Raw genomic sequence first — 72,089 nt, 5'->3', positions numbered from 1 at the left:
AATAAGTCAGATTTCGATCATTTATTCTCTCTCAAAGGAGGATCTCTCTACAAATATCTCTTCTATCCAAGCCTCCATTCAGGAAAATGGGTATGATGCCTCGAATAGGGAAGAAGAGTTGTCCATCTTGTCTGATTTACATGACATCATTAGCAAAGAGGAAAAGTTCTGGAGGCAAAGATCTAGAATCAACTGGCTCAAGGAAGGGGACCAGAACAAAAAGTTCTTCCATTTATCTTCTCTTAAGCATAGAGCAAATAACAGGATTTATGGCTTGAAGAAAGACCAGGGTGTGCTGACTAAGGAAGAAGATATATCAAATGAAGTCGTTTCTTTTTTCTCCTCCCTGCTATCTTGGGATCCTTTGCTCTCTAAAGTGGAGTAGGATGACATTGTTTCTTGTAACCCTCAGATCTTCCTACCGCACCATAATAATATGCTCCAGGTCATTCCTTCTGTTTCTGAAGTAAGAGAAGCTCATTTTTCTCTTCCGGTAGATAAATCGCCTGGACCTGATGGCTTTCCCACCTTCTTTTCCCAAGTGTATTGGCCCATCATTATGAAGGATTTCGTAAAGGCGGTTCAGGAATTCTTTGGAGCCAAAAGTATTCTGAAGGAAATTAACTCTACATTCTTAGTTCTTATTCCCAAAGTACCAGGAGCTGACACTCTAGATAAGTTCAGACCCATTAGTTTATGCAACTCTTTTTATAAGATCATCTCGAAGGTGCTCACTTTGAGGCTGCTTAAGCTTCTCCCCCTGATTATTTCTCAGCAACAATCTGGTTTTGTCCCAGGCAAACAGATTTTAGATTCGATTATTATGGTTCATGAAGTGATTCATTCTATGGAAGCTAGAAAGAGAGAAGGGATGTTACTCAAACTAGACATGTCCAAAGCTTACGATCGGGTGGATTGGTCTTTTTTGGAATTAGTGTTGAAGGCTTTTGGCTTTGATGTCAAATCGTGTAAGCTAATCTCCCAGCTGGTTACCACCCCCTCTCTAGCTGTTTTAGTGAATGGATCCCCCTCTGATTTCTTCAAACCTACCAGAGGCCTACGTCAAGGGGATCCTCTATAACCTATACTCTTTATTATCCTGGCGGAATGCATTGGCAAACTCGTGGAGAAGAAAAAGAAAGAAGGGAGGATCAAAGGTTTTAAACCTTCTTTCAAATGCATCCCCTTTACGCATTAGCAATTTGTTGATGACACTATTATGGGTGGAGAGGCCTCGATCAAGGAGGCAAAGGCTATGAAAGACACTTTGGACACCTATTCTAGAGGGTTGGGGCAACTCATCAATTGGGACAAAAGCTCTATTTTCTTTATCAATACTCCGGAGGAAAGACAGAAGAGAATCTCTAGAATCCTAGGGAGCTTCCTTCTACCTAGCTTGGTCTCCCTTTGGGAACAACCCCATTTGACTCCTTCTGGAATGGCATCATGGAAAGGTTCAGTAAGAAGTTGGATGGCTGGAAAGGAGCCATTCTTAGCCAAGTTGGAAAATGTTAACTAGTTAAATCCATCCTCCAAAACTTACCGATATATGCTCTGAGCCTTTTCACCGTACCAGTGAAATATGCTAAGAGGATGGAGAAAATCCAAAGGGATTTTTTATGGACAAGAACTGAAAGGAATAAAAGGTACCCCCTTGTTGCATGGGACAAAGTTTACCTCCCTAAGAAGAAAGGAGGTCTGGGAATCAGGAAGCTCACTCACCTCAATAAGGCCCTCCTGGCAAAGAAAATCTGGCGCATCTTTAGTAGCATGGGGGAATGGAGAGACACTATGGTATTTAAGTATATAAAGAGGCCCTCTATTCAGTTCACCCTATATAGTGAGGATATCCCAAGAGGCTTTGTTGTTTCGAATGGTTTCTTAAAAGCCAGGGACTTGGCTAACTCAAAAGTCTCCTGGAAGCTGGGTAATGGGGAGAACATTCTATTCTGGTCTGACTGTTGGCTTTCTTAGGGCCCCCTTATGAACAACCCCAGCTATGGATTATGGGCTAATGATTGTATCAACCTTTATGGGCACAAAGTCAGCAATTACAGGACCGAACAGGGGTGGAAGGACCTTTCCATTATCTCAGAGGACCTCAAACCAATCATGATCATGCTTTATTCCTTATCCCTTAGCAAAAATAAGGATGAACTGATTTGGAGGGATAATGCCAATGGGCTCTATTTGGTTGCCTCTGGGTACTCTGCTTTATGGAGCTTAAAAGAGTCTCCCCCTTGGTCGAGGGCTTGGTTCCCTGGCCTCACACCAAAAGTCAACATGTTTTTTTGGTTGGCTCTTTAGGACAAAACTCTCACCTAGGAAAATCTCATCAAAAGAGCTCACATCATGCCCAGTAGATGTGTTTTGTGTAAAGAAGAGTCGGAGACAGGTAACCATATATTCGTTCACTATTCTTACTCCAGGATAGTTTAGGGCTTCCTCACCCAAGACTTAGGCCACAGCTGGTGCTCTCCTTCTAACCTTTTGGATTTCTTCTGTCAATGGCATGGCATGTTCAATGGGTTTGCATTGTAGGAAATTAGCTCCTTGATCTTGCCCCATTTTTGTTGGAGCATATGGAAGGAGAGAAACAATCAGATTTTCAGAGATAGGGAGGAGCCAACTTTAGTTGTTGGGAGGAAGATCTTCAGTAACATAATGGAAAACTTTTCTGTGAGGAAGAGGGGAGATTTTGAGATAGGAGGCAGGAAAAAGGAGAAGGAAAAAGACAGAGCAAGGAAAAGATAGGAAGCCAAGTGGCTCCTCCCCCCTAAAGGCTGGCACAAAGCCAACTTCGACGGAGCCTCCAAGGGCAACCCTGGATCCTTGGGTAGTGGAGGTGTGATAAGGAATGAAAATGGAGATAGTATTGTGTCTTTTTCTCTCCCGCTGGGATTCCAAACAAATCATTTTACGGAAGCCAACGCCGCGTGCAATGTAGTAAAACTGGCTTTTGAAATTGGGGTTACCAATTTATGGCTCGAAGGGGACTCGAATAACATTATAAAGTGCATTAATGGAAACTCACATCCATCATGGATGATTGCAAATATTATTGATGAGACTCGAGTGACCCACACCAAATTTAATAGAATCCACGTCACTCATATTTTTCGGGAAGCAAACCCGGTTGTTGACAGGTTTGCAAATATAGGGGTCAGCACAGACCAAAAAATGACTTGGCTTCCCGGAACTTGTTTTTCGACGGACGTTAAAAGTCTGATCGACTTGGATAAAATCCAAGGAAGTACGAAGAAAATCAAGCTTTAATTATGAATATGAAGGTGTTAAGAAATAAGGGTACTTTTCATAATAGAAGCATGGGAAATAGTAAATGCAGTAATCCATTATTAATTAATCGACATGCTTTGTGGGTTGTTTTTCGTAATCGCTTCTAGGGCAACAACAGGGTTATTTTTCTCTATTCTTTGCTAACTCTCAGAGGTCCATTTCAGTCACAGAGTGAAGAGCACATGAGTAAAGTGGGTGTGCAGTGTGCGAAAATGGTAGGCGAGAGATGTAGAAAGGAGTCAGTGGGAGATTTTGAGAAATGGAGAAGTAGGCCAAAAGTATGGGAAAAGCTTGAAGAGGGTGGGGTTACCAATTATATCATGAAGCTGCATGGATTTGATCAGGAGGTGACCAAAAGTATGGTGAGGTCCTAGAAGGATGGCAGGGTGAAGGTGAATGGTATCTACTTTCGAATAATGGAGGAGGTGATTGCAACTATCACTGAAATCCCTATCGAGGGTTTTAAATTCTTCAGGGATAAGAAGCTCTTGGCTAATGTGGTTAGGGACTTTGTGGAGAGTGAGAAGGAATTGAAGGTGCTGAAAAAGATTGACACCTACTATGTCCCCGACTCCATGAAGAAGCAGTGGAGGTATGTTTTGAAAGCTGTTATCGAGTACATTACTTTGGACCCTAGGTTTGATAGAGCTCGTACCCACCACTTTGTTATTTTGAATCATTTTTGGCATAATGCCAAAATTTCCTTTCCATATTATCTGTTAACCTCAATGAGCAAGGCGGTGGAAAACTTCAAAAAGAAGCCCATCGCAAACTCGGCTCTGCACGAGGGGCTAATTCTGCTTATCCATGAGCACTTCAAGGCTCAAACTATAAGCATCACCCCCCCTCAAGTAGAGAGTGTGGAGTCTGGTAGTTCTAGTTACTCCTGTGACTCGGATGAAATACAGAGCCTTAGCTCTGAGAAAGGAGGGATCTCTTCTTCGGGGAAAGTTGCAACTTACCAAGCTGAAAAATTGCCCTCCCCCATAACCCCTAGCAGAAAAAGCCCTAGGGATCTCAGGCAGAAACCTCTTGAGAAGGTTGAGGAGGGAGACAACGATGATGAGGAGGAGCCAGAGTCTGAGGAGGTGGTTAAGGAGATGCATGAGGAAATTAAGGAGGAAAGTGGAAGGAAGAAATGCAAGAGGGAGAGTTTGGAGGAAGTGCGCTCTCAATTTGAGGAGGCGTCTGTGCTACCCCTTTCTCTTGTCCATCTCCAACCTGAGGAGCAGAAAGAAGAGAAAGATGGGTATGTAGAAGGGGAAGTGCAGACCAATGAGAGGAGGAAAGTGTGGATAAACTTCAATGTCAAGACTTCGAAGATGGGCATCTTCAAGGAGGCCATGAATCCCTAAATCCTCGTGGAAAATCAAGAAGAACAGTGGCTGGAAGAACTCATTGACCTGGCGATTGTGGCTATTTCGGACAAAGCCAGGGAGACAGGGATGAACCTCTTGAATAATGCTCATAACAATATGATTGACAATTTTAGATCAATCAAATGGCTTTTCCACGAGCTGGAGGAGGTCAAAGATCAGGTGAAACATATTGAGGCAACAAGAAAAGGGATGGATGCTAACAGGAGGATGGAATCGACTGACAGGCTCAGTCTGGCAAAAAAAAGGATACTTAACCTGGAGAACTACAATCACAACCTTGCGAATCAGATGTTTCTTTATTAAGCTCCATTAACAACAACATCATTTCTCTTATGGGCTGGATCAAAGACAGAGAAATGCAGGAAGATGAGGAAGGAAAAGACAGGGTTGAAGCCATAATGGAGGATGACTCTGCAAAGGACAACTCCATTCCTGATCAGGACCAGGGGAACCAAAGGGTGCAACAGCTAGAAGTGGAAGAGAATCAACTGCCCTTCGAGGCTGCTCAGGTTATGCAAGAGCCGGAGTGAAAGAACGAGGAATAACTCTCGCCTATTCTTTTGTTTCTTGTTGTCTTTTGGCTTTAGGTCGTGGCTTTGCCTGCCTTTTTTCTTGGTCTTTTCTTAGAACTCTACTTTTTGGCTAGGCTTTATGCTTATTATCAGCCTATGAACTTATACTTTTTTGGCTGGGCTTTCACGCTTTTTATCAGCCTTTTATGTTTTAACTATCAGGTTTCAGGTTCCCTGTAAAACTTGTTTATCTAATCAAAAACACTAGAAACTCAAGAAAATTACAAGAAAACTCAAGGACTTCATTCTATTCACTTTCTCCCAAAACTCTCTCCTAAAAAAATATCTTTACAATATGATCTCCTTTCTCCTTTTGAAAAATCCTTCTAATGTAACTCCCAAGAAAGCATCAAAGCTTTCTTGTGGTAGTTATATTTTGATTTAATCTTCCTTTTGTTTATTGATTCATCATTTTCTTCATTTTGATTTTTCCCATAAAACATTTTTGAAAACTAAAGACTTTTAACACACCCAAAAGATATTAAAATAAACTAAACTAATGTCCTAAGTGGATAATGTTGGGTAGGCTTATAAGAATACCACCTAAATATTTCTGCCACATGGATAAAATAACTTTTATTTAAAACTAAAAATTTACACACCTACCACATTTTAAAACTAAACATAAAACTATGTGAAATGTTGAAAATTAACTTTGTGCCCCTGCACCACACTTGGCCAAGTACTCCTTGTAGGCTCCTTTCCTTGTTTGTTTCACTATTTTTGTATCAATGATGCTCTCCAATTGCATAGGATGAGATGGAGGAAGATCAATAACCCACTCAACTTCCTGAGACTTTTGAGTTGTGTAGAATCAACTGTCATAGTTGGACCCTTGTAAGCATACAAATCACAAACATTAAAGATAGGAGATATTCCCAAATTAGGTGGGAGTTCAAGTTCATATGCATTGTTTCCATACTTATGGAGTGTTTCGAGAGGCCCAATATTTTTCATAAACAACTTAGTGGTTTGGCCCTTAGGCATCCTCTCCTTCCTAAGATAAGCCATGACTAAGTATCCTACTTTGAATTTCACTTCTCTTCTAGTCTTATCAACATGTTCTTTGTACTTGTCCACACTCTTTTGTATTGTAATTCTAACCTATTCATGAATGTCTTTGATGTGTTCAACAAAGTTCTCACCTAGGGCACTTTGCTTGTCCATATCGTTAGTGTCTCTTAGCTCCAACACTCCTCTTGGATGATGACCATAAACAATCTCGAAGGGTCTCTTTCCTGTGTTCCTATTCATGGAATCATTGTAAGCAAATTCAACCTGTCCTATGACCAAGTCCCAAACATGTCCATACTTCTTGGTTAGTGTTTGTAATAGGTTTCCCAATGAACTATTAACTACCTCAGTTTGTCCATTTGATTGTGGATGATATGCAGATGAAAAGGACATATTGGTTCCCAATTTCTTCCACAATGTCCTCCAAAAATGACCCGCAAACTTTGAATCCCTGTCACTTACAATGTTAAGAGGTGAACCATGAATCCTTACAATCTCTTTGAATATAGACCTACTACATAGGAAGCATCACTGGTGCTCTTACATGGGATGAAGTTTGTCATCTTATTGAATCTATCAACAACAACAAAGACATTATCATATCCCCTCACTATTTTAGGTCATCCCAATACAAAATCTATACTCAGGCACTCCCAAGGCCTAGTGTTGATAAAGACCAACATTTAATGAGCTATCTTTTCCTCTTTGACAAATAAAACATTGTTCAACAAATTGCTTAACATCTTGATACATCTTTGGCAATAAATATGATGTGTTTACATGCTCCATTATTTTATCAATACCAAAGTGTCCTCCAAGGCTACCTTGATGCTTCTCTTTGATGATATTGATCCTCATGGATCCTTTGGGTATGCATAACTAAGATCCTTTGAAGAGTAAACCTTCTAATAAGATGTAATCAACATAATCCACATGGAAACTATTACAAAAATTGAAACAAACCTGATATGCTTCAGCAAGATCTTTATCTTCAACATACAACCCTTTTAGATTATCCAACCCCACAGTTTGCAACTGGATTTCTTGTATGGCCATGTCATATCCCCATTTTAAGATAGAATTTTAATAATAATTAGATAATAAAATGTTATTAAACAAATAATGATAATAAAGTTATATCTACAAAACTAGGAAATAATAATTATTTAATCTATATTATTAATGAAATAATATTTAGTATAATATTTTAAATAATTAAAAAATAATAAATTTTCAAAAAAGTAAATAAAGAAATAAAATTAAATACAAGAGATAATATTGTAGAAAGTATGTTAAGTTTCTAAATAGAAGTTCATAATAAATAATAATAAACACAAATGGGTAAGTAAATAAATAATATAACATAGAATAATATAAATTAACTAAATCTAATGAAAAGTCAAGAGAGATTTAACAAATAGACATGACTCTTTAAAATTAAGATATAAAAAGGAAGAGAATAAGAGAGGAGTTAAAAAAGGAAAAATGAAAGATGAAAGTAATATGAAGAAAATAAAGAAGTGACTTTTTGAAAAGGTGTCAATGATATTGAAAGGATGTGAACCTTTAAAAGGTCATAATTATGAATAGTTGTGACTTTTCAAAAATATTGTGATTATAAAGTAGTGAGACTTTTCCAAAGGATTTTAGTTGTGAAGTGTCATGACTTTTCGAAAGAATTATAATTATGAAGTGTTGTGACTTTTCAAAGCATTTGTATTATGAAAGGTTATGACTTTTGGAAAAGAAGAAACAAAAAAGTATAATTTTGTCCTTTTTTTATAATTAAAAAATAAAAAATTTGGAAAGTAAATATAGAGTTTAGATAATCTAGAAGGAGTAATTCATTGAAAGGCTGACTAAGGATAGAACCACATGGACCAAGAAAAGAAGGTAAGAAAGGTATGTTTATGGATTATATTTGTTTAATTATATTTATATTAATAAATCATACTTGTGGATAATATCGTGTTAACCTATGAGGTTAATACCATGGTTATCAATGTTACTTGTAGCATGGAGCATGCGAGATATTTAAGATCTCCATTGTCTGCCATGACCGAGTGTCGATATTGTAGCATGGAGCATGTGAGATATTTAAGATCATCATAGTCCACCATGGCCGATAATCGACCTACTAGAATATTTTGAAGTTGTCAACATATGCATACGTGAGTAGTCTTGGATAGAGGATGCCCGTCTAAGAAGAATCTTAAGGGGTGTGCTCCCTGGAAGACGACAAGGTAGCCATGAGCTAGATAGCCTGACTTGGAGAGGTCCTTAAGATTGGGGTTAAATTAGAGGGTAGAGTAATATAGTTAGTTTTGTTATTATTGTGATTCTAACATTTATTTTGCAGGTATTACTTGTCCCTAACTAACCCTATTAGTGGGGACATTACAATGGTATCAGAGCATGATCTTGCCATCCTGTAGGGTTAAAGAGGATCTAGAAAATTACTTTTTATGAAAGACTAATGTAGAATAGTAGAAAAGATTCAAACATATCCATGATAGCAACCTAATAATTTGGACTAAAAGAAATATATATTTCAACTCAACAAAAGAAATTATTTAATTACTCGAGGACAACCAATTTGAGGAAGGATAGATTGTCATGTCCCCATTTTAAGATAGAATTTTAATAATAATTAGATAATAAAATGTTATTAAATAAATAATGATAATAAAGTTATATTTATAAAACTAGAAAATAATAATTATTTCATCTATATATATTTTTTGATTGGTAAGAGGCCAAAGCCAAGATTAATTATTATGTAGTATTATTAATTATTATTTGATTAAACATGGGTAGATTCAAACCCAAGACCTCTTTGATAAGAGGCTCACAATCTATCGTTGTGTTGTAGGCTCTTGCTTAATTTCATCTATATTATTAATGAAATAATATTTAGTATAATATTTAAAATTTTTAATAATTAAAAAATAATAAATTTTCAAAAAGTAAATAAAGAAATAAAATTAAATACAAGATACAATAATGTAGAAAATATGTTAACTTTCTAAATAGAAGTTCATAATAAATGATAATAAACACAAATAGGTAAGTAAATAAATAATATAACATAGAATAATATAAATTAACTAAATCTAATGAAAAGTCAAGAGACATTTAACAAATAGACATGACTCCTTAAAATTAAGATATAAAAAGGAAGAGAAGAAGAGAGGAGTTAAAAAAAAGAAAAATGGAAGAGGAAAGTAATATGAAGAAAATAAGGAAGTGACTTTTGAAAAGGTGTCAATGATATTGAAAGGATGTGAACCTTCGAAAGGGTTATTATTATGAATAGTTGTGACTCTTCAAAAATATTGTGATTATAAAGTAGTGGGACTTTTCCAAAATATTTTAGTTATAAAGTGTCATGACTTTTCGAAAGGATTATAATTATGAAGTGGTGTGACTTTTCAAAGCATTTGTATTATGAAAGGTTACGACTCTTGGAAAAGAATAAACAAAAAAGTATAATTTTGTCCTTTTCTTATAATTAGAAAATGAAGAATTTGGAAAGTAAATATAGATTTGAGATAATCTAGAAGGAATAATTCATTGAAGGGCCGACTAAGGATAAAGTCACATGGACCAAGAAAAGAAGAATGTAAGAAAAGCATGTTTATGGATTATATTTGTTTAATTATATTTATAAATTTATTTATATTAATGAATCATACTCGTGGATAATATTGTGTTAACCTATGAGGTTAATACCATGGATACTAATGAAATTCAAAGCATGGAGCATGTGAGATATTTAAGATGTCCATTGTCTGCCATGGCCAAGAGTCGATATCGAAGCATGGAGCATGTGAGATATTTAAAATCTCCATTGTCCACCATGGTTGATAATTGACGTACTAGAATATTTTTATGTTGTCAAACATATGCATGTTGTTGGCCATGGATAGAGAATGCCCATCCAAGAAGAATTTTAAGCGGTGCACTCCTGGAATGACGACAAGGTAGCTATGAGCTAAGAAGCCCAACTTTGGAGACGTCCTTAAGATTGGGGTTAAATTAGTGGGTAGAGTAATATAGTTAGTTTTGTTATTATTGTGATTCTAACCATTATTTTGCAGGAATTACTTATCTCAAACTAACCCTAATTTTGGGGACATTACAGGCTAATACTCTCCTACTAAGTGATCAACTACCTTATTTGAAGTTCCCTTCTTATGTTTGATAATGAAGGTTTAGGCTTGAAAATATTCAGTCCACTTTAGGTGCTTTTGGCTGAGTTTGTCTTACCTATTCAAGAAACTTAAGGTATGGTTATCTGTATACACTATGAACTCCTATGGAAGTAGGCAATGTCTCCACTTTTTGAGTGACTAAACCATAGTATAGAGTTCCAAATATTAGGTAGAATACCTTTGTTTAGCTTCATTTAGCTTCTCTAAGAAGAAGGCTACTGGATGGTCTTCTTGGCTCAAGATTGGCCCAATGGTTAGGCTGCTAGCATCACAATCCATAGTAAATGTGTTATTAAAATCAGGTAATCTAAGACTTGGTAATTCAACTACCTTTCTCTTCAAGAGTCCAAAGCTTTCATTAGCTTTAGGAGCCCATGCAAACTTGCATTTTATCCCTCCTTTGATGGTTTTAAGAATGGGTGTCATAATATGACTGAAATTTCTCACAAACTTCCTATAAAAAGAAGCTAAGCCATGGAAACTTCTAACATCTCCCATTGATCCAAGAGTAGGCCAATTCAAAATGGCTTCTACTTTGGACTTATCCATCTTTAAACTTCCTTGGGCCACAACACAACTAAGATACAGTAACTCGGTCTTAAAGAACTCACATTTTTCCAAGTTTATCATCAACTTCTCTTGATGGAGTTTGTCTAAGACCTTGTCTAGGTGCTACAAATTCTCTTCCCTTGACCTACTAAATATTAGGATATCATCAAGATAAATAATAATAACTTTTCCAATAAATTCCACAAGTACCTTGTTCATCAATCTCGTAAAGGTGTTGGGTGCATTTGTGAGACCAAATGACATCACCAACCATTCATACAAACCTTCATTGGTTTTAAAAGTGGTCTTCCACTCATCATGATGTAGGGGCATCTGAGATTCCTAAAGATTCTAGCATTTTGGTGGAGGTTGTGTGGATCTATTTTGGTATTGGTTAATTGCTCTAGATTATTTAATAAGTGTTGTAAGTCTTTTAAGGCATTTGGTATTTAATTTATGTTGGAGGCCGACTTGTGGCTTAGTTGGGTATAAGTAAGAGGGTCTAGTGGAGTCTTAAGGCATTCATTCGAAGGAGGAGTGATTCTCGAGAGTAGTTGAAGAGTGAGTTTTTTCTGAGTCTACAGACAGAGTGCCAAATGTAAGATAGTTTATAATAGGATTGTGGTGGAGTTGTGAGTTTGTGAGTAGAGCTAGTAGCTGAGGCTTGAGAACTAGAGGATTGCTTGGTGGACACGAGGGTACAAGTGTAGATTCTTCATGGTGTTCTTATCCAGTTGTAGATTTTTTACTAGCTAGGGTTTGGGTTGGATCTCGAGGGATCTTACAGAATTATTATTCTACTTGGCCATAATCGAGAAGGCCTTACAACTCGACACATTGCATGTAATCAGTTATTTTATGAATAAAGAGTTGTGATTTGGTATCAGATCTTGCATTGTTGTTGTGTTTTCATTGTGTGGTTATTTGTTGGGGGCTAGGACATCTCCTTTGGGGATTCTCTTGCCTTGTACTATGTCAAAGGGTATCTGAGCATAGGTTGTTCTTGAACGTGTAGACAAATCACTAAAGTTGAGGCAATTTACACCAGGACCTTGGGTTAAGAGGAGTTGATCTGAGAGAATCTTGATCTTGTGGTGGAATGTTCTTTCTAGAGTCCTAGATGACTTGGTTGTGAGGTGACAAATCTTGGTTCTGACTTACAATTGCAGGGGACATGTAGATGGATCTATGGTTGCAAAGATGGAAGGTTGATCTTGTTCGAGAAGATTGATCTATTGGTGATTTGTTGTAGAGGGTTTGCAAAGATCTTGGAAGATGGCTCTGAGAGGATTAGACCCTAAGGTGATTGTGAATCTTCATGATGTGGTGGAGAAGAGGTTTTTAGAGATTTTTGCTCAGTTTGAAGCTAGATTGATCGATCGAGTTAAGGAAAGGATCATTGAGTTTCACAGAGATTTGTTGAGTTGGAGTCTACCAATTTGGAAGAGAGTTGTTTGGTCGGTTAGAAGACTTGTTCGAGAGAGGAGATAACAAGATTGAGGTGGAAGAGGTTAGTTTTGTTGATCAATTTGTGAAGTCTAATGCAGAACTTGCAGAGAGGTTGTTGTTGAGGACATTCCTAACCTTGTTGATGCTGGGATGGAGATTGGTTTTCATGATCATTTGGATGGATTTGACATGAAAATTGCAGAGCACTCGATCATGGATGATCAAGTTGTTGTTGATGATGAGTTATATCTTGCAGGCCATCTTGTTGTGAGTAATGAGATTGCTGGTGTTGTGAGTTTTGTCTGTGTTGATGGAGATCTACATATTGCTACTAATGTGGAGTTTCTTGTTGTTGGTGTGGAGTCACTACTTGTTGTTGTGGATGAGGGTTTGTTGATGAAGCATTATGTTTAGTTTGTTCTTGGGAGTGAGCATGTTGATTGGATGGTTGAGATTCAAGTGTTTGACAGATGGATGTAGATTTGGATGATGTATAATTTAGTCTTTTTGTCCCTATTGGAGTGGAAGCCTTTGGTGAAGATGAAGACAGTTGTGGATTTTTCATTGGGCATTAAAGTGTGGGAGACACTTTTCTTTGTACCCTGGGAGTCTGATGCAAGGGCATCTGAGGTTCCTGAAGATTCTGGCATTTTGGTGGAGCTTGTATGGACCTATTTTGGTCTTGGTTAATTGTTCTAGATGAATTTAATAATTTTTGTAAACCTTTTAAGGCATTTGGTATTTAATTTATGTCAAAGGCTGACTTGTGGCTCAACATGTATTTAATGTAAGGGTTTATTTAATTTGTACCTCACTCGGCCGACTTGTGGCTTAGTTGGGTATAAGGGGGTTTATGGAGTCTTAAGGCATTCATTCATTCAGAGGAGTGAGTCTGGAGAGTAGCTGAAGAGCGATTTTTTCCCGAGTCTATAGATAGAACACTGAATATGAGGTAGTTTACAATAGGATTGTGGCACTAGAGTTGCGAGTTTGTGAGCAAAGCTAGTAGTTGAGGCTTGAGAACTAGAGGATTACTTGGTGGACTTGAAGGTATAAGTGTAGATTCTTCTTGGTGTCCTTATCCAGTTGTAGATCTGGACTAGCTAGGGTTCGGGTTGGATCTTGAGGGATCTTATAGAATTGTTATTGCAATTGCTATTGTACTTGGTCGTAATCGAGAAGGCCTTACAACTTGACACATTGCATGTAATCAATTATTTTATGAATAAAGAATTGTGTTTTGGTATTAGATCTTGCATTGTTGTTGTGTGTGGTTATTTGTTGGGGGTTATGAAATCACCTTTGGGGATTCTCCTACCTTGCACTACATCACATCACCAGGTTTGACTCTTATTTGATGGTAACTTGATTTCAAGTCTATCTTGGAGTAATAACAAGCATCTCCTAGGTAGTCCATCAAATCTTCAATTCTAGGCATGAGAAATCTATACCTAATAGTAATTTGATTGATGGCCCTTGAATCAGTACACATCATCCATTTACCATCTTTCTTGGGAGCCAAAATAGTAGGCATTGTACAAGGACTTAAGCTCTTTCTTATCAACCCTTTATTCAAAAGTTATTGCACTTGTTTTCCTATCTCTTCATTATGAGCAGGGGTCATCTTATAAGATGTTTTGTTTGGTAATGTAGGCCTTGGAATTGGATCTATTTGATGATTTACATATCTCATGGGTAGTAGCTTGTCTGGTATGTCCTTCACAACAACATCCTTGTACCTATCTAACAAGTCTTGCACTTCTTTAGGTATTTCAACCTCCCTGTCCTTCTTAGGTTCTTCTTTTGGCTTTAACATTATGGCATAACCTTCTTAATTGGGATCATATTTCAAGTCTTTAAGAAACTCTTTTCCACCCAACAACATAACACTAGACTCAATTGTTTTCTCTTCTACTACATCAAGCAATGGATCCATCTAAAATTTTCATCCATTCTCATTGATGATAGAGGTGTTCTTATCTCTGTCATGGATGGCTTTAATATCAAATTGGCAAGGACATCCTAACAAAAAATGAGAAGCATCCATTGGCAATATGTCACACAATACTTTATCCTTATACTCACCTATTTCAAAGTCCACATAAGCTTGTTCATCTAAAAGGACATGTTACCAAGAAACCTTGTAAGGGTTCACATGAGGTAATCTATTTAGCTTCAACTTTTCTACCATCTCTAGGGACACAATATTTTTAGTAGAACCTAAATCTACTATTACCTTACATATCTTACCATGTGATTTGCATGTAGTTCTAAAAAGAGTCTTCCTTTGTGGTAGCTCTGGTTGTTGAGGTATCAGGGGTTAGAATGGTGATTTCATCTTGGATTCTTTTCCTCAAACCACCTAGATATCTAGCTAGCTTTTCTCCCTCACTGTCTCATCTTTTGGACCTTAGACTGAGCTTGTGGAACTCTTTAGTGTGTCCACTAACATCTAGTTTTATTTGCTTGAAGGCTTGCAATTTCTTGTGCATCTGAACCTTATAATCAATAGTGAGGAATTAAGTCTTCAATCTGATTGGCATCCTTTTCCCAAGATGTAATCTTCTTCTTGCCTTCTTTCTCTCTTTCTTCTTGCATGATATTCCACCAAATCAGTGTTGTCCCTCCCAATCTTGCCTTTGCCACACTCACTTTCTTGTCTTTAGTTACCTCCTTGAGATTAAAGTGGTTGTTGATGACATCTATCCATTCCAACAACTCATCTCCATTAAGGCTTCCATAATAATGAGGTAAGCCATCAAAAGAATCTTTATTAAAGGACTTAAGTGCATCGATGAATAACTTTTACTCCTTCTTACCATCTATATCAGGTGTAGCAGTAGTAGGAACAACAGATGAGGTAGCTTCTTCTCCATCTTTATCCTTAGGGATATCTCCACATTATGTCATCTGGTCTTTTCCTTTACCTTTACTTTGATCCCCTTTTATTTCTTATTTTTGGACTTCCAACATCTCTTGGAAGATTTGTTTCACAATGCATTGAGAGCTTTAGGAGGCATGGTTCCCAACTCCGTTGCTTCTAAAATAGAAAACTCCTATGCGTCTGACATACACCTTTGCCACAATCAAGCTCTAATACCACTATGATGCAAGTGGAATTTGTGCTTGCCTTCAATTGGTCCAATGACCTCTCTAAGGGAATGTTTTAACCTTCCAAAGGTTGGTGTTTGTAGATCCTTCCCAAGGCTTCCAAGAATGAGTTCCTAACCTCCCAGGTCAAGGGCAACTCACCCAACCAATAAATCTTCCTATTTCCTTGTAGTTCATCAAAACGAATTTATCCTTCCAAGCACCCTTACTCCCACCTGGTGCAAGAGCACGTCAACAATAGGAAGTCTAGTGGCGATAGGAAGATAACATGCAATATTATTAATGCAGAATTTTATTGCGACAAGAAGTCTAGTGGCAAGAGAAAGACAACATATAGTATTATTTATACAGAAGTATATTACAATAGGAAGTCTGGTGGCGACAACAAAACAACATATTAAATTGTAGAAGTTTATTATAAAATTTAAATAATGCCCACTTGTCATTATAACCGATGGAATATGAAGAGTCACGTAATTGAAATAAGAAGATTCATTTGTAACTGCCCATGAACAATATATAATGGGCTAAAGTTTTTGAAAAGGGAGGCACCAATAGAATAGTTTAAAATGTAGTCTTATTGGTTTTCTTTGCCTGTAGACAAGCATTTCTTTTATGTAGTTTTGTTTAGTTTTCAATAAAGATTTTTTATAATGCCTACCCCTAGTTGACTTTTCTAATTTGTTTTGACCGAATTCTGTTAGGCCTATTCTATGATTATGTTTGATGATGATTTATATGTTCATGCATTGACTTTCAGTTATTTCATGATGTTAGTTAGGGAAATGATTTATATGTATTTTCTATCGATACTTACCCCATACTTGCTTGTGTATGGTGTACGTGTATGTTTTCTTTATGTATGATGTTTCTAATGTGGTTAAGGGAGTCATAGTCACCTGCTAGTCATGAACTACATGATGCACCACTTCCTACCATTGCCTATTTAGTTTAGAATATTGTGTCTGTATGTGCATGAATTTTATGTAGATTACAAGTACTGAGTATCGACTTCCCTGAATTGCTAGGATGAGCATACCCTATCACAATATCTCAATGGTAAGAGAGGGGAGATAACATTTAAGTCCAAATCCTAAACCCTAAACCATTTGTCCTAAAAAAAGTAGGGCAAGTATCTGAGTTAGTCTACCTGTCTAAATTCATCAAGTGACGTAAATTCGTGATTTTAACCCTAGAGTTTGATTATGTTGTTTTGTGGAGTTGTCATATTGTTTTGTGGGTGTGTGATGATGTTCAGTTATAATTAGATAAAATTAAAAGATAATTTAATGATTTAATTTAATAGAAATTTTACAAAGATAATTCAATATTTAAATATATTTAATTAATTGAGAAATTAATTAAATTTAAGAGATTTTATTAAAGTTCTAATTTTGGGCATTTTATACTTATTTAAGAGTTTTATTTTAATAATAAACTCTAAATAATATTATTAGTTGAATTAGTGAATATATTATTATTAAAACATTTTCATGATTTAATAAGAGAGAGAAAACATAATTTAATAAAGTTTATTTTAATTAGATTGCATAAATCTTATGCATGAAATTAAAATATAATAAATTAATTAAACAAAAAAAAACAAATTAATTTAATAAAGATAGTTTAATTGCAAAAAGCATGCATGAGAATATAAAAGAAATTGATCAATAAGTTCTGGAGGGGTGACCGCACAATCAATGCCCCAAATTTAGGAGAGAACTCTTTATTAGCAATTAAGGGTTCATTTTCCAAGGAGGAAGGACTGAGAATTTTGGAGAAGAAATTTTTCAAAGAGAAGGTTTTGAGAGAAAAGATTTCTTTGACAATCTTTTTGGTAGATTCTTGTGTTTTGTTCACCTAGTTAAATTTTTTATTTAAATAATACTGTTTTCTTCGTGACTGTGTATTATTTATTCGAGTTTCATTGTGACGAATCTTTCATATTTCATTTTTTAAATTACTGGTATGCATGTGGATTTCGTCTATATACAGGAAGATTAAAATATAATTAGAATCCTCGTTCAGTAGATTTTAAATTTGAAAATTAAATCGAGAAGGGGTTTTGAAAGAAATATAAATTTTATATTGAAAATTTGATTAGGTTGCCGTAATTTTCCTATCAGAGTATTTGATAGAAATTATGTAAAAAATATATACATTAAAACAAAGTTGGAATTTGGTGGGGGGGACTTTTTTTTATTTATTAAAAAAAAGAGAAAACATTTTTTTAACATAAAAATTTATATTAAAAAAATTAATAGATAATAAAAGGGGAGGCGGGTTTTACCCCAACCCCCCCCCCGCCCAAAAAAAACCCCCTGCCAACGACATAATCGCTGCTCACAGGGTATTGCGACAACAATGGTACAGACTACCACTGCGGCCGCAAGCCCTTGCACCGCATGACAACCACCATTTTTTACGGCCGACGAGCCTTAATCACAAGGTGGGCTTTGTGTTAAAACATTATTTTTTTATTAATTAATTTTATTTAAAATTTAATTGTTATTTATCAATAATTTTAAATTATTTTTATTAATAAAATTTATTAATAGTTTATTAATATCCACTAAATTATTTAATAATTAATAAACATTAATTATTAAATTTTTTTTTTTAAAGAGGGGTAAACGCTTTGACCTGGAGCTATGAACCAGTGAGCCCACAAAAGGAGGACCTCATCCCCATGAGATTTGAACCTTGATGGCAAGGATAACAACTCAACAACTTGCCCATCATAGCATGCCACTATTGGCAATTATTAAAGAATTTTTATTAAAGGTTTTGATTATTAATTAATTACTAATTATTAAGTTAATAATTTAGATTATTATTGAAGTTAATCTGAATTAATGATAAATATTGATTAATAATGTTTAATTATATTTATTGATATTATTATTTGATAAATTGATTTTTATGGGATTGTGAGTATTCTATTTAATAATCAATGATTATTATTTTAATAATAAATTAATAAAATATTACCCTTAAATTATTTTGGAATAATTGACTTATAATTAAATAAGGGTAATTGTGCTTTTTATTCAAATATAAGAAACTGTGAAACTTGTCTACATGAAACATACATTGAAACGAAAACTTAACCTTACTGTTAAGTAAACTATGTGTTTTCAAAATCAAACCAATCTATGAAAGTACACTGTTATCTATAGGTTGTCTATGTTTTGGGTTTAGGTTGACTAGAGCATTAACCAGTTTTAGGATGTCTACCAAAGGCTTGGGAGTTATGTGTTTGTCGTATTATGATGATTTGAACTTGATCTTTTAAACTCAACCATGGTAATGTGTTTGGTATGCTCTATGATGAGTTTGGTTATATTGTTTGTTATTGTTGTCAGTGTTCTTGTGGGATAATGAGATGAATGTTATGACATATTTGACTTAACCTTTTTGAGTCTTCGATCAATTATTTTTGGGATGCTTTCCAGTTGCTTGTAAAGAACTGAGGTGTTATTGTGAATTATCTTTTGAAGCTTTCCAGTCACTTGTATAGGATTGAGTTAAAATTTGTGATTCTTTGTTTTATACTTTTATGAGCTTAGGGTAGGTTATCTATATGTAATGTTAGGAAGTAGCTTGTAATGGAGGCCAGGGCCCAAAGTGGCTACCAAGGTAACCCATTGCAAGTTGTTTAATAAGTGAAAATACTACACTGAATGAGAGTAAAATGAACCTACTAAGAGTCTTTATATGTTCTAGCCCATGCCTCAAGTGCTAGTATAGATTAGGATGGGAGTAGAGAGAATGCTTGGTTGCGACCATGCATCATTAGTATGCCTTGTCAGTATGGAAGTATACTAGTGCCGCATAGAGTCACTAGGGGGGCAGGGTCAAGTTAGACTACCAAGGTAACTCTAGCATTGATTCATGAGATGACTCTTATCCACTTGCATCTAGTAGATTCCCTACGTGTCTTTGTTTGCCTTTGGGTCTAGATGTCGATTTATCTTGGAACCTTTGAGTTAGATTACTTTTAGGGTTTCCTTGACTTAGATATTACTTTTGATTTTGGGATTGATATCCTATTTGGGACTTGAGATTATCTCCTCAGTGCAGTGGGAGTGGACCTTTTTGGGTTACCACGCAGTTGGGTGGTAGTGCTTTTTACTCTTACCCTTGAGATCCGTCCGTAGATGTTGTGGCTGGAGTTCCTTGTTCTGTATTTCCTTTTATTCTATCTTTGTGTATTTTGATGGATGGTTATATCTATATGATGGATGATTTTACTTATTGTATTGTACTTTGTTTCATGGATCTGAATGGGATGATGTAATATATTTTTATAAATGTATATTCTTTTAGCCTTTCATACCCTGTGACATGTACAATGGATGATTGTACATTTTAAATTTTATTGCCAAGTGGCATTTGGAACAAATGTATATTATTTAAGTGGACTTGGACTTGTAATTATTCTTTTATATGGATGTGTTATTTATTTGACTTAGTATTAATTAAAATTTAAATGTGACTCAACATCTTGGGATCCTTAAGGAATGTAATATGTTATGTTTGCTTATGTATGAGTGTATGTTATTGCTTCTGCTACTTTATGATTGTTGTACATGTTATTCTTTTTTTTAAAAAAATGTTTGGCAAACTTAAATAAACTTTAGGTTAATTCTGTTGGATCCCTTGGCGGTGCATTACATTTTCATATTTTTTCTTCTATTTCTTGGTGTCATCCTTGTGAAAGATAAAGTTGTAGTATTTTTTTCATTGAGTTGTATAACTGATTCAATCATTTATGGAAATATTTTAGAATACATATTGATCCCCATTTGTGGGTTTCTAGTTCATAATTGTTTACAATGGAGTTCATATGATTTGGATTCGAGTTTGAAGTATGTTGACAAATAATAAAATATTTTCTATAGAAAGGTTTCATCTTCCTGTCATTTTAGGACATAACCATGTTACTATAGATTTGCAAAAAGAATATATGTTTACTTTAAGTTTTCCTCTATTTTGATTTTTTATAACAAATTTAGAAAGATATTTGTGGATATGCTAAAATGCACAAAATTTGAGTAAAGAGCTCATTTTAAATCTTATTGTGATGTAGAGAAAAATCCATTGTTGAATCCCTTGAGTTTTTCATTCCTTAAGGAGAGTTCCAGTATTGATCCCCGTGCATCAATTTTGGTATTAGAGCTTAATAAAAGATTTGGGAAGTGGAAGAATTTTATGATTTGATTTTTGTTAGTGGAGTTTTTATTGGTTGCAGATGTTTTGTTCACTCATTGCAAGAGGTGGACATGGAGGTCTACCATGAGGGCCTTAAAAGGAGGTCCAAGTTGCCAAAAGTCTTGGGGAGAAAGGCATGGAAGGAACTCCTTGGTGAGGCATAAAAGTTGTTTGTGTGTGTGTGAGATGCAACACTGGAGGAGTGGACTTTTCTTTAGAGGCAACCATTACAAATTTTAGTGATGAGAATCTTAGTTTGAAGAAATGGTTTAGTAGAGACATAAAAGGAAGTGAAGAGGAAGAGGTAGAGCTTCATATTTTTGCAAGTTTCACTCAACCATGTTTCTATGGGACATGGAAACTTTTTTGAATTTGGGAGTATGGTGTAGGAGCATGTCAGTGATAGGAAGTCTAATGGCGACAGGATGATAGCATGCAATATTATTAATGCATAATTTTATTATGACGGGAAATCTAGTGGAAAGAGGAAGACAACATATAGTATTATTAATACAAAATTATATTACAAAAGGAAGTCTGGTGGTGACAGGAAGGCAACATACAATTTGAGTAAAATGCTGAAGTTTTGCGACAGGAAGTCTGACAGTGACAAGAGGACAACATATTAAAATGCAAAAGTTTATTATAAATTTTAAATAATGCCCACTTTTCATTTTAACCCATGGAATACGAAGAGTCAGGTAACTGAAATAAGAAGATTCATGTCTAACTACCCATGAACAATATATAATGGACTGGAGTTTTCAAAAGGGGAGGCACCAATAGAATAGTTAAAAATGTAGTCTCATTAGTTTTCTCTGGCTGTAGACAACCATTTATTTTATGTAGTTTTGTTTAGCTTTCAATAAAGATTTTCATAGTTCAGTTTCAAATTTCTTCTTCTATTTCTTGGTGTCGTTCTTATGAAAGATAAAGTTCTAGTATTTTTTTTATTGAGTTGTGTAATCGATTCAATCATGTATGGAAATATTTCAAAATACATATTGATCTCTATTTATGGGTTTTCAGTTCATAATTGTTTGCATTTGAGTTCATATGATTTGGATTCAAGTTTGAAGTATGTTGACAAATAATAACAAATTTGCTAAAGAAAGGTTTCATCTTCCTGACATTTTTGGACATAACCATGTTCCTGTAGATTTACAGAAAGAATATATGTTTACTTTGATTTTTCCTCTATTCTAATTTTTTATGACAAATTTGGAAAGACATATTTGTGGATATTTTGAAATGCACATAATTTGAGTTAAGAGCTCATTTTAAATTGTATTGTGATGTAGAGAAAAACACATTGTTGAATCCCTTGAGTGTTTAATTCCTTAAGGAGAGTTCCAGTGTTGATCCCTCTGCATCACCACTGCTGTAGGATCTTCACTAAATTAGTCAACCAAATTCTCAAATAGACTTCTAAAACCTTGTTTCATCATTCCCCTCAATGGGTTTCACCCATTCTTGTCTCCTTAACCCTTGTTTGGTTGAACTATGCAAACCGGTTAGTAGACTAAATCAACAAAATTATTTTTTTGCTCTTTTCTCAAAATAGACCTCAATAAGATACTTTTTTAAAATACATTTTTGGTATTCATTTGGAATTTTTAAACAATATACCATCTTTGCATTTGGGTTTTACTAATTTTATATCTAACTCTAAAACCCTCCCAAAGGCTTATTTTCCTTTCTATTTGTTAATTTGTTTATTGGATTTAACTGAAAATACTTGCATGGAGTTTTCAAATGGTTTAGTCCCCTCCATTACCATTCCTCATATTTTTCCACATGTTTTCACACTATACAGGTAACCACAAGGAAGTGAATATATGTTTGAACTGTTGTTTTCATGCTTTGTTTCAATGGCTCACCAACCATGATCAGCCATGATTTCAATACAAAAGCTTCCAAGTTTGGTTTTTGTGCTTCAAATAGCTAGAAAAGTCATTAATATACAAGTATTTATCTTTTCAATAGGCCATAGAAGGGTGTGACCATGGATAAGCAAGACTAATCCATGAATGGGTTCAAAACCCTTACTAAGAAAAGAAAAACCAAAACTACAAAAAGTATGTACAAATACCATTTTTTGTTGTTCTACAATGAAAAGAATAAAGGAAATAATATGTATAACACTGGATTGAAATAACCTAATCCATTTACATAGTCTATAATCAGAAATACTTAAGACATCTTTACAACACACTCAACAAACAAGACAAAACTTGCCAAAAACTTGCTCAAAGTTGATTGAAACTTCTTGGAACTTCTTGGAACCTCTTTACATCAATATTTTCATGAATTATACCTTTTCAAAGATCAGTTCCCGACTTTCTTCATGCTCCCCTTTCTCAAGTTGTTAAATTTTGTCTAAAATTTATTAAGTTGCTAAGTTGCAACTTGCCATTTTTAGTTTATTTTGAGCAATTTCACATTTTTGCCCAAATCATTACAAATCTCCACCAAATAACTTAAAATTTCAACCATGGATATAAGTTGGTTATAGATGGCATTTCAAGCCCTTGGTCAACATCTTTGACTGGGCATTGACCAACTTTGATCAACCAAAGAACCTAGGCTTAGAAGGCACAAATAAATATGTAAACAAACTAATAGATTTCCAAACTTGTTCAAAGGTCACCTTAGGATCACCCTGACTATGTGTGGTGCCTCAAGGTACTTTTTATATCAAAGACACACAAAAGATTAACTAAACCCACTTATTGCCTTTAGGTGCTCCTACATGACCAAACCATACTATATAACCAATCATAGATGTAATCCTCTCACAAGAAGATCAAAATCAAAAACCATTCCTAAATCAAGGAATGATTATCCCTAATCCAAAGAATATGCTCATATAAACCATCTCCCAAAATCATCCATAATGAGAGCACAACATATGCATAATGAGATTACCAATGCTAAACTATCTCTCAAATGAACCCTTTAGAACTAACTCATGTACCATAGCTCAAGATTTATATCAATGAAAGACAAGCATAAACACAATGCACCCAAGAGAAATAATGGGATATACCTCTCAAGTAGTAAATTATTGAGTAAACTAAGAGTGGTGTGATGGCTTGATTTTTCACCCAGCAAAAAAATTGTGATATCCTTCAAGTTTGTTTTAGTTGCTTAGGGTTTCTAAAAATGTGTTTTTCCTCATAAAAAACCCTAGGGCATTGGTCATGTCTTATGTTTTGATTGAATTGTCCTTGATTTTGATATTCAAGTGTCAAATAGGGATATGTAAAAACTTTGGTTATATGTTATTTTGTTTTATATCCCTAAGTCATTTGATCTTTTGTTATTATAAGTCAATGTCTATAAAAGGTATTTTAAGTTACGATCATGCAAAATCCTTTCAATCGCTTCATCACTCTGGTTTGAGACTTAGCTATTTCAGAAGTTACAAAACTACAAAGTGGTCATCAAAATGGTCATTGCACTATCACAAATGTTAGGGCTAACCTTCATGTTTGGGTTGCGAAGAGGCAATGAACTACAGATCTCAAGGTCACAACTTGTATCAAGCTTCAGAAATTTTAAAGTTGCGAAGGTGCAGAGGATAACCACAATAGTTAAGGTCTATGCAGTTGCAACATCACTTGCAATTAGGTTTAATATATGGTTAAGGTGGAAAATTAGTGAAAAGATCATAATCACAGCTTCGTAGGGTCAAGAGATGAGTTAGGGTTTTAGGTTGTGAGGTTGCGATGGAAGGAAATAGTTTAACTTCAAACGGTAATTGCAACATTGTGGCTGACAAAGCATTGAAGATTTTTCAAGTTATGAAGTAACAATGAAGAGTCAAAATAGTCAAAGTTTAAGTCATCATAGCCTCGCAAAAGGTTAAGCTTGACTTAGGGTCAAAGTAGCAAAGTGGCAAAAGGTAACAACAACAGTTCACTTCAAGGTTATTGCTTCATTGCATGCAATTAAGTTTGATCTAGGGTTAAGGATGCGAAGCAATGATATATTTTCATTGCACCATCATAAGGTTTGATTGTGAGTTAAAATCTTAAGTTGTGAGGTTGCGAGGAAGGTAATGGCTAACTTCACAATGATTACCACAATATCACAAGTGATAAAGCAAATGATTTTTTTTAAAGTCGTGAGGGTGCAAAAAGTAATCAAAACAGTTAAAGCTAAAGGCTATTGCATCATCACAGGGTTTTAGTGGTAGTTAAGTTCTTTGGTCGTGAAGCTACAAAACATGTTAGCAACCAATCAAGATCGTGATTGCAACATCACATGGTTAAAAGAAGCCTTGTGTCTAGCAGTTGTTGAGAGGCGACAAGGTTAATATTTGAGTCATCACAACATCACAAGTGAAAGAGATTTTAAGTCCTAGACCACCGAGAAGTTGCAAAAAGGTTAGTTTGAAGATTTTTCCTAGATTGCAAGGGTTATGCCACACTTTGATTTTGAAGCAACAATAATGTGAAGAGATGTTAAGTGATAGTTTTCCTTGGTCACCATGACAAATGAAGTAAAAGGTTAGAAGGCTATGAATGTATGAGATGGTTAGTTTGATAGTCATCACCATTTCACAATAGTTAATAAAGCAAAGTGACAAAAAACTATGAGAAAGTGATAAAGGTTAAAATGAAGAGATCACAGTTTCACAAGCCCATGTAGTCAACAAAGAAACAAGGTTGCAAAGTGATGAGTAAAAGGAAGTGCAACATTGCAATTCTGGCCTAGTAGTTAGAGAAAAGGGTAATGAAACTGTAAAACAATTAAGATGGCATTTTTTCGCATGGTCGCAATTGGGAATGAAGAAAGATAGAAAATTGTGGTGAAGGGAAAATTAAAGGGAATCACAACATCGCAACCCTAAGTTTTAAAGCATATAAATAGTTTTAAATGACTATGTCCAAGCTGGAGAAAAAACGTACAAGCTAGAAGTATGAATAATGACAAAGTGAAGATTTTGCCAGCTTTTCAAGGATTGATAGGATTTTAAAGCATGTTAGTTTGAAATGCCATTAATGCCACACTCCTTTGTAAAAATAGATAAATTCTAAGAGAAATAGGGATTTCATTACCAGTTTCATAAGTGTTTGAGATTTTAGACTAGGGTTTGAGTTGCAAAGTGAGTTTGAGCAAGTTTCTAGCATACAATAGGCAAAATTGTTGAAATAATCTTGCAGGAATGGCATAAAAAGAAGGTAAATTGATTTCTTAGGCCCAAATTGAAGAATCTACCTCAAAAACAAAGAGCCCTAACTCATTTTTAGAAGAATGATGTACATTTTTCCTGGTTCTTCTAATGCACAATCTGCAAATGACCATGCTTTCAGAGATCCTTATACATTTTTCAGAGATGCAAAGGTTCTTGACAGGAACATAAGTGAATTATTCTAGTTCTTCTACAAGAACATAACAGAGAAGGTCCCAATTTCTAACCCTTGGACCAGGAATTTTGGGAAGCTAATTATGCTTGAGGTCTTTGTGGATGTTGACCTAGTAAAGGCACTCATAAAATGTTACAATCTAGTCAACAAGTCATTTCACAGGAAAGATAGAAGCATCTTCTTGGCGCTGGATAAAGAGATATTCATAGAAGCACTCAATTTGGGAGGTCCAATGTCATTGCCTATTGACATGGACAAATTAAATGAAAAATTTAAGAATCGAAAGAGCTTCTACATGGGTAGAGCAATGACAAGGCATATCCCTGTGTTAAGGAAAGAGAAGGGAGAAATTCCAAAGAAGAGGGATGTGGAAGACCTTATGCCTTTGGAGTTCTTTCAAAGATACACATAGAACACTATCTTTGGTCTCAGCAAAGCCCTAGGTTCAAATGGAACCATGAATTCTTTCGATGGACATTATATCGTGGCTTTAAACATCCAAGACCCTAACACAAATATTAGGTATGATTTTGTGACCTACATCATCAACAAGATTCATGATGAAATTGTTGCTACATAGAAGGAAAAAATTGAGAACTTTCGGTTCCATCACTACTCTTTGATCATGCATTTGATCCTGTTTAGAAATGTAGAATTCTTTGATCAGAGCTTCTTCAAGTGTATAGAGGAATGGGGAGAGAGATTACCTGTGCAGAGATGGACAAGGATATGGAAAATATTCTACCCATACTCTAATGCTATTTATTTTTATAATGATTTTGTGCACCCTATATTAAAAATGATAGGAGTTGTAAATGAGAGGGTACCTAGAAGTGTTAGGAAGGTGGTTAAGCCTAGTATGTGTTTTGATGCAGGGAAACAATTCGGGCATGATTAGGGAAGTGTTTTTTTCTATTTGAAGAATATACTATTATTAAAGTTTATGGATGCCTCCAACCACCTCACATCCTACCAAAATATGTCCTAGAGAGACTAGGTTTTGGAGAAGTTTTTTGGCAATTGATATCGTTAAATAGAGAGTATCTTGGCAAAACTATAAAAAAGGGAACATTTTGGTGTAGATGTACCAACGTAGGAGATTTTGATATAGGAAAGAATGATATAGATGAAATTGATGCTTTCCTTAGAAGCTATAAATTGCCAACTGGGCCAACAAGAACATATGACCCCTGCAATGTAGTCAAGAATGCTTTAAAGTAGATGAGGGGATATACTTTACTTCCAACAAAATGTTTATGGGAGGAAGATATTATTATTGACCACTTGGATGAGAATGTATGTAGGGAGAGGGTGATCAAGTACAAAGATGTCCTAAGTTTTGAATAGGAGATGAAAAAAGCAGATCCATCCTTAAAGGGATTCTATCCTGAAATAGACTATTGGTCTATGCTAGACAAGTTTGTACAAAATTTTGATGAAATATCAACACAAGTTTTTGAAGAGATAAGAAGAAAGGTTGATCCTAAATCTTCTGATGAAGATATTATTGTGGACGTAAGTGATGAAGAAGAGGATCAACCTGAAAGTTCAGAATGGGCTCAATAAAGGAGCAAGAAGCAGAAAATGGTGGAAATTCCACAAAAGGCCCAACAAAAAGCCTTAAAAATCTTACCAAGGGGTAGCCAATATTTTGATAATGTAAGGAGAAATTATTTGATAACTCAAGCCGCTGATGATGAAAAAAGGGCTAGAAAATTACATATACAGCCTCAAATGATTGATGACAAAATCATTGAGGCCAATGAGTTTATAAGTGATGAAAATTTCATCAAAACTGAAGAATTTATGATCTTCTTGTTTAAGTTGAAACAAAATGAATTGTCTCTGCAGATGAGACCAGGTGACTCTAATGAGGTAGTTGTTGAACTAGTACATAAAATATAAGAGTATGATCCTGCTACTAAAATCCTCACCATGGAAGAAGCCAGGGAATTGATACATAGTAGTGGAATGATTTTATTCCCAGAATAGGATATCAACTCTTTATTTTTGTTGGATCAGACGAGGAGGCACGACAAGACAATCTCATTTGAAGATGAGAATCAACTGGAAGAGTTGAGAGGGTCTGGGTATAATATTGATGCTCAAACCATGGCAATATGGAGTTTAGCTACAGAGCATCAAAAGCCCACCCTCGTGGAGAACAAAGAGTCCCCTAAGGGGAATGTCATATTTTGGAATGTGCACTCTACTTTTAGTAGCAAAATTTATGGGATGTAAACTTCAACAACCCTATTGGGAAAGAATGTGATTGATGTCTTGGAAGAGCAGCTAGAAAAGGCCTATGAGAGGTATATCCAAGCCAAAAGTCACTATGAGGAAGAAATGAAGAAGACTTATGTCTTGGAGTAGAAAACCCTCAAGTTAGAAAATGAGATAGTAGCACTAAAGAATATTGTTAGATCTGCTACAAAAATTGAAGATAAGGGCATAAAAAGAAGAAGGATATGCACCCAAAATAGAGGGTGTCACAAGTCAAGCTATGGCAGTGGATGAAGAGGAGTTGGAGTCTAGCGAGAAGATTGAAATTAGAACTATCAAGAACTTGCTAATTCACAAGATAAATGCATTAAAGTTGGTTTCTTAGAATGTGCACAACAATTATCTTGCTTTACAAGTAGTAAAATACAAATGTTTTGAAGCAATTGTCTTATTGTCTCCCCTATTCAAAACATGGCCCCCCACACCCAATTTTTTGATAACCTTGTACCTATGCTGGCATAGAAGAAGGACTTTCCAAAGGTAATGATTATCATTGTTAGAAAAATGATAAATAAGTTAAAATAATTGAATGGTTTCTTTGTGGGAAAGATGTAGATGATCCAAAATAAGATTAAAATAATTGCCACAGGAACACCTAATTTTGTACCCAGCATTCTAGAAAATGATGGAGGAGTTAGGGAATGGATAAAATGGTCATTTTCTTTTGACAACATTTTGAATCATTCTAGATTTTTGGCATACTGTAATGGTGAGGTAGACGTAGTAGTAGTGTCTGATTTAATTGATATGCTATATAAGTTGGAGGTAGAAATGACAAAGATAACTATAGAAGTTAAGGCTATAACTGATACCAATTGGAACAAATGCCTTGAATTATAAAATGGAATTAGGGATGCCACTTGGCCTGATGTGGACACATATATTGCTATTTGGGAAGTTATAGTAGATATAAAGGCTTTACCATCAGGGGATAGTGAGTAGGTAGTTGAAGCTACACTAAGAAGGTAGAAGAGACAAAAAGATAAAGAAAAGGCAAGGAAAGTGGTTGTTAAAAGAGCAAATAGAATCATGTTGAAGACACCTGCACCAAATGCCACCTGTCAGATATAAAACTACTTCCCCAATTTTTGTTTGAATACAAAGAATGTTTTGTGATGTAATAATATTAAATATCTTTGTATTTATTTCCAAATCAAATTTTGACATGTGTCCTCCCATCTGAAGCTTGTTGTAATCCTTCTCTTTAAAAGGATTTCCAAGATGTGGAGTGAGGGTCCAAAGTCTGTAGAATTTTAGTATTTTGTTATTATAGTCAGTTCAAATTTTGTGTTAATTATATGTTGTATTCAATTTTGCAAATCTAAGAACATATTGAACATTGAATGATTAAGTTTATCAAGTTTTTAAGTTATACTTTGGGTTTTATACCAGCAATGTATGGTTTTCAAGGAAAATTAATACAAAGGAGAAGTTCTGAATATTTGTATCTTTGAGTTTTGTCTCCATTTTCATGTATCTGTCATTTTGAGATTGAAATGAGCAAGGTTCTTTCAAATTAATGCAACTTGGATGGGTTGTATATCTTTTCATTGATTGCTTTTGATTCAAGGAATTAAGTAAATACTTTCATGAATTGATAGGGTTTCTAGATATATGGCAAGGATATCATAAGAATGAAATTTAGGGGTAGTAGCTGATAAGTTTAATTGCAAGTCAATTAAATAGATCTAGGGTTACTAGTTTGACTATGTATAACAATGGATAAGGCACTAATCATTAATTCATATGCAAATCGATAGGGTAATGTGATTGCACAATACACATATAAATCAAAATTAATTTTCCATTTCTATAATGAACAACTAAGTTGCTTGTCATCCCCTTTTTGTAATAGCTTTCTTGGAGTTTACAGTTAGCTACCATAACACATAAGTTGATTACAATATCAAGAAGATTATTGACCATTTATCTATTATAAGGGATAAATCTAAAGAGAAGAATATTAGTAATCAAACATTGAAGAAGAAGTCAAATAAATCCCTAGGTGCACCCACCTTGGTCCTATAGAGCCTAAAGTGTAGAGGGCCCTTGTACTTTGTCACGTTGGTCTAGATCTGAGGTAAATTTAGTCAAATATGGGAATTAGCTAATCCTTAGGCTTTGTTTTATCTTTTGCATCCTGGTATAGGGTTTCTACAACTTGTAGTTTTAAAACACCAACATGGGGAATGTGGATACTATTCAAAATATCTAAGCCTCCAACCGAGACTAATCTAAGAATAATCTCCTCTAAAGTCCATATCAAGTGAATGCTCCTCAGACTTTCTGCTAAAACTATCAACCATCCCAACATATACATCTCTAATCCAAGAGAAATAAGCATCAACACTGTCTCTAAGTATTAATTGTTAGAGTAATAAAGTATTTTCTTATTAATTAAATCATATTGATTTAATTATTATGTCACTTATTATCTCTTGTTTTCTTAAGTTAAACTTTAGGCATCTAATAATTAATTCTTTTATTAATTCTTATGATGCAACCTAGGTTAGACCTTTTTAGTATTTCAATCTCCTTTATAAGGAAGATCTCTCTTTGTAATTTTTTTTTTATTCACTTTTGATAATAGCAATTTTATCTTTTTGCTCATTAAGGATGTCTCATCAATGGAACTCGGAATTATAGCCTCCATAGCTTTTTGCTTCTATCTTTTTGTGATAGGTGTTTGTACGTAGGTGATTCTTGGGAGCTGTGGGGTTGATCTTTCACAACTTCAACATGGTATCAGAGCTCCATATCTTCATGCCCCTATTCTATTCTTGAGAGATTTGACACTAGTTTTAAGATCTGTGGCTTTTAGAGGATTTTTGTATTGAATCTAGGGGGTCACTGATTTTTGATGCACTTAGAGCCCAAAAAGACATCACCGTTGAGCTCAAAGCACCCCAAAACTCCTATTTTCATATAAAATTTGTCAAATTTGGACACAGTTGGAATTTGAGGAAAAATAATACTACTTCCAAATTGGACACGTTTCTCGAAGTGATAATTTTCTGATTTTTGGCACACATACTGATATTTTTTGGTTCACAGATCTAAATTTTTTTGGCACACAAATTGATTTTTTTTTCATGTAAATCAAGATTTTTGGCACACAAATCAAAATTTTGGGCACACAAAACAAAAATTTTGGAATGCAAATCGAGACAGTTCCATACACAACTAGCACACTTCCTGAGGTATTTTCTGGTGCTGGTGGGCGCACTTTCTAAGGCATTTTGGCATGGATTCCGAGGCAGTATTTTTAAATTTTTTTGTCTTCCAACCCTTTTTTGACCTACATGTGGTTTTTTGGCCATAACTTGCTCATCCAAACTCTATTTTTTAGAAATAAGATATCGTCAAAAAGCTCATTCTGAGCCCGTTCTAGTGGTCAAGTTATTTTTAGTTTTGGTATTTTTTTTATGGTTGTTTTTGTTGTCAAAGTTAGGGCTACAATTTTTCACTCTGGGAGACATATCTTGAGCATCCATATTTTGATTTGGGAGTTTTTTATATCATTGGAAAGGTCATTCTGAGATCTTTTCAGTGATGCTAGTTATTTTTCTAAATTCTTCTCTAGACATATTCTATTTAGTTTTTTGCATTTTTGCATTCTAGTGGATATCTTGGTTGTTTCAGATCTGAGGATCGATTTCATTACTTAAGATGATTCATCATGACTTGTATTATCTATTGTATTAGTCTTATGTCTCTTCTGGTCTATTTAGACATTATTTGTATGCATTCTTGCAAATGCACTAAGATAAGTACCATATTGCATTTGTATTTTTATTTCATTTATTTTTCCTTGTTTTGCCTTCTGATTCAAGGAGTGTCATCTGAGGACACTTATGCAGATTATTGTATTCCTGAGATTCACCATATCTTGTGCCTTATTGTACATGCACTACTTTGAAAGTGCCATGAGGGGTTGATGTTTTGCCATTTTTTGTCATCTTCCTCTATCTAGTAAGTTTCCCTTCTATGACATTATCCTCATGACATGTCTGAGATTGATCAACTCAGTACACACATATGTACTCTTTTGTGCATCTTGATCACGGTTCCTTGACATGCAGTTATTTTGGCCCACTTTTCTAGTTGACTATCACCTCACCCTTGTCTACATTAGGAGGGTTCTTTTATTTTTTTTCATACTTCCTTGGTTCGATGGAGTGAGCTATGTATTCAGTTTTTGTTCCTATGTACTAGATAGATGCAGTGGCTGGGTACCTATGTGTTTCAGTGAGATGGATCATTTACCATATAGATAGTCTTTTTTTCATTCCTAGTTTGGTTGCAGCTTTCCACGTTCAATTGATCATCTCTTCAGGATTTGGTGTTTTGTGCCTTCTCTATCTTTGAGTTCAGTTGTTTGGATTTTTGTGCCTCTTGATTTGATGCAAATTATAGTCTTCTCTACCTAGTCAATTTCTATATAGTAGAGGTTCTTTAGATTAATATTTTGGCAATGTTTGCAGCTTCATTCTTCAGTAGTGTCTTCATGATCATCTTTTGTTCCTATCTTCTCAAACATTCCCTAGTTTGGAGGCTTCTTTAGTCCTTCACTAGTTCTTTTCAACATTATTTCTATCTCTTTTTGGAGTAGGGTTTTTTCGATGTGGTTTTCTCTATTTCTCCTCTTTATAAAGATTTGGTTGTGCTTGGGTACCTCATCAAGCTTTGTTTCCAAGACCCAAATTTACTTTCAGTAGTAGTTTCTAGGTTTTTAGCTACTCCCAAAGTTTATCTTAAGGGGGGTTTTTAGAGTAATAAAGTGTTTTCCTATTAATTAAATCATATTGATTTAATTATTAAGTCACTTATTATCTCTAGTTTTCTTAAACCAAACTTTAGGCATCTAATAATTAATTCTTTTATTAATTATTATGATGCAACCTAGGTTAGACCTTTTTAGGGTTTTTATCTCCTTTATAAGGACGATTTATCTTTGTAATTATTTTTTTATTCACTTTTCATAATAGAAATTTTATCTTTTTGCTCATCAAGAATATCTCATCTATGGATCTGGGAATTCCAACCTTCATAGTTTTTTGCTTCTATCTTTCTGTGATAGGTGTTTGCATGCCGATGATTCTTGGGAGCTGTGGGGTTGATCTTTCATCAACTTCAACATTAATGAGCACCTATAACTAATCAATCCATATCAATTCTGAATGAAACATAGCAATGTCAAGAAGTATCTCGCAAATGATCAATGTACTCAACACCAAGAAAAATAAATCAAGACCAATGTCAAAGTTCCAACCATGGCCTTAGGAACATAAACTTGTCAACCAAAGAGACAAGATGATTCAAATGGACATACGATAACATGCTAAAACTCTAAACATGTATCAAGAGTATATCATGACATAATAATGAAACCATCCTAATATCAAAGATAACATGTTAAATGAAAGCATAAACCACACCTTTACCAAGAACCCCATGAGTCCTTAAGATGAAACCATCTCCATACACCATGAAGATAACCACCAACAATTAATGCACCATGAAAATGTCAAAAATGCTTCTGGAGCAACAAGATATATGACATCCTTCAACATTTGTAAACACTCAATAAATATATCAATATCAACAACTCCCACTCAATTGTAGTATTGAGTTACCCATGGTGTCATAACATCCATATCCTACATGAAGATCATCTAGGTCTATGCATACAAAATGAAATTGTTAGTACCAAGTGAAACCAAGATCTCTAAACTAAGAAGTTACAAAATAAAGCAGGAACCAATCATACACTACCATATCATCATTGTTATAAGCTTCAACTAAACTATGTATCTAAGCTATCCATGACATGAAGATAAAAGACTACCCTCCAACCATGAGAATCAACTAAGGAATCAAACCATCAAAGAACTCAAAGTGAAAATCATGAGCTTATCAAAGAAATCAAATAACCATGATCCTCAACCAAGAAGATACACTGCCATAACCAAATTAGGAATCCAAACTAATAAACATCAACAAAGTATCCATGTAACTAATCATGACATGCCAAAATCTATGGCACCAAGATCACATCCATGAATTGAGCATCTAACTTTCAAAGTGTTCAACTTGTCAGAATAAAATAGTTAAGCACAATCCTCTACCATAGTTGTACCTAGTAACAATATCTCATCCCCTCTATATAATGATAAATTAACAAATCATGTGTCTAAGGGCATAGAAAACTCAAATCCAAGACACTAATCTGAATATGCATCAATAATGAAAGGTCAATGGGCAAAGACAACCCATATCCAAGCCATAAATACAACATGCAATTATAGACCCTTTACAACACTACACAACTTGTAGATCCAACAAGTCACCATACATATCCAAATTAAATACTATTAGCCATATCATTAGAAGACCAATTTGAAATATATAAACTAAGTATATGATGAAATCACAATCCACATCTCCAAAACATGTAATGTCATATACCCGCAATGTTACTATAGTCAATATAAATCATAAACCATTCAGATGAATATATTACTTAATAGACCATGCCAAACTTGCACCAAATCTAAACCAATATGTAGAGCTCTCCAAGAGCTTTTTATTAACTATTCGAAGTCCAAAATCTAACTCCATATAACCAAGTTATGTCCAATACTTGGCTAAAAAAGTAAATAACATCTAACTTTTGGGCTCATAAAACATGACAAAATACCAAAATCATAGAGTCAAACCTATACCAGACTATAATGCTCTAAATTAGCTTTCTAACAACTATAAGAAGTTCAAAATCTAACATTGTAAGTGAAATTTATGGGCATTCGAACAAGACTGCCTATTTTCTCATATAAACCATTTTTTTTTAATGAGGAAAATTTTGACGGGATCAACTTTGTGGTTGTCACAACCTACAAGTAAAAACTTTTGCATTTTCTCTCAAAATGGCCAAACTAGGACAATTGTATATAAAAATATATGGCAAGGTCAATCCAAATCTAATGGTGAGGTCTTTTTTTCTTAGGTCATTTCAAAAAGTTCCCCCTAAAATCATCATTTAAACAAAACATCTAAAAAAACCTTTTGACTAATAATTTTACATGCCCAAAACCTGCTGACAACCTAGCATAACAACAAACCAAAAACCCTCAAATTTGTAATTAACAACCTAGAAAACTAATATATCTTGCCAAATCTCTCATCCTTTCATGCATTCCCATGGATTTAATCTAGGGTTACTATTGACAAATTTTGCCCCCCTTTCTTTTTTCAATGTTGACCAATCTCATGAAAACTAGGGTGGTAGCCATGATCATGTCCTTTGATTATTCATTTATTGCCATGCAAACTTGAAAGGGATACATAAAAAACTTTAACCATACCTTTTATATCCCTAAGTCTTCAAACCTTTTTACATGTTATATCCTTATGAAATTTCAAGTTGTGACCTTGCGATTCATGCTTGTTCACATGATCGCAAGCTGTTAGGGCTTAACTGTCAAGGAAGCTACGAATGTGTGATACAATTTTCTTAGTAGCTACTGCAACTTTGCAAGATAAAGGGCTAGCATCTGGTTAATAGTCGTGATCACGTGATGGCAATTAAGTTCTTAGTAGTCACATCTTCACATGCAGTTAAGGGGAAATTAGGGTTAGGATGGTGAAGTGGTGAGTCATTCTATGCACATGGTCATGGGGTTAAATTTTGAACCTCAGGTTAAGATTGCGATAGAAGCGACAAGTTGACACCTTTCTAGTGGCCCCCCTTTGGGTTCTGATCAATGTAAAGACATGTTTCTCCATTGTTAGATCATATTAGATCAACGACTTTCATTTTTGCACTTTCCAAAGTTACTCAAGTTTTAATGAAAGTGGGGAAGCAAGGTGATGAGGCATGTCATAGTGGGACCAAATTCAGTATGTGGACTACACAATGAAGGATGTGTAAGAGAAAGTGACAGAGGGGCAGTATCTGATTGGCTAAGAGTGCTGACTATGCTAGGGGGTCTTCCAGTTTCACAACTTTCGTCAGATCTTCCACAATCAATATTTGGCATATTTATACATTCAAAATGCTTGATGTTTAGCCATTGAGGGAATATGAGTCTTCACCATGTGTCTTGGTGGGCTCAATTCGTATGAGCCTCATTTGCAAGGGTAAAAGATTTATCATTAGATGAAGAAAATATATTGGATCAATGCACTCCATCGATGAGCTTCAAAATTTTAATTTGTGACCATGTGAAAGTCAACAACTCAGTCAATTCCAATGTTTTCTCTTTGTCACAGGGTTAAATTGCCAACCTTTGGTCATGGTGGTGATGTTGTGAAATGCTTGTTCGCTTGTTCACAAGGTTAGCATCAAAGTTTAAGTCTTACGTCATGACTAAGTGATCATGGTTAAGGGTTGTCTTTGCACAGTCACAAGGAGTTAAGGGTTAATTGGAGTTAAGGCCATGAGGCAGCAAAATGCATGGATCGCAGGGTCGCAAACATTTCATGTCAGCCAAAAAGTAAGCTGCGATAGGGTGACAAAGACAAAGATAACTGGTTTTGCATCATCATACAGTTAGAAGAATGTTAAGTCTAAACCATGGCGATGGTGTGAATTGCCAAACTCACATTGTCACAAGGTCATGTGCAGTTAAGGATTCAACATGAAAGCAAGTTACGAAGCCATGATCTAGGGTAGTCAGTGGTCAACATAGGATGGAAACTAGATGAGAGGGCAGAATGTTAAAAGATTATTGGGCCACATGGCTAGGTTGATTATTCAAATGCTAACACAACTTACTTGGCATGGTTGCAGACACGACATGAACCAACTCTTTAATGGAAAACTAATTTCATGGTTGTCTGCAACTACTTATTGATGTTCTCTATGCCTGTTTGATACAAAGGACAATCCATCGTCGTTCTGAATTAGCTTTCTAGCTAGCTATGTAGATATGACCATCGTTTCTGTCTCTTCGAGGTCAAAATTAGTATGAAAGACACGATTTTATGCATGTGGCCACACACTCAATCATATCTTCCTTAGATCATCAGTGATTGCTCTCTAGAAATTTAATCATAGTAGTTGAGCTTTGGCTTAAGGTGGAAGTTTTTTAGTTATGCTTGAGCTATAAAAGAAAGTTTTGTAATCCCTCCAAGGGTCAGTCTTTTCTTTGATTCTATAGTAGTTGTATCATATACTCTACTACTTTAATTTCTTTTTACCTATGAATGAATGCATTTCTCTATTGTACCTCATTCTCCCATTAATATAAGTGGGTCAAAGCACAAACCTGTGTCAACCTTTTGTAAAGGAAAAGGCTAACAAAAGTATAACTGTTCACCTTCAATGATATAAAACCGGTATTATTATTTAGAATTTTAAAATGAAGTCAACTAATGAAATGTGTAGAAATTGATCAAGTTTAGGATTATAATTTTTGACAATTATTTGTTTAAGAATTGATATATTTTCATAATTTTTATAGATGATTTTTTAGTTGCTGAAAAATGCTTAAAATTAGGGGTCTACTTCCCACCACAAAACTATATGGAAATAAACTTATTTCCTTTTGATCTCAAACTATGTTATATATAACATATATATCTAGAACATTCATAAATAAAAATTGGCTTTAGACTTATGTTTTCACTTTTATAATCATTCAAAGTTCAACTCGCTTGATATTGCTAGTTTTCATCTCCCACCTCATTTTTCAAAACAAATCTATTCTAACTAGAATAAAAATTATACATTCTTGAAGAGGACTCTCTCCTCTAGAATGCCATATAAGTTTTAATTTTTTTTGATATTATTTACTATTTTTTCCTTTCTGAGAATTGACATCTTTTCGAGTGTTAAAGTATGTGCTTGTAGAATTTTTAAATTATAATATACTATATCTAATCAAAACACTATAAAGTATATATGAGAATATTCTTGACTTTGGGCTGTATAAAATGGTGTTTATAAGTTATTAAAAATATATCACAAAAAATAGTAAGAGTTATTGAAACGTTAGTTTTCTGAAAAAATTATATTTCTTTAGCAATTGGATACAAACTAGTATAAAACATGCATTTAATAGACATTTCCAATTGGAAAAGTGTGATACAATATAAAATTTAGCTAGAATAAATTTATCTAGATCATATCTTTGAACAAAATTGACTTTTAGATAGAAATACTCAAATTCAGTCATTTTGATAAGTTAGCTTGAAAGGTGACACAACTTTGTACTTTTACCCAAGTGCAAAACCTTTTTACCTTTGTTAATGTATTGCCTCCATTCTTCAATCTACATGTCTGTATCTATTTGGCCTTTAATGATATAGAGTGAAGTTCCTTCCTTGTAACATCTCATTTGGTTTTTGATATGCATGTTATTGTTGAATTAAAGTAAAGGTTGAATCAGTGTATTTTGAGATTATATTGGTGAATAGTGCATTGTTAGGCAAAGATAAGATTGAACAAACTATTTTGGTGTATCACCCCCTTTAGATTAGATAAGTTAGTTTTATTTCATGCATCTCCTTCTCCCTTTTCCTCTCAAGAAGTAGTTAGGTGCACCCTGATAGTAAGGAAGCCGACCTTCTCCAGAGACTCAATCTCATTGTTCAAGTCCCACAACTTGGAGATTGTTTCCATGTTTCACAAGGTTGCCTTTAGGTAAAAACTTTAGGCAAGGGTGCAAAATTTTGTGACAACAATTACAATAATAAAACCATAGCTCTGGTACCACTTGTAAGGAAACTTGCAAGCTAAAAAATCATTGTTTCCACATAACCCATAATAGATTTTAACCAAATAAACATTTAAAATATACATGCAAGAGAATAGACAACATACCCAAAAAAATTTGAGACAAGATATACCCTGAAAAATCCTCATTGACAGAAAACACCCAGCCTCCAAAAATATCCATCACTATGTATTATTTAAAAAAAAAATCATTACAACACAACCATGGAAGCCTTCAAAGCCATAGCCACAACCAAACAATCCATGTGAACAAGCATGAATCCAAACATCCCATATGATGCTTCTACCCTTCACAAATGCTCCCTTGGCTAACCTATCTCGCCTTGTCTTACTCTCTCAACAACTTGATGTAGGAGCATCCAATGGTGTAAGGGTAATCATGTATCACCCAAATTTATGATTAGTGTCAGTTTCTATTTAATGTGTTTATATTTGTGGATATCCATTTGGGCCAAATAGAGATTCTAACTACCGTAGTTCCGCTTTGGTTTTTTGGTTAGGGTTTTTTAGCACCTCGAGATATATGCCAATGTAGAAAATAGGTTATTTTGTAATTGAGTCATAATTATGATGATTTATAAGGTGTAAGTTTGAGGGATGATTGTATTTGTAACTTTAAACATTCCAGAAAAAGAATTAGGTCAAAAGGCTTTACAATTTGAAAGTTATTACAGTTTTAAGTTGCTTGGAAACCCCCTAAGAACACTTCAAAGTCATATTTGAGGCACTAAACAACCTCATACAGGCCTAAAAAATGTGAGATGAGCATTTCTCATCAATAGGGATATAGAGTTCTTTGAGAGCTTTCTAAAAATATAAATAGTTCGTCAATTGGAGTCCCCAATCAAAAGTTATGCCTCACGAAAGTTGGACTACCATTTCTGGATTCTTCTAATTTTGCACCAACTTTTGACACGTCTTCTAGAACCTTTTGCTTTGGCAATGAATACCAAATGAAATATTCTAAAATTTATTCCTAATCCTAAACCTAATTTGGGTTACTTAAGGTCATTTCTTATATTGTAAAGGTAGTTTTTGTGGGGTTTGGGAGAAGGTATTGCGAGAAGGGTTTTTCTCCAGAATCTGATAACATTGTAAGCCCATAGGGCATGTAGTTGAGTATATTTTTGTTGTATTTAATGTAATATCATATCATTTTTGATAATAAAAGTCTCCTTTTCCTATTGTGTTTATTTTCTCTTGGGTTGTGCCCTTACCAAGTGGTATCAGAGTGGGAGTTCCTAAGTGTGTAGACAGAGTGTCAACTGTGAGGCAATTTGTACTAGGAATGTGTGGTTGTGAGTTTTTAGATAGTGAGAAGATTACTCCATGAAGAGAGCATGGTGGAAGGTGTTCCCATTGAGGTCAGAGCCCTCTAGAGACAAGTTCAGGCATTGCATGAGGAGATCCGTAGAGGGACGAATCTTGTCGTAAGGGATGAAAGTGAGGAGGAAAAGATTGAGGAAGAAAATATTGTGTAGGAAGGGGAAGAAGAAGGAGAAGTCCTAAACCAAGTGGAGGAGAATATTTTTAGGGCCATTGTCAAGTTGGGCAAAATACCTAAACTCGAGGTCAAAATGTTTTTAGGAAATCTAAACCCAGATGAGTTGATCGATTAGATCAATGAGCTAGAGGAATATTTTGAATATGAGGATATAGAGGACCCTAATAGGGTTAAGTTTGTGAATGCCATAGTAAAAGGCCATGCCAAAATCTGGTGGTAAGAGATTCAGTTAGAAAGGAATAGGCGAGGGAAGGAGAAAATCACAAGATGGGATCGCACGGTGGACAAACTAAAGAAGCAGTTCATTCATGTTAACTACGAGCTTGATTTGTTCAAGAAGATGTAAGGGTTAAAGCAACCTAGAAAATTAGTCCAGGAATATATAAAGGAGTTTTACCGAGTCCTTATTAGGATGAGGCATGTAGAAGCAAACAAGGAGAAGTTTGTCTGTTACCTTAATGGGTTAAGACCTAGTATTTAGGAGAAGCTTAGTCTGGTTAGAATGATAGAAATTGAAGAGGCATAGCAACTTGCCTTGTGAGTTGAGAAGAAAATAAATAAAAATTTTGATGGAAGCCAAAGAGGGCATAGTCAAGGAGGAAGGGGTGGTGTAGGTCATTTGGAGGTTGAAATGAGGGCTAGAAGAAAAATGAAGATGTGGCTACTAGCCAAAACCAGAGGAAAGAGGGTTTCAACCACTCCTGTGATCAAAACTTTGGAGACCAAAGAGGAAGAGGTAGAGGACGTGGACAAGGTTTGGGAAGAGGAGGCTTGCGTGGTACCTATTTTCATTGCAGTGATGAAGGTCATCATGACTATGAGTGCCCTCAACGCCAAGGAAGGACATACATGAGAGCTAATGGTCAAGCAAGGGTTGTTCATGTGGATGATGATGCTAAGTCATCTCATTTAGAGGATGTAGAAAGTGGAGAAGTTCTTGTTAATGAAAGGGTCTTGCTGAGTGGTAAGACTGAAACTGAACAAAGGAGGAGTTTGTTTCGTACCAGGTGCAAGTGTGAGGTTAAATGTTGTGATGTGATTATTGATGGTGGGAGCATTGGCAACTTGGTGTTAGAGGAGATGGTCTCAAAGCTAAAGCTCAGGAGGGAAAAAAACCCCCATCCATATTGGATTTCCTGGGTGCAAGATGATCATATGGTCCTGGTTAGTAAATAATATTTGGTAAAGTTCAAGATTGGGAGTTACCATGACAAGGTTCTCTATGACATTATCCTGATGGATGTATGACATTTGTTGTTGCGAAGGTCATGGCAGTACAATAGGCATGTTATACACGATGGTCATGCAAACACCCATTCTCTGACGAAGGATGGATTTCATCACAAGTTGAAGCCCTTGATAAAGGAGGGTGAAAAGGTATGCAGTAGTGCTAGGGTATGTCTTGTTGATGGAATAAAATTTCTAAATGGCATGAAACATCAACATATGTGTTATTCTTTAATTCCTAGAAAGGATAAGGAAGGTAGTAGTGAAGTTTCACTTGAAGTTTCATGTCTATTGAGTATGGAGATATCATATTTGATAATGTTCCAAAAGGGTTGCCACTAGTAAGACAAATCAATCATCAAATAGATATAGTCCTTGCACCTAGTTTTCCTAATAAGGCTTCTCATAGGATGACTCCTACTGAGACTGAGGAGCTGAACATATAAGTTCAAGAGCTGTTGAGGAAATACCTTATTCGAGAGAGCCTAAGTCCATGTGCAGTATGTACAGTACTAGCACCAAAGAAGGATGGGGAGTGGTGGATGCGTACAAACTCTCAGGGTGTAAACAAGATAACCATCAAGTACCGGTTTCCTTTGCCAAGGATGGATAATCTTATGGACTACTTGAGTGGAGCCTGATATTTCACAAAGATAGATCTCAAGAGTGGTTATCACTAGATACAAATAAGAAAGGGAGACGAGTGGAAGAATTGCATTCAACACAAAGGAGGTTCTATATGAGTGGTTAGTCATGCCCTTTAGACTGGCCAATGCACCAAGCACCTTCATGTGACTTATGAATGAGGTACTAAAGAAATTTTTGGGAAAATTTGTTATTGTTTATTTGGATGATATTCTAATTTTTATTAAGTCTTTGGATGAACATTTGTTGCACATTCATAGTGTCCTTGAAAGGTTGAGGGAAGATAAAGTGTTGATTAATTTGAAGAAGTGTAGCTTTGTCAAAAATGAGTTAGTCTATTTGGGGTTTGTTGTATCAATTGAAGGTCTCAAAATGGACCCATAAAAGGTGAAGGTCATCCTGGAATGGACTACTCCAAGGTCTGCCATTGAGGTGAGGTCATTCCATGGTTTGGCTAGTTTTTATAGGAAGTTCATTAGTAATTTTAGTAGTATATGTATGCCCCTAATTGAAATAATGAGAGGGGATAAAAAAGAGTTCAAGTGGACTACAGGAGTTGCAAGGAGTTTTGAGTTGCTGAAGAACAACGTGATAGAGCAACCTATGTTGGCACTTCTTAATTTTAATAAAGTGTTCCAGGTGGATTGTGATGTCAATGACAGTACTATTAGGGCTATGTTGAGCTAATAAGGTAAGCCTATTGCCTATTTTTAGTAAAAATGGAATGATGCAAAGAATAAGTATTTTGTTAATGATTAGGAGTTCTATGAAATAGTTTAGACCTTGAAGAAATGAAGGCATTATTTGTTTCGAAAAGAATTTGTCTTGTATACTGATCATCGGGCATTACAGTACCTAATAGCCAAGGTAAACTGAATTAGAGACATTTGAGATGGGTAGAGTTCATGCAAAGCTATACATTTGTATTGAAACATGGAAGTGGAAGGGCTAAGGGTCACAAATGCATTAAGTAGGAGATAGTTGTTGCTGACAAAAATGCAGGTTGAAGTGGTTGGGTTTGATGAACTCAAGAATATGTACCCTAAGGATCTTGACTTTGTAGAGGCTTGGAAGGCTTGTAAAGAACTTGTTACTCTAGATAGGACCATCTGGTTGGATTGCATGGTCCAGGATTGTATGTTGTTCAAGGGCAGTCAATTGTGTATTGCAAGGAGTTCCACGATGGAGAACTTGAACAAGGAAAAACATAGTGGAGGGATGACATAACACTTTGGTAGCGATAAGACTATTGCCATTGTTAAAAACCATTATTTTCCCCCTCAATTGTCATAAGATGTGAAGAATTTTGTCCAGAGTTGTCGAGTATGTCAAACAACCAAAGGAGTTAGTTAGAATATGATGTGAGGTTTTCACACCATCACTCCAAATTTTGGGGACACCCCCTTTTTTTCTCGATCACCTTGGCAATAATTTTTTGAAGTTGTCCAAAAATTTCCGATTTTAGAAAATTTTATGTCTTAGACACCTTTGGGTCAAGAGAGATGGGTTAGATTTATTTTTCACTCAGTTTTAGCTTGATCTTCCAGAGCCAACAATTTTATCCTTAGGCCGAACAAATTTGAAAGACAACATTTTCTTGATAATTTGGACTATACTTGGCAGGATAAAATTACAAAATTTTGGACTTAGACAGTTTTATTTTGAAAATTGGATGTAGTTATGTAATCTTTAGCATTTTCAAAATGATTTTTTTTAAAGATTTAATTGTTTCGAAATTTTTTAATATTTTGGTGAAAAATTTGTTTTTGTAATGGTGAAATTGAATTAGGAAAATCGATTTTAGATTCTAGAGAAATGATTTATTTATGTTAAAAAGATAAAATTGCATTGCAAAATCGATTTTGGATTAAATTGCAAAAATTGGTGTTAAATAGGTTAAATTTGCCTTGAAGATTTTAAAATCTTTAAAGAAATTGGTAAATTAAAATTGAAAAAATAAATTTTGGCTTGCCAAATCTGATTTTAAATGATATTTTAATTACTAAAACATCATTAAATGAAAATGTTTAGCATCTCCAAGGCTTTATTAATTTTATTTTTGCAAATTTGGTCTTAACTGACAATTAAAAATGCAAAATCCACTATGGAAAAATTAATTTTTTAGCTTGGCATTTAAATCTGGGCCAGAATTGTGCACTAATTAAATTTTCTTTCTCTCCCAAGGCTAGTCAACCAGCTAGGAGGAATGTGTGGAGTTGGGTATAAGAAGGCTTCCCTCTTCCCTCATTTCTCATTCCACAAGACAGTCTCTTCCTTTCGTTGGTGATTTTGAGGTAGCCCTCTTCCATTTTGGCAATTTTTCTTTACAAAGGGAGAGCATTATCAGACTTAGCGATTTTTGAAGGAGTAGACTTGTGTGCTTAAAGTAGATTTCAAGGCCTTAACGAATTGTTTCTAGGGCAGAATTTTCCATGTTTGGCATTTTTGAAGGCAGATCTACACCTTTTTCTTGGCAATTTCTTCCTAGTTTCAAGAGGACAAAATTCTGATTTCTTCAGCTAGGGCATCATTGTTTGCAAAAGGCTTGAAATTCTTAGGTCTGATCCGAACTTCAAAGAATACCCGACTATTGGTAAAGGTGAATTCAATTCATTCTAGAGCTGAAAGGTGGTCCTTAAGTGGATTTTCACTCCTTATTCTTGTCTATTTTTGTTTCTCTTGGTTCTTCTTGCATTCATCATCCACCACTTCATCATCCCATCTATAGGTTGAAGATTGGAGAGGTAAGTGTAGAATCAATGATAGGACATTTGGCAAGGCAGAAATAAGCTAGACCACCCTAGAAATGAAGTTGGGAGATGTAAGTGTAGTCCATCCTAAGGTAACGAAGGGGTAGAAATAAGTGGTAGTCCCACCCCTAGGTTGAAGATTGGAGATTGATGAGTGTAGTGATAGGACTTGGCAAGGCAGAAATAAGTTAGAATCCATTGATAGAAAGAAGGTTGGAGATTGATAAGGGTAGTCCATATCACTTAGAACGAAGGGGCAGAAATAAGTGTTTAAAATGGTAGATGTTAGTGCAAGCAAGAACCTTAAGGGAACAAATACTAAGAAAGACAAAGAGGATATGATGCCCAAAACCACCTTCTTCTAAAAAATGAGGTGAATTACTAATACCAATATCGGTATAGTGAACATGATATAGGTAAATAATAGATTGAAGGAAGGACAATCCCCCATGGCAAAGAAGATATATAGGAGTAGAATTATACACTCGATGGCCTTTCCTCCTACCTTTCCTTGCCCAGAATTGGTTATGGAATGTGCATCCAGGTTTGATTTGGTTAGTTTTTGATGAAGGGAAAAGAGTGTTGGCCAACATTGGCAAACATATGATCAAAGAAGCATTTAACATTCCTCAATACAAGAGCATGACAGTGGTAATGATGAATCAGGTGGCTAAGTCATTTTAGGATAACCAAGAGGTTTATTTAATGCATCTAAAACAAGATTGACTACACAAAGGAAAGAAGGGAGTCACTAGATCGTCTAGGCTCATAGTAGTAGACTTCAAATCAAAGTATGGTGACCTCATTGTGCTTCTTAGCTGGATCATGGGCCTAGCTCAAGGTATGCAATTCAAAAACTAGATGTACATGTTTATCAATGAAATTGAAAAAGAATTTTTTTTTTTGATTAGGCTAGGATCATAAGCAAGAATCTAGAGTTGTAACTTAGAATTGTACAAAATCAAAAGTAATTCTACATGGGGTCCTATCTATTTTTTCTGATTGCTAGATTGTATAAAAATCCTAGACTTAAGGCCTTAGGAGAAATTGGCAATGGGTTGGGGCAATATTTGGTGCATGAATGCTATCCACAGCTTCATTTGCACAACAACAAAGACTACAAAATATTTTGCGATGCCTTCACCATGAAGATAGTAAGGGTATTACAAGGGACACCTGCTAGGAGGCTCTCATCGAAAGCAAAAGCAAAGATTAAGAAATATGGGAGTTGGTTCATCCAGTTTCCATAATTCACATACATTAGAGTAGCAGGAAGCACAATTTATCCCAAGAGGCTTCCAAGATACCCACCCGACAAGGTAGTTTTGATGGAATTGGCTAGGCAACTTGAGCATTATGACAAGATAATGAAACTTGAGTGTAAGACAAGGATTACCTTCTCATTCAGAATTGACAATGATAGTTGCCCCAATCGTGTCACCTTTATAGTTGCAGAGAAGGAATTGGAATAGTATCATCTATGATGGTATAGAGCAAGACAAGGATTTGATCCTAATGGTCTCATCAAGGCATCTCATGGAAATACATTCAAACATGTTCCTACCATAGAAGATTTTTGGGCCAATGCACGAGATGACTTTCATGTGAGAAAGCTAGCTTTCTGAAGATTGTCAGTGAACATGATGAGGGCAATTAGATGGAGAGGCCTTGATATTCCTAATCATCTGAAAGATGATGGAGATGTGCTGAGAGAGGATTATGATACAATAGATGGCACAGAGTTGAATCGAGTAGATTGGGATGATCATCAGGATCCTTCCTTAGAGGTAGTTACAAGGATAGTTGATCTGGATACCAAGTTGTGGTACAATGAGAGATTAAGGAAACTACAAAGTCAAAGGATACAACTTACTTATGAGAAGACGAAGCCAAAAGAAGGTCCAATTGAATCAATTGGACAGAAAGGTGAAGGAAGTAGGTGACAACAAGAAACATTTAGAAGCAAGAAGAAAGCTTTAAAGATTGAGAAAGGCAAATAATATTTGAAACCTCCAGTAAAGAAACAACATGCAACACCATCAAGGGAAAGCATAATTGGGGCTAGAGGTCAAGAAGATAACACAAGTAAACAAAGGACCGTGGTTGAAGTGAGCTCTAATTCAGAATCAAGTGGTTATAGTGATAGCACCAAGTACTCTCCTCTCTCAAAAAACCAATGTGGAGATGACATGGCAGTCACTAGTGAAGAAGAAGATGGGCCGATTGATATTGAGGAAATAAGTTAGGCACTCAAGGCCATTGGTGATGCCTTGTTAGTCAAACCAAATCCAGATTTGGAGATACACTGCACCACTATGGTTAAGGCAAATGCTTATGCCAAGAGGCGAGGTAGTGACTGCTTGAACAGTTGAGGACATCCAAGGATTAATAGAAAAGGGTGATAGCAAGAACTAGAGACAAATGGAAAAAATGGTGGCAAGGGTAATCATGAGTGATGATGATGGTCACTAAAAGGTTCAGATTGTTATACCAATGGTTAACAAGGCATTGGATGAGATTGTAGCTCAGGAATATGAGATACTTGAACATAACTTGGGAAGAAACATGAATGACATGGAATGTGAGGAGATTCAGGAGGGTATAGTTTCAATTAGAGAAAGGTTGAGGAAGGAAAATGAAAGGATTTTTATGTTGGAGGCTGAAAATAGATATTGGAGAGATTGTTAGCCTATCCAATAGTTACACCAAGCAACCCTTCCTCAAGACAGCAGGAGTAACACAGAAGAGATATCAGCTCAACTGCATAAAGTCAGGGATTGGATCCATGATACAATCCAAGATGGGTAAAATTTATTGCCTTCCTTTATCTCAACATTCAGGTCATTAGTGACTATTAGAAACAAATTTATAATATTTGAAGAGGAGTGGAAGGATTTCCTTCTAGTCAAGGATTTAGCTATTTCCAAGCTACAGGCATTCATTGAGCTATTGAAGACATATTTGGAAAGAGCCAAGTTGGTAGACCAAGGAGGATTGAGTATGGTGGAGTCTTGGTTTGTTGCCTTGACTATCAGATTGAGAATACTTGAAGAGGCATGAAATGAGATTGTACAACATAGCCTAGGTGTTGACACTTCCATTTCAACCATGATGAGTGATGTTGGGGCTGCACTTGATTTTGAAGATATCAAAGAAGAGTGAATCAATGAGACAGAGTTAGGATCAAGGTTGGATGAGTTGGGGAAGGTTTCCATCAAGAAGAAACATTCGGGCACCCTTGCCTCCCTCAATGCCTTTATCAGATACATGAAAGAGTATGAGAAGGACCATGAGAAGACACTGCAAGCAGCAAGCAACATGACGAATTTAGCTAAGCTTAAGATGAAGCATACACCTTGTCCTCCCATGAATGAAGTCAATGAAAAGCTAGCCAAGTTCATTGTTTTGTCTAAAAAGATGAAAGAAAGGGATATAACTATATTAGAAGATCATTTGATGTAAGCCCAAGTGGCAATTTCTCCTTCTTCTTGGGTAGGATAGGTGTCTAATTTTGATTGGCTACCATTTTGGTGCCTTCTCATTGGTTGCCACTTTCCTTTTTTTTCATTGGTCCATTGATGAGGTGGCATCTTCTCATTGGATGATGGAGTGGCAACCCAAATTAGGGTTTCTAGGATCCAATTTGGATCATTGATTTTGCCTCTTAATCTCTACTGTTGGTTGTAATTTTTTGCCTCTATATAAGGCCATTTTCTCTCGTTTGTAACGGTCAAAGGAAATTGTTGCTAAAATAATGCCAAAATTGCTTGTCTTTATCATTGTTGTGACTTGCATGGTGATTAAGAAATTTTGGTGTTGTTGCATGGTTTCTACTTCCACTAGTTAGATTTCATTTGAAGTTGTTAAAGTAAATTTTATTTTGAGAAAGTTACTAAGTAAGATTAAATGTAGATGGATAGTTGCATGGTAGTATTAATGGATGTTTGATAAGGATCAATAACTAGGCCACTAGCATCCTAGCAGCTTATTTGGAAGCCTTGTGTGGTAAACTAGTTCACTTTCCTTTGAATCATTGCATCTATGGAGGTAGAGCCACTGGTAAACTTTCATTACATTCGATCCCTATCCTTTTGCTAATCTTTCTATTCATAGGAGTAGGAGTAGAATAGCAAGTAGTTAGGAGTTGGAGTTGAAGAGGAAAGTTAGGAAAGCATAAGTCATAAGCAAATTCACCCTCCATCACCATCACCTTCTCCATCAACATCATTTGGCACTAACACCATCACTATCATTCTACCAAAGTCTGAGTTGTCCTCAAACAAATAGTATAAGGCCACCTACGTCATTACCAGCAAATCACATTGATAACTGAGTTAGTATCCATAGGTGTAAGGAACATTGGAGTTTTTCTTATGTTCGCATAAGTATTAAATTTTCAAGAGAGGAATTGTGCATTTGATACTTCGTATCAGATATTCAATTTCCATTATGTTATGTAGTGGTACAAAATTGACATCAACAAAATACTAGACTTTGTCAGCCATTGCCTATTCCATCAAAACCTTGGGAGGACATAAGTATGGATTTTGTTCTTGGATTTCCAAGGACACAAAGGGGTAATAACTTAGTATTTGTGGTGGTTGATAGGTTCTCCAAGATGACACATTTCATTCCATGCTACAAGACTCATGATGTGGTGCATATTCTAGATTTGTTTTTTAGAGAGGTGGTGAGGATAAATTGTCTCCCAAAAATTATTGTTTCTGATAGAGATACTAAATTTGTTGGGTATTTCTTGAGGACCTTATGGAAGAAGTTAAAGACAAAATTGAAGTTTAATTTTGCACATCATCCGTAGACTGATGGACAAACAAAAGTGGTGCATAGAAGTCTAGGCAATTTGTTAAGGTGTTTAGTTGGATATAAGCCCAAGGGATGGGATTTGATTCTACTACAAGTAGAATTTTCTTATAATAATTCTATGAATAGGAGTACTAGTAGGTCACCATTCCAAATTGTGTATGGGAGTAGTCAAAGGACTACACTAGAGCTAAGGAAGCTGGAGAAAGGAGAGATGACCAGTGTTGAGGCAAATGACTTTTTTGAACATGTCAAAAACCTACATGAGTAGGTGCATCCAAATATTATCAAGATGAACCTATAGTACAAGGTTAGAGAGGATCAAAATAGGAGAGATAAGGAGTTCCAAGTTGGGGATTTGGTTATGGTGTACTTGATGAAGGAAAGATTTCTTGTAGGCACCTACAATAAGATGAAGATGAAGAAATTCGATCCCTGCAAGATTTTGAAGAAACATGATTCAAATAATACATATGAAGTAGAGTTGCCAGATGGGATCCATATTTCCCCTATTTTCAATATTGTAGACTTAACAAAATATCATGAAGATGGGCTAGAGGATGAGTTGATACTGAAACCATGTCCTATTCCTACTTCTGAGGAGGAGATTGAAGAAATTTTGGATAGTCGTGTCAGGCAGAGCACCAGAAACATGCAGTATGAGGAGTACCTAGTGATGCATAAGGGATGACCATTGGAAGATTTGACCTAGTTATTGAAGACAAAGGCTTCCCATTTGGGTTTCCCTCTACCATCTATAAAGTGATAGAGTGACAGGGTCACTTTTCAATTTACCCTAGGTAATTGATGCAGGAGCATCTAGTGGTGTAAGGCCAATCCTGTATCACCCAAAAAAATGCTTAGTGTTAGTTTCTATTTAATGTGTTTGTATTTGTGGATACCCATTTCTACCAAATAGAGATTCCAACTCTCATAGTTCCACTATTGGTTTTATGGGTTAGTGTTTTTGAGCACCTCAGGGTATGTGCTAGTGTAGAAAATATGTTATTTTGGAATTGATCCATAATTATGATTATTTAGAAGGTTTACATTGGAGAGATGATTTTATTTTTACGTTAAAGCATTCTAGAAAAAGAATCAGGTCAAAAGGATTTATGATTTGAAAGTTATTGCAGTTTTAAGTTGCTTGGAGACCCCCTAAGAACGCTTCAAAGTTAGATTTGAGGCACTAAACTACCTCGTATAGGCCCAAAAAATGGAGGACAAGTGATACGCCTTATTAGAGCTATAGAGCACTTTGAGAGATTTTCAAAAATGTAAATGATTTGTTAATCGAAGTCCCAAATCAAAAGTTATGCCTCCCAGAAGTTGGACTACCATTTTTGGATTCTTCTGATTTTGCACCGGCTTCTGACATGTCTTCTAGAACCTTCTTCTTTGGCGATGGATTCCAAATGGAATATTATAAAATTTATTCCTAACCCTAAACCTAATTTGGGTTACTTAAGGTCATTTATTGCATTATAAAGGCAATTTTTGTGAGTTTGGGAGAAGGTACTGTGAGAAGGGTTTTTCTCTAGAATCTGATAACATTGTAAGCACATAGGGCATGTAGTTGAGTCTATTTTCATTGTATTGAATGTAATAACATATCATTTTTGATAATGAAATTCTCTTTTTCTTGTTGTGTTCATTTTGTCTTGGGTTGTGCCCCATCAAGTGGTATTAAAGCAGGAGTTCCTAAGTGTAAAGACATAGCGCTGACTGTGAGGGAGTTTTCAACAGGACTGTGTGGTTGTGGGTTTTGAGATAGTAAGAAGATGCATCCACAAAGAGAGCTTGGTGGAAGGGCTAGAGGTGTTCCCCTTGAGGTTAGAGCCCTCCACAGACAAGTCTAGGAATTGCAAGAGGAGATCCGTAAGGGATGAATCTTGCCATAAGGGATGAAAGTGAGGAGGAAAATGAAGAAAGAAATGTTGTGTAGGAAGGGGAAGAACAAGAAGTCTTAAAATGGGGGAAGATAATATTTTTAGGGCCATTTCCAAGCTGGGAAAAAGACCTAAACTTGAGGTCAGAATGTTTTAGGGAGATTTAAACCTAGATGAGTTGATCAACTAGATCAATGAGCTAGAGGAATGTTTTGAGTATGAAGAACAAGTAAGAAAAACCATACAATTGTTACAATCTTAGTTTTGTGCATTAACAAGTTGAAATAAACTTCCCCAAGTAACTTGGTATAGTTTTGTGATATTGCTATCAGGATGTCTAGTTTTTGAGTCAAATTTATTGACCCATATTTCATGAGTAGCGATTCAACAAAAATCCATCTCTCATGATAGTAATGGAGCACTTAACACTCATCATCTAGGTGATGTTCACAATGGTGAAGCGCATGGGCATCCCACTACTCCAACTTGAGCATGTTTAACTTATAGGGAGTAGTATTGGGATGGGTGACCTCTCAGGAAGTCTAGGTGCTTCACCTCTGTAAACATAATTTTTTTTTATCTCATACATATTATTTGATATAGTTTTGTTTAATATTGGGTACATGTAGGGCTCATAAATCAAAATTTGTATTTATATATAAAATATAAATGATAGATCAAACACAGACAAACCTTACAATAAAATAGAATGAATAATTAAAAAGGGTCATTTTACTCTACATCATCAACTAGTCAAATAGATAATTTTAATCACTATAGGAACCATCGATCAACTATAAATGCAAATAAATTCCTAACTACGATAGAAAGTTATTATTTTTTAATATTTTATTAGAATGGTGAGAGAAGTGTTAGTGTTAATTACTATACAACCACTGTCACTCCATTATTTATGTGTGTTAACTCTTTCTTATTTCAGTCTATCCTCTAATTGCTGCAGTGATTACCAGCCACCTTCACTCCATAATTTATGTGTGTATCAACTCTTTCTTATTTCAGTCTATCATCTAATTGTTGCAGTGATTATCAGTCATGCACTAAGTCTAGTTTGGAAAATTGTTGTTTAATTTTTATCTCTCTACTATAGTTTTTTTATTGTTAAATGTGGCTTTTTATTAGTAATTTTATTGTATAAATTTGTACAATGTGTGTAATATAAATAAAGGAATAAAAATATTGAATTCTTATTTTGTTGTATTTCATAAATTTTATTTCTTTCTTAAAGTATATCTATGCAACTACAACTGTAGAAAACCTTATATAGTATCAAAGCTACTACTACTAAGAAAAGAGAAATTTCTTTTTGTAGGTACAACATATTAGAGCTTGGAAGATTGGAGTTTTCAACATTTTATTTTCTTATGTCATGCAATTATTTTGAATGTAAGCCATAGATTCTACTTAGGCCCACAAGTAGAGATTTGCATACAAAAATTAATGATATTAGAGGTTGGACCCATTTCTACACCAGAGAAAGGTCAAAGTCATACTCTTGCTGTGAGCTCCTTGCCTTCATCTCCTCTCTAGTGATACATATTTTTGTGGATCTTCCATGACACTTTGTGCGAATACTTCTTTGGATCCATAGTTGATTAGTTTTATATGTTGAAGTTGATGAAAGATCAACCCCACAACTCCCAAGAATCACCTGTATACAAACACCTATCATAGAAAGAGAGAGGCAAAAGCTACGAAGGTTGAAATTGCCAAATCCAGAGATGAGACAATCTTGATGAGAAAAAAGATAAATTATTTTATTAAAAAATGAATTGGTTAATAATTACAAAGAGAGATCGTCCTTATAAAGGAGATCAAAACCCTAAAAAAGTCTAACCTAGGTTGCATTATAATAATTAATAAAAAAATTAATTGTTATATGCCTAAAGTTTAACTTAAGTAGACTAGAGTTAATTAGGAAATATTTAATTACTCTAACACTCCTCCTTAAGATAAACTTAGGGAGTAGCTAAAAACCTAGAAATTACTACTAAAAGTAGATTTGGGTCCTGAAAACAAAGCCTGATGAGGTACCCAAGCACAACCAAATCTTTGAAAAGAGAAGAAATAGAGAAAACCACATGGGAAAAACCCTACTCCAAAAAGAGATGGAAAATATATTGAAAGAAACTAGTGAAGGACTAAAGAAACCTCCAAACTAGGGAATGTCTTAGAAGATAGGAATGAAATATGATCATGAAGAACACTACGGAAGCATGTAGAAGCTGCAAAGCTCTGTCAAAAGTAACTATTAATCTAAAGAACCTCCATTGAAATAGAACTTGACCAAGTGGAGAAGGTTGTAATTTGCATCAAATCAGGAGGCACACAAAGGCAAACAACTAAACTCGAAGATACAGATGACACGAAACACCAAAGCCTGAAGATTTGATCGATTGAACCAAGGAAGCATGAGAAACAACAAAATAAACTCCATAATGAAGACAAGGGTGAGGTGACAGGCAATTGGAAAAGTGGGCCAAAAGAACTGCAAATCAAGGAAACATGATCAAGATGCACAAAAGAGTACACATGTGTGTATTGAGGTGATCAATCTCAGACATGTCAAAGCCTTTACATGACTTAAAAAGAAGAAGAAGAAGAAGATAAGAAGAGAGAAGCCATGAGACGATCTGGGAGTCACTAAGACTTCTAAAAATGCATGCTTGGCCTTCTCTAGGTGTTTCTAGGAATTGAATTGTCATCAAAATGCGTTTTTGGTCCATGGAATGCTCAAAAATAGTAATTGATAGTTAACTATCTATGTACTACTTCATCTTCAAAATTGTTAGTGTATCTCTTGATTTGGAGCACCTTCTAAAAAGTGCACCTTTTGAAAAGTGCACTTTCTGAAAAATGCACCTTGTGAAAAGTACACCTTCTGAAAAGTGCACCTCTGGTTTACAGAACCAAAATTGACAGAATTTTTTTGACTTGAAAATTTTCCAAAGTGAGCATTTCTTTAACTCCACAATTTTCCAAGAGTGAGGATTTTTCTAAATCCACAATTTTCCAAGAGCGAGAATTTTTCTAACTCCACAATTTTCCAAAGTGAGATTTTTTCTTACTCCATAATTTTCCAAGAGTGAGGTTTTTTCTAGCTCCACAAATTTTCAAGAGATGATATTTGTAACTCCACAATTTTCCAAGAGCGAGAATTTATCTAACTCAACAATTTTCCAAAGTGAGAATTTTTCTAACTCCACAATTTTTAGTTTCCATCATCTAGATCTTGTTGACCTTCATCGAAAATGATGTGTGGATGTTCCCCTTTGAACTTTTAGATGGTGAAGGTAATTTCTTGAGGAGATAACAAGTCTAAAGCTTCATACTTTTCCCTCACTTCCCTGTGGAAATCATGAAGTGTGACCTCTTGGGAATTCCTTGGAACTTGAAAGTCATGGGTTTGAGTGTGATCTTAGTTGCTACAGAAGATGAGGAAACCATGGTAATCTTGGGGACCTCGAAGGCCTTTGGATATTTTAGATATGTGCAATTATGCACCTTTAGAGGAAATTCCTTCACCGAATCATCTAATTGTGCACCTGCACACCTTCAGGGAAGTGCGCAAGGTGCTTAATTCACCCAAAAATCAAAGTTCTCAGTTTTGAAAATGATTTATGAGTTTTTTTCAAATGAGGTCTAGGACCACTCTTGTGTATTTATTTTGATCTTTTTGATGATTTAAACCCATTTTTGCACCTTGCACACCTATGCACTCTACTCTTCAAAACTTGTAAAATTGCACACTTCCGCACCTTATCATCTTTGGGACCTTGGGCATCTTCAAGACTTTAGAATTGTGCACATTCGCACCTTCGCACCTATGCACCTTCTAGAGTCTGTCAAATTATTCCTATTCAAAATTATAATGCATACCTATGCACCTTATGCACCCATGCACCTTGCGCACCTGCACACCTTCGTGAAAGTGCGCATGGTGCTCAATTCACCCAAAAATTGAAGTTCTCAAATTTGAAAATGGTTTATGAGTTTTTCTCAAATGGGGTCTAGGAGCACTCTTCTATACTTATTCCTAATCTTTTTTATGATTTATGCCCTCTTTATAGTCCAAGATTGTCATAGAATTGAACTCCTTCTGCTTCTTCTATCTGAAATCCCAAGGTGCCTGTGTTGAATATGCACATGCAATAGCATGGTAATTTTTTGTGCTACAGATGATGATGATGCCATGATGACCTAGATAAAAGATAAACATTAGTATACTGGTGCTAGGGGTTAAAAATAATGCTAACTGACTAGACTCCTAAACTCAAACTACAAAGTTCTATAATTTATACAATAAATGTCTTCTCCTGCTATTTTCTATTTCATTGGTTCTTGAAAATGTCTTGTAATACCTTTTATCATCATTTTTACACAAGCTTGTGTTTTTTCATAATGTCATGGTATGTCTTTAACTTAATGGTCAGTCCTAATTAGCATGCATGCATTTCTTAGATTTCTATCATGAAGATATAGGGATAAGTAAGATAAGTGTGTAGTATAATACTACCACTAAATGTTTAGTTTATTTTTAGATTTACCCGCTTGCAAAGTTGTTCAAATGATGTATGAAAGATGCACTCAATTGTGACATGATTTATGTCATTTAACTATTAGCCTAATTTAGAATCATATGGCTATCTCCAAAAGTCATGATTTATTTTAGAGGGATGAACTTCCTCTTTATATTCAATCTTTGTTGTCTAATTCTTATGCTGCAATAAAAAGAAAATGTTCAACAATTCAAAAGAGTAGTACTTTACCTCTAATCTTTGCATATGATTTATCTATATTATTGAATTTTGTCATTATTTCTAAAGATTTTTAAGTCTTCTCTATGTATAGATATCAAAATCAAGTTAAGATTCCCATTGGCAAGACTAGTAAAAGTAGATTGTTAAAGAAATAGCCTAATTAGAAAATTGACCATTGTGTACTTCACAATAAATGCAATTGATTTTAGTTTTTTAAATTCATAGTGTTCAATTTGTTATCTTGAACTAGAGTGTGGTACGAGTGATTCAATTTTTTAAAAGTTTATAGTAACAACATACACCTTGTAAGTGCTTGTTTTGGTTGTGGGCGTGTCTGATGTAGTGAACACTATTTCATTTTAGGACATTCTAGTTAATATCCTTTTGTAAGAATTCTAGGGTTTCTGGTCCCTTGTAAAAAAATTGGTTTATGCTTAATTAAAAAATACACCTTATTTTTATTTTTTGCATATAATTTTGTAACTTTTAATTTTGCAATATACATGATGGATCCCAATACCAAGAAAAGAGTCAGAGTACTATTAGAATGTCTTTTTGTGATACAACATATATCATTGCATGTTTTCTATGATATTGGAAATTTAAGAAACATATTAAAAATAAAAAAAGAAAGAAACTACTCAAGATTCTCATTATTCAACTAATGAGGTGGAAGATAAAATAGATTTGGAGTTCCATACAATAATTTGTGAACAACAAAGTACACTTATCAATTCAAAATTTTCTACTTCTCAATGGAAAGGGAAGGTTAGTGGTGAGTGGTATGTCGAGCCACATTCCTTTCATTGGTGGAATCATTACATCTTTGAAGTTAAATGTGATGACCAATGATTCTGTAGCATCTTTAGGTTAGCATATGTAATGCCTCGCCTAGAAATCCTTGAAACAAAGATAAATAAAAGCCAATACATTCTTTTTTAAAAAGACAACAAGCATGAATCCGAACAACATAATATATAATTGATCAAAATATTGCAATGGAAGGCTTAACCAAAAAATTCAAGAAACCAACAATCTCCAAGCATCACTACCTACCTATGCATTCATTAACTAACTAAGAAAGCTAAATAGACAAGAACCACATAATCTTTGAACCGTCAAGACCTAGGAAGGGGCACAACCCCATAGTGTATCCAAAATACCCTTTGAAAAATGTTCGACATGTCCAAAAATGCTTCTTGTTTGCCCGAGTAGGTTTTTGCACAAAAACTATGAGATACTTTCTAGTATTGTATTGATACTGCTCACTACCACTAGGCGATACTTTTCCAGTATCGTGCAATACTTCTTACAACTACCGTGCGATGCTTTCTAGTATCACATGATATAATTTCCTATTACTATGTGATGCTTTATTAGTATTCAATGATACACTTGGCTACTATCATGTGATACTTTCCAGTATCACATGATATAATTTTTATAGTCGTACGATACTTTTCTAGTATTGCCCAGTGCCGAACCTATGTCACCCAAGTTTATAAAGAAAAGATCGATGATTAGTCGAGAAGGAAAATAGAGTTAGAACCTCCACACCAGGGAGTACTAGAAACACTTTAGTCTATGAGTAAACACTCAAAAGCATAAAGAAGCTCATATAATTCTTACATCTAGTCCATAGCATCTAATGTAATCAGGCAGAAAGTAACATCATAGTGAACATACATGAGCATAAATAAACTATCTCAATAAATAGAAATAACATAATCACAAGTGAACATACTCTAGAATGGTACGTAGAACCATGTGAACATCCAGCTCCAAAACCAAATATGGAGGAATGCCAACTCTGTATGCCGGTCCCCAATAATGGTATAGGTAGCTATGCCCCCCAACCATGTGGAACCCATAGGCCCACTCCCACCATGCTGATGGAGATAGTGATATGACCACAAACACACAATATAGTCATCCATGGCTAACACTCATGCCAAGTAGTGCAGAGAATCAAAACCAAGATCATGAGACAATGCAATACAACAGGTCCTTGTCAGACGCTCTATGGGTCTAGTATGTAGGAAATCTAGTGGAGAGTAGATCACTTGGGACTCCCAAGATAAGAATCATACAAAACGTCTCCCTCAGGAGGCCACTGCACTGTGTCCTTGGATGAACCATGTAGACACTTATCCCTCGAATGAACCAAATAGGAACATACCCTTGGATGAACTGTACATGTATGTCACATTTTCTTATTTTAGTTTTATTACCCATGAATTGATTTAGTTATCACTTATTAGAAACTTCTTCACATCAACCTTGTCGAGAACATGATGTAGGGTTACGAGAGAAGCCCCTCTACTAGTCTACCCTACATACCCATGCTCATTACACAATGAGAGCCCATAGGCAATACCGTTTCCCAACCCAACCCTAATGAACATAACTCAATCAAAAACAATCGGGAGATTGGGTCTCACAAGAACTTGACAAGTACACAATCGTGTTCTTGTATGTGGGCACACTAACTACACAAATATCATAAATAACATGGGCTATATGAGAAATAATAAAAATAAAAAGTATCAAATCACTCAACTAAGCACATAGTTGAGAGTATGGATTTGGCACAAATCCTAATGCAAGAAGAAACATTTATGGTCAGATTGGATTCCTCATAGATCTTTTGAGTCCATGACCAACATCAGTGCTAAGAAACAACCAAGAAAACTAGGCAACACACAAATTGAGGTGAAGAAAAAAATGCCCAAAAACCAACATTGACAAAAATCAATGAGATTAAAACCCTTTTTGCTATCGAGTATAAAATCCTTGGCTATCAAATAAAATTTGGGTTTAGAGTTTGTATGCAAAAATGACCAGCATAACAGTCCAAAACCCAAAATCCCCACACCAAAAAGTAGCAAATGCTCATACCTACCCAACTGGGTAGAGCCAACATACAAAAGCAGAGGGGAACACTAGTTCTTTGCCTCCTAACATATTGGTACCAAAAACAAACTCAAAAATGGAGTAAAAACACAAAAATAGAAGAGCTCTACTGTTAAAGCATGTAGCTTTGGTCTAACAATGATTGTGATCAAGATCTATATATACATATGTATATATATACTAGTATGATTTATATACTATTATATATACATACATATATAATCTATTTAAGTATCATTCTGCAAATGATCGCTGTAGTTGAAATCGATTAAACATATATATATATATATATATATATATATATATATATATATATATATGAGATAATATCTCTGTCATGATCGTAACATTATTTGATCCCTTTGATTTAAGATCATAATTGATATGAATAAATATCATTATTGGGTTGTATATGAATTGAGTTCATTATGATTAGAAATATATGATTAGACTTGTGTTAAGTCTAACTAATCTTGAATGGGTATAATAACAAACACCGAATAGGTGTGATAGTGAATGGTCATGTCTCTATTTAGAGACATGCCCATTCACTCTCACGCACCTCCTTGTTTTATGTTGATCTCAGATTGGTTTTGACTAGTGAGCGTCTATACACTTAAGTCAGACTTAGTTCATGTCGAACAAGTAGTATATGTTGAGCACAACATGTATAAGTTAGAGTATGCCGAGTCAATAATGAGTGCCGAGTCACTCAAGTGCCAAGTAGAAATTATATGCCGAGTGATTAAGGAGCCGAGTAGATAGTATATGCTAAGTGATTCAGGAACCAAGTAAGCAATGTATGTTGAGTCATTCAGATGTCGAGTCACAGTATTGAAATTAGTATATGCTGAGTGTTAGTAAATACTTTTGTCCTTTAGATAGAAATGCAAACAATGGCTCAATATGCTTTAGAAGAAGAACAAAATGCACTAACAATTGGAGAGATTATCATTTTATTGATAATCTTCCTCTGAATTGAGAGGTACAGCTCCTTTGTTTACAGATTTGTAATGAATTTAAATGATAAGATGTACCTTTAACCTAAAGGTACTTAAGGTCTTCTGACATTCATTCATAGACATGAAATGAATGCATTTACAAGATTTATAAACTGTATAGAAGAAGAAAGATGAACAAGCAGCCACAAGACTACCTGGCCAATCTTTCTTATTACAGAGAAAATGGAAGGAAGATTTCTTTGTTTTGCAAACAATAAATGATGATACAAGAAGTGTATCTTAGATATGACAAAAGTGACTATATAATCAACATTATTCTAAGAAATTCATATCCAGACTCCAAAATCTAACATATAAAGTTCCTACATCTCAAATACATAACAGTATAACCATAGGATTACCCTATTCCTACAAATCAAATCAAAGTATGGTAAAACAAAATAAATCTCTCTTTTCTCTATTACAAAATTTCCAACTCAAAATTCCTTCCCTTTTCTGGAAAAATGTACAGACAATTTCCAACTCAAGAAGAACAAGAAGTTGTTAACATTCTTCTTCACCTATTAAATAATTTTCAAAGAAGTTCAACTACCCCCCAACTTCTTCTAAACTGATTTAATTTCTAACTCTTTACTTTATCCCCCACTCCAATTTCACAAATCACTATGCACATTATAATAATAATTAATTCTATTCAAGAATTAATTATTCTTTTTCCAATTTGGCCCATTCCCAAAGAATTTCTCTTTGTACAAGTTTTCCCATTACAATGATAATTAATTCTCTTAAAGAATTAATTATTTTGAACTTTCCAATTTGCCCTACCCCACACTTATCATTTTATTTCCATGATCACATTAATAATTAATTCTTGGTAGAATTAATTATGAGGGAAATACATGTTACTTTAAAAGTTTAATCTTTAATTATTTTGGATTTATTAATATTTAATTATATAAATAATTAAATATTATGCAAAATAATGTATAATATTTTAACCTTTAAAGTATTTTAATTTTTTTAAATGTTTGGGAGGGGTAATACTTAGGGTTCTAAAACCCTAGGTAACAGTGGCTCTCTTTGGGGGCTGTATTCTATGCCAGGATGCAGAGAACTCTAGAATCTTTGGTAGCTATCCAGTGTCTTTCCATTGGCTTGTAGAGTCACTATCAATAAGCTCTCCTTTGTAGTCATTTAATGCACAAAGGTGATGATCTTCCTCATACGAGAAAGCAACAATAGAAAATATATGCATCCCAGTAGTGCTAATCATGAACATTGTTGCACCAAGGACATGTTTTCCTGCATAGCTCTAGAATTGAATATTGTTCACCTCTGCAGTCTCTTGATATCACTTGCAATCTTCAATTTCATGTGATTGTGTAGATCTACCAAATGTCCACCTATGAATGACCACAACTATAGAAAAGATGGTTCTGTACGCATGCTCCCTATTCACATATCATCAACAATGAATTTTGGTGAGCCTTTATAATTGAGAACTACCTCTTAATATCACAAACATCTCCATTTCACATTTGCTGGTTGGTCAAATTGAAGAACACAAAGAGGATATATTTGAAATATGCATCACATCTGAACCCTAATATGCTATTCCATACCCACAATCTCAATTTGGCATGAAACATTCTTCTCTGCACAAAAAATTTCATCGTTGGATTGATCTGCTCCAACACATAAAACTATGGTTGTAGCCAAGCTGGATGTGCACCCGCTAAATACATTAAAATCTCATTTCCTGATCAATTTTATGTGCAAAGTTCATAGGTTCTAGGCACCTTAGATGTAGGAACAAGAATCACATCTAGCGAAAGCCGAGACATTGTCAATTAAAGAGTTCATGGATAGTGAACTCAGTGCACTTATGGACTATATGTTTGATTCCACATTTTATTCACCCTAACCATGTTTGACTGGCACCAACAATATACAGGTTAGTGAGAATGAGAACATTAACACCATTTGAGACCTCCACACTTAAAAGCATTTTATTCTACTTTTCACTTTATTATTGAAGCTCTCATCAGGTGTCGAAAATCCTAATTCCTTTTGATGGTAGAGTTTGGTCTTCATTGCTATAGGGTGCCATTGCTATGAAAAGTCTCACTGAAATTATTATTTCCAATTGCTTTATCTCCACATCTCTACAATATTGAAGGGAACATTAAGTGTGAGGTTGTTGAACATAGGCTCTATCACGCTATACCACTTTAGATATTTTGTAACCATCAAACACTCCTTCTTTTTAAGGTGTCTCATAAACAATGTTAGAAGCGATGAGACCCGTCACCAAACTAGATTGCTAATCTGATAACTCCTCCAAGACATAAACAAAACTGAAGAGAGAAAGAAACATAGTTGTCCACATTATATTCATCATTTCCACTAATAATGAAGAGGCCTTTTGCGGACTTTTAAATTTGAATATTCTGCAATTCACTTTGTCTGCAATGCCTCACCTCACGCTATAACAGCTTGCAACTCTCGCAGTCCATGCTTATTCAAAGAAACATCATTTCTAAACAATGAGCTCCCATAGATTATTACATTGTGCCTGATCCTCCTTACCATACTTCTTTGTAGTCTTTGAAGAAAACTATCTCTAGAGCCACTTCTTTTACATGTAGTAGAGCTTCCCACATTTTATCTGTGATGTAATATGCATACCCATCCTTAACTAACATCTTGTTTCTTCCCTCTTGTTGCAATGTAAACTCCTTGTTGTCTCTTGGATATACTCGTACTCAAAGGGGTATAACTTTTGAACGAGATCAAAAAACTCGATTGCTTCGGTGAAGATGGGTGAAATTAGGTCTGGAACAACATATCCAAAGCTCATTAAGATCCAACGGTTCAATAAAAAGTTATGGCCCTCGCACCGAGACCTATTTTTTAGTCTTAAGGAAATTTGTCATTATAAGATGCTGAAGAAATCCTTTGTGCATTGTCAACATTTCTCTCTAGGTGTACCATTGTAGATTACAAATATCTCCTTGACAAGTATATTTTGTAATTCTAGTTAGCACTTGATCAAAGGAGTGTCAATATCACCAATATGATTGTTGGCTATTGTCAATTACACAAGAGTATGGCCCCTGACTTTTGAAATCATTGAATTAATTCAGACCCTTTGCTTACCTCAAATATTACAGAAAAATGGAAGTGGAAAAACATTGCAACATGTAAGCATATCATGTTGGTTATAGATTCTGTATGATATGCCTTTTATACTTCATGCATTCCATATTCACCTTTTTCAATCTGAACTTGAATCTAAACCTCAACTCACTAAATTTGCAAGCTTGATGAAGTCATAGAGGGCTAAAGAACAGTCACAAAATTATAAATATAACTTTATGAGATGACCTCCAACCCTAAATATTTCCAAAAGATCTAGCACCACAAAAGACAAATGGAGAAGCCTGTGGGCATCAACTTTTGAAAAAAATTACCTGGAAAATTTTATTTACTTCTCAAGTGGAAAGAACCGGTGGGTGTTGGCAACTTTGGATAGTAAATTAGATGATTGTAGGATGTTGCCAATCAATAAATTGAATTTTTTTAAGAATATGGGCTAGCATAAGGGGAAGGCTCAAAACTGAGACAACCTTTATTGAAGGGAAATGACACACTAAACAAAAAAAAAGTGAGAACAAGCTAAAATTGCAAGATGGAAATGGTTATTTACAATGGAGAGGGGAAAACCCTAAAATATTAGATGTGACCATTTATAGGTTGGAAAAAGTTTAAGCCCTTCCGAACCAACTTTAGATATATTGGAACTAGATTTTTCAAAAGGTAAACTGAAAACAACCAAAGTGTAAGGTTTCTCCCATTAACAATGCAAGGTAGGGGTGGAAAAATGAACATAGATTCAAGAGTATTCTCATGAATAACATGAATTTCTTTAGAGTGGAATATGGAACTAGTGTCTTGCATAGAATTTTTTACCACTATATTTGAAATTCCAACAAACTCTTCCATACCTTGATCTTTTGATTGTTGCATTGATTCCTCCAAATGTGACATTGAGGAGAGAACTACAGAGTGTTACAAAAAAAATTGATCCTCTTCCACTTCTTGGATATCATTTGGTTCTCTTTCAATGTCTTTTTCTTGCATCAATCCCATTCCACCAGTTTCTTTTTCTTCAAACATTTTCTCTTCCTTTTCAGCTTCTATTCTATCAAAGGTTCTCATATCTCGTTTGGAGATAGTAGTGGAGAGATCTCATTGTCCATAGTCACTATGTCAATATATCTTAAATTTTAGGTCACATCATCACTACATTTGAATTTTTTTAAAGATCTAATGAATACATTTCATTGCAACAATATGAGAAAGATTTAATTATTAGTATAATATTATCAAAAATATTGATTATCACAAATTACCAAATGTGATCTCCCCTATTTAAAAGTGGACAAGATGGAATTATATCTCTTAGTCTTGTAAATTGCAACTTTCAATCATTTGATGCTTTAGGCTATAGTAATGCTTTATCAGTCTTGAAGAGATCAAACAAGAACAATTCATAATTAACTTCATGCTCATAGGAAGAGCCATCCAAGCACGCTGATAAATATTGCATTGTGTGATCAGCCATACTTTTAGAAGAGTATTCATCATCAATCTTTTCTTGCATATGTTCATCCTTCATACCTTCCCAAACAACACCATTTGGTGAAATATCATCAAAAGTCTCAAATACAAAAGAATCAAATTCTAAAATTTGAAAAACTCCTAATAAATTTTCATTTGATTTATCAACCTCCAGGCTTTGTTCAATGGGAGATATATCAAGGCCAATTGTTGAGTTAGTTGACTGTGAGGCACATTCATCATCATAATCAACATTTAGATGGTAGGCTCCAGCTACACTACAGGAAGTGCTTTCAATCAAAGGAGGGATTAGGTGATCTTCATCATTGAAAACTGTTAAACTTTGATAAATAGGAGGTGCTGATTTAATTGTTTTGAGAATGAGCCTTTTTTGTTTAGGCTTTTTCTCTAGATAATTCTGTTGTTACAGAGATAATTTCCTTCCTATGCAATTTCTTTACACTTCATTCCACTTAGAATCATATCATCATCTAAACTAATAGCCTCTCTTTGTGCATCTTGCAATGTTTGCAATTTTAAATGAAGAAGCAAGAATTTAATTTCTGTTTGCATGGCAGAAATGAAAACACACAACTGATTGTTTTCAGTTGATTGGCTAGTTAGGGGTATCTTACCAATAGTTCTATTAAATCTATCAATAAAATCTCTCATGACTTCCCCTTTTTCCAACTTGATTTGAAAGAAATTAAATAACAATTTAACTTCATCAAGTGCAGGCACAAACCTCTGAAGAAATTTCACCTCAAGGTCATTCCAATAGGTGATGCAACTGTCTGGCAAATTTTGGAACCAATATGCTGCACTTCCAATGAGGCTTCCAACAAATAATCTAACAAAGACATTCTCCTCTTGCGCACCAAGAATCCCGCAGGCAACTGTAATTGCTTTAATGTGATCATCAGGGTCTTGATTTGCATCACCAATTTTTTTTGGGAGATATTCTAATGAATTCTTAGGTAAGGCTGAGTATTGAGATAAAGAAAATGGAACAATCTGAGCCCCCCATGGTTGGGCTGCAACCAAAGCCATAATACCAAAATTCTTTCACTACAAACAATTAGAGTCGCCAACCTCCGTCCTCGAGGAAGTAACCTTTAGATTTCCAAGAAAAGAAAAGCATTGGAACTTGCTTTCTTTCCCCAACAGAGTCACCAAAAACTGTTAGTAAATAGTTTTGTCCTTCAGATAGAAATGAAAACAATGGCTCAATATGCTTTAGAAGAAGAACAAAATGCACTAAAAATTGGAAGGATTATCATTTTATTGATAATATTCCTCTAAATTGAGAGGTACATCTCCCTTGTCTACAGATTTGCAATGAATTAAAATGATAAGATGTACCTTTAACCTAAAAGTACTTAAGGTTTTCTAACATGAAATGAATGCATTTACAAGATTTATAAACTATACAGAAGAAGAAAAATTAACAAGCAACCACAAGACTACCTGGCCAATCTTTCTTATTACAGAGAAAATGGAAGGAAGATTTCTTTGTTTTACAAACAATAAATGATGATACAAGAAATGTATCTTAGATATAATAAAAGTGACTATATAATCAACATTAGTCTAAGAAATTCATATCCAGACTCCAAAATCTAACATATAAAGTTCCTACATCTTGAATACATAACAGTATAACCATAGGATTACCTTGTTCCTACAAATCAAATCAAAGTATGGTAAAAAAAAACAATCTCTCTTTTCTCTATTACAAAATTTCCAACTCAAAATTCCTTCCCTTTTTTAGAAAAATGTGCAGACAATTTCCAACCCGAGAAGAACAAGAGACCGTTACCATTCTTCTTCACCTATTAAATAATTTTCAAAGAAGTTCAACTACCCCCCAACTTCTTCTGAACTAATTTAATTTTTAACTCTTTACTTTATCCCCCACTCCAATTTCACAAATCACTATGCACATTATAATAATAATTAATTCTATTCAAGAATTAATTATTCTTTTTCCAATCTAGCCCATTCCCAAAGAATTTCTCTTCGTAGAAGTTTTCCCATTACAATGATAATTAATTCTCTTAAAGAATTAATTATTTTGAACTTTCCAATTTACCCTACCCCACACTTATCATTTTATTTCCATGATCACATTAACAATTAATTCTTGGTACAATTAATTATGAGGGAAATACATGTTACTTTAAAAGTTTAATCTTTAAATATTTTGGATTTATTAATATTTAATTATATAAATAATTCAATATTATGCAAAATAATTTATAATATTTTAACCTTTAAAGTATTTTATTTTTTAAAAATGTTTGGGAGGGGTAATACTTAGGGTTCTAAAACCCTAGGTAACATTGAGCATCAGAGACTTTAGATGCTAAGTAACACAATTTTGTCATGGTTGTGATGTGAATATCAGGATTTAACTGTGTGATTTTTGAGTCAAACTCGATGACCCATGTTTCATGAGTAGTGATTCAACATGAATCCATCTCTCATGAGAATAAATGGAACACTTAGCACTCATTGGATCTAGGTGATGCTCACAGGGGTGAAGCACCGGGACTTCCCGAGAGGTCACCCATCCCAGTACTACTCCAGCCTGAGCGCGCTTAACTACGGAGTTTCCTCTACAGTTAAACCCAAAGCTTGCAACCCCATTTGCAAAACCTTCACCAAGTGTTGTGCCTTATGAACCATTCATTAGGAAGCCCCTTAAGCTCATTAATTGATAAGTAGGAGATGATTTCCACAGCTAGTCAAATTGTGATGTGAATATCAGGATTTAACTGTGTGATTTTTGAGTCAAACTCAATGACCCATGTTTCATGAGGAGTGATTCAACATGAATCCATCTCTCATGAGAATAAATGGAACACTTAGCACTCATTGGATCTAGGTGATGCTCACAGGGGTGAAGCACCGGGACTTCCCGGGAGGTCACCCATCCCAGTACTACTCCAGCCTGAGCGCGCTTAACTACGGAGTTTCCTCTACAGTTAAACCCAAAGCTTGCAACCCCATTTGCAAAACCTTCACCAAGTGTTGTGCCTTATGAACCATTCATTAGGAATCTCCTACTTATCAATTGATGAGCTTAAGGGGCTTCCTAATGAATGGTTCATAAGGCACAACACTTGGTGAAGGTTTTGCAAATGGGGTTGCAAGCTTTGGGTTTAACTGTAGAGGAAACTCCGTAGTTAAGCGCGCTCAGGCTGGAGTAGTACTGGGATGGGTGACCTCCCGGGAAGTCCCGGTGCTTCACCCCTGTGAGCATCACCTAGATCCAATGAGTGCTAAGTGTTCCATTTATTCTCATGAGAGATGGATTCATGTTGAATCACTACTCATGAAACATGGGTCATCGAGTTTGACTCAAAAATCACACAGTTAAATCCTGATATTCACATCACAATTTGACTAGCTGTGGAAATCATCTCCTACTTATCAATTGATGAGCTTAAGGGGCTTCCTAATGAATGGTTCATAAGGCACAACACTTGGTGAAGGTTTTGCAAATGGGGTTGCAAGCTTTGGATTTAACTGTAGAGGAAACTCCGTAGTTAAGCGCGCTCAGGTTGGAGTAGTACTGGGATGGGTGACCTCCCGGGAAGTCCCGGTGCTTCACCCCTGTGAGCATCACCTAGATTCAATGAGTGCTAAGTGTTCCATTTATTCTCATGAGAGATGGATTCATGTTGAATCACTACTCATGAAACATGGGTCATCGAGTTTGACTCAAAAATCACACAGTTAAATCTTGATATTCACATCACAATTTGACTAGCTGTGGAAATCATCTCCTACTTATCATTTGTCATAGTTGTTTATATTGGCACACACTACTATGTAAACCATTTTTAATCCGACTTATAGATTGAATTAAGATATTTTGGTGATAAGGATGAATATTAAGTTGGAATCCCTATGAAGTACATGCATCCAATCAGGCAAAGGGAAGTTTTAAGCGACAAAATAAATGAATCACAATTGTTGATTCATAACTAACCCTAAGTCACCTAGGTCTTTTTAAGAAAGACTAATCCTAAACTTCTTATGAGCGTGAAAGGGAATGAATGAATCATCAAGGAGAGTTTTGCATGCGCAAACCAGGACATTCATGGTGACCAACGTATTATGATCTAAAATTGCATTGCAAAATCAGTTATTGGAGACTAGAGGAAGGCAATAGTGAATAACAAAGAGACATTTGATCAAGAAGGATCAAGAATACATCAGTTTAGAGGTGATCTATCATCAGGCAACACAGTGCTACCCATAGGATCAATACTGAGACATTTTGATAGGTGAATCAGTTAAGTCTCTTAACAGAGTAGTCCTAATAGGCTATATTGAAATCCTCTAACAAGGTGCTTACTTTATTGTGAATTAAAGTCCTTTAACAAGGCACACTTTTAACAGGGTGTTAAAATCCTTTAACAGGGTAAGACCTAATAGTCTTTGTAAGCCTTTAACAAGGCAGACCTTTCACAGGGTAGATCATGTCTCATAATCAAACATTGTAACCTTCATTGGATACACTTTATTATTGTAGTAGTGAAGATTTGTAGGTGTCATTTGCACCCCAATTTTACATTCTCATTGGAGGGTTTCTAGATAATCATATATGGTGTCATATATTTGTGAATGCTTACTTGTTTACATGATTTAGATGTACATGTTTTACATGATATTTTAGTTTACTTATTAAATGTATGAGATGGATGTGTGGTGAATGTTTTATGGGTCAAAGTTTAAAGCACTGATTCACCACCCCCCCTTCTTAGAAGTTTACCTTTCCTATTGTAATTCCAATAGTTTTATATATATTCAATCTGCCTGATATTGCAAGGCATCAAAATCAATTAATGCAAGCATATCAAAGGATCGTTAGTATCTCAACTTCAAGAACATCTTTGTTATCTTTGTTATTTCTATACTAACATATACAGATTCTGGAACAAATCAAATTCATTGACATCAATGTTCAAACTTGCAATCAAAGTTGTGCATCAGTTAGCCTGATGCAGGAACATCTTGCATTAGAAAATAAAGAGAGAAAAATTAAAAGAAAAAAATTGGAGGAGAGAGAAAATAATGAAAATTAGAGGAAAAATAATAATAAAATAATAAAAGGGAAAAAGGAGAAAAGAGGAATAAATAGAAAAATAAATTAAAATGGTTTTCATTCCATTTATTGAGGTGTGTAGGTGGAATTATAGAAATTTGTGGACATTTTCTTAAATCATGCATTTAATATTTGTTGGGCCACATGGTGGTGCTTGGTTGTATTTGAGTGGGAATTAAATATTTGTTGAAAGGTATTTGTATTTACCTTTTATCCCATTGGTTGTGTTTGTAACATCTTGGATGGTAAGTGCCTATTTAAGCAAGGCATATGAGCATTTTTAATCAAGCTTCAAGGTGTGATCTCTTCTTAGTAGAAGCTTGGAGAGAAGGAGGAAGTAGAGGATCGAGTTTTCTTGAGTCTATGGACAGAGTGCTGAATGTGAGGCAGTTTACCGTATGATTGTGGTGGAGTTGTGAATGTGTGAATAGAGTGCGAATGTGAGGTAGTTTACACTTGGATCTTGGATAAAGTTGGAGAAGAGCTAGTGACTGTGGTTTAGAAATAAGGAGGTTGCTTGGTGGCTTGCGAGCACAAGTTGAGATCTTGGAGGTTTTTACTAGAGTGTGGATCTGGACTAGCTAGTGTTTAGGTTGGATCTTACAGAACTGTTATTGTAATTGCTATTGTATTTGGCCATAATCGGGAAGGCCTTACAACCCGACACATTGCGTGTAAACATTTATTTTATGAATAAAGAGTTGTAATTTGGTATCAGATCTTGCATTGTTATTGTGTTTCCATTGTGTGGTTATTTCCTGGGGGCTAGGACATCTCCTTTGGGGATTCTCCTACCTTGCACTACATCACAACCTCATATTGAAATCTGGTAAGAAACTTTACATGGTATCAAAGCATTGTCAAAGAGAGATCTCATTAAGTTTAAGAGATTAGATTTCACATTAAGTTGTAGTCACTCATTATTCTTCAAGATCACAAACATGTTAAGATTCGAACACCACCTTACAAGTGTTGACAATTTCAAATCCTAGAAACTTTGTATAATGATGCTATTAAAAGAGAACAAATTAGATTCCTTTGTAAAAGAAGAAAAGGAAGAGCCTAAAGATGATTTAGAGAAAACTCTATGAATTGAGAATAATGAGAAGGACATGAAAATAATAGCAGATGTTGTTCAAGTTTACATAGTTCCCTATTGTGGCAAAACATGCAACAACATATCACATGTTTAAAGCTCTTGAAAATGCATTCATAGTCAATAACACTAGTAGAAAACTTTCTCTTAAAATACAAATGAATAACATTAGCATGAATAAAGGAGAAATAGTAAATGCCTTCTTCATGATAATCATAGAATTGAGAGATCAATTACCTTGTGTCAGTTATGAGATTGACAACCAAGAGTTGTCCCTAATAAAATTATGAAGATTACCAAATTCTTGGGAGTCATTTGTACAAGGTATAAGTGCAAGATCTAAAATTCCAAAAATAGATTGATTAAGATCTAATTGTCTTCAAGAAGAGTTGAGATTAATGACTAAAGGAAAACATGAAACCTGAGATGAAGACATTCATGTTCTTACCACAAACTCCCATAAGAAGGGTAAGGAGAAGAATAGAAAGAAGAAAAGAAACTTTCATAGAAAGGGACAGTTAAAATAGAAGAAATACTTGTCTAAAATTCAATGTTTTAGATGTGATCCAT

The sequence above is a fragment of the Cupressus sempervirens genome, chromosome 5, assembly GCF_028749045.1.
Source record: "Cupressus sempervirens isolate cs-2001-9-10 chromosome 5, ASM2874904v1, whole genome shotgun sequence".
Classification (NCBI taxonomy): domain Eukaryota; kingdom Viridiplantae; phylum Streptophyta; class Pinopsida; order Cupressales; family Cupressaceae; genus Cupressus; species Cupressus sempervirens.
This window is presented reverse-complemented; position numbering follows the sequence as displayed.